Source organism: Bacillus rossius, chromosome 6, assembly GCF_032445375.1.
Source record: "Bacillus rossius redtenbacheri isolate Brsri chromosome 6, Brsri_v3, whole genome shotgun sequence".
Classification (NCBI taxonomy): Eukaryota; Metazoa; Arthropoda; class Insecta; order Phasmatodea; family Bacillidae; genus Bacillus; species Bacillus rossius.
In genome coordinates, this window is record NC_086334.1 from 81,091,605 (window position 1) to 81,163,693 (window position 72,089).

At 40.8% G+C, this 72,089-nt stretch overlaps 1 protein-coding gene across 1 annotated transcript; it reads left to right on the plus strand.

Annotated features, from left to right (window-relative positions):
* Window positions 1-17,300: 17,300 nt before the first annotated feature.
* LOC134533476 (protein SON-like) lies at window positions 17,301-43,772 on the plus strand. The gene is made up of 4 exons (XM_063371000.1): window positions 17,301-17,675; window positions 22,816-23,871; window positions 23,927-24,094; window positions 43,743-43,772. The coding sequence occupies exons 1-4, from the start codon at window positions 17,301-17,303 to the stop codon at window positions 43,770-43,772; spliced, it is 1,629 nt and encodes a 542-aa protein (XP_063227070.1).
* The last annotated feature ends 28,317 nt before the right edge of the window (window positions 43,773-72,089 follow it).

Consider the following 72,089-nt stretch of genomic DNA (forward strand, 5'->3'; position numbering starts at 1 on the left):
TCGGATATCAAATGTATCATAAGTTTCAACAAGCATAGAATGGTCGAGGACATTCACCGATACTAAGTTCCAAAAACTTCAAGAACAAGGATCTGTTAATGGTGTTTGACGTTTCCAAACAGGATGATCGAATAAATTCAAACATCATAAACTGTAGGATTAATATATAGACGTGTGGAAATATTCCACAAATCAGGTATGCTTTTTGTCTAATTCCTTCACGATAGGCTTGCATCGTACAATTTCCGAGAAAAGCTTGTGAGAATTCTTACATAAATATTGGAGAGTTTAGGAGAATAATTTAGTAACAACCGAGCACTGCTAGCAGTAAGATGTACTGCAACCTGCAAGGTTACCAGAGCCAAAATGGATTTGTGCTCATGGAGATTAGCATTACCTACGAGGACGATGGCATGACTCTAACCATCACTTTCCGACCTCTGTATCCGTGAAAACTACTAAACGAAAAAAGTAAACGGTCGAATGAATGGCTATGTAAATATTATCACGGACTAGAGTGGGATGAAGGAAAAATTCCGTACCACCAAGTGAAAAACACTATTGACGATTTACTAGTTCAAAATGAATTAATCTACATTGCCGGACCGGAACCGAAGAAATAGCTGAGCAAGTTGTGTGATGCATTAGTTGTAATTGTAGACCTTAACTACGGCTGTCCTTCCCTGCACAAGCTTAGTACAATATACGATGTGCAGCCACGTGACAAGATTAAACGTGTCTGTGCCGGTACAAACTCGCAGTTAATGCAGAAATGGCACACACAGTGTTAGTAGGAGCCTGCATATATAAATGGCGTACATCCGTACGTGCCTTCAGTTGACGTTCGACATGCAAGAAGATGTTTATGTTTCATCCGGCTAACGTGTACGTGAGCGTAAGACCTAGCTTCAGCAGTGTCGAGTACAGCTACTGGGATTCCGGATATCTACATACATATACAGAAACCTGAGATGGAGGCGCTCCGCATTGGCGGTTTGCGCACTTTCCTGTATCCTACGAACCGACTCAGCAGCTGTTAGATTGTTGCGAACCTGGAAACTGTGCTGTCTATCACATGAGACCACACACAATCCTTCCTGCTAGCATCGCTGAGGTAGTCGCCTCGTCTGCATGTGCAACACCAAACATGGGCCTGTTGCAACCTGTTGCAACCTGTGAAGATTCTACGCAGACATCCAAACGGTGTGCGTCTCGACGTCGAAGTTAAGGCAGTGAATCTGTCCCAACTATCACTGAGCCAAAGCCCAGGCGCAGACGTGGTCACAGACGTCATCGACCATGTCATGCCGGAGTTGTCGACGTCGCAGAAGATGACCAGCTGGAAACCTTTGTTCCTGATCCCGTGACCTGTGAACCAGTTGGAACCGGAGTCGTCGAGGCAGTTCGTGCGTCATTAAAGACTTTGCTTGTGAAAATGCTTGATTCCTTAACCTAATGTGTATTTGTGTAATTTTTATAAATAAATGTATAAAACTTGAACTTGTGTGTTTTTTCTTTCTATAATTTTTAGGTACCTAATAAAACAATAATTTTAAATACAGACAATATTTTGACTCATGTAGTACTTATTCCAGTGGACCGCGGGTATATAAGCGAGGTTCAGACGAGTGGTCCCTCTGTTCACCTCTGGCCGCGGTGCAGTACGGACTTGCTCTCTTCAGTAAGTTTCGTGAGATTTAGTTTCTGCTCCAATGTCGACCGGGGTAGACCTCGCGGGGACCTCGATGTCAGCAATGATGATAGAGTCGGAGATCCCGATACCGGCTGCAGAGGAGACAACGATACGTGCTGTTCCACCATCAGCTGAAGTTTCATCATCTGCAATACAGACTTCAATTAATGAAGAACGTTTATGGCGTCAGTGCAAATACTGTGACGCATCATTTACTTTCACTTCAAATGCGCGCAGACATGAAAGAAGCGGTTGTCCGAATAATGCTCAAAGAATATTGTTTCAGTGTATACAATGTAATAAACTAATTTCACGTCTCGATAACCTAAATCTACATTATATAATAAGCTCCGAGAAAGTTAAGTTCTAGTATAATGGACATGGTTATTGTTTTGACTCATGTGTTGTACCAGCTAATGAGAATATATAAGTGAGACCCTGGTGATATGAACTTCAGTCCGCCTCCGGCTGCCGTTATGAACGGATCGGATAGTTAAACTTGTATAACATGATAGACCAGTATCTAGCTATTCTTTAGAACTCGATGGCATCATTACCACTATCTACACCAACCTGGATCGATGGTCTACCATCAAAAGTGCAGAGCTCGCTGACAACGTCGTGAACAGCTACACCTACTCTCTCAGCACAGCAGGAGATATCGACGCGTGCAACATCTTCCGCAGAGCAGACCTCAATGGATTCAGAAGTTAACATTTCAGCAGTGTTACAGTGGTTGTCAACAGTGCCAGTGTCATTAATTAAGGAAGGCGCATCCAACGGTGTTCCATCACCCAACTTTACATACTGTGAGAAGATCAAAAACTTGAAATTACGGGATTATGTAATACACAATTGTTATAATAACTCTGAACTCATTAAATTTCAGTGCAACAGATGTTTAAGCAAGTTTATACTCTATGGAAGATTAAAACGGCACCTCAGGAATTATGATAGACTGGCTGTACATTCATCGGAATCAAGCTGTATATTTTGTAACAAAACATTAGAAAATATTCAAAGTGCACAACGACACGAAATATATCACTGTCCTTTTAATGAAGTCGATAATTCGTCTTTGTCTGAAAATTGTGGTGTACCAATATGTCGACCTGATAAACTGAATAGACATTTACGGACATGTTAAAGACTTACTTCGTCCATTAAGAAGACTGTTTGAATCGGAACATTCAGAAGGCTTTAGTAATTTTCCTGTGTTTTTTGTACTTGTAGTAGTGTAGTATGTATGTAATAAAAGATTTTAAAAGAACTTGCAGTGTTTTTATTTTCTCAAACCTGCCACTTTAGTGATACTTTTTTAAAATTAAAGTTGTTTTGTATCGGCCAGGGATCGAACCAAGGACCTTAGTCAATCTAATCAATCATTATATTTATTGCCAATTTATTTAATTAATTTTTATCTTTTTCCCGCATCTCCAGCATGAAAATTACGGATTTTCAAGATAACGCCCCGAATGACAAGATGGCGGGTGTCACAGCAGTAATAATAAATCATTACTGCACTCTAGCGAATAAGAATTAAACTAACATGGTGTCAGCGCACTCTAGCCGACGATACAATGATGATGGCTTCCAGCAGACGAGGACAAGATGGCGGACATGACGTCATGCTAACTGGCGATATATATGCTATGCCATAAGTGGTGGGGGTCAGTCTGCCAGCACCAACCACGGGCGAAGGATCGGTCGCCATTTTTTTTTGCCCTCACCGGGTTCGAACCGAGGACTCCTAGCTCCGTGTCGAAAAAGGATGTTTATTAAATATTTTTATAACATTTTTATTAATTGAATTTTTTTATAATTTTTTAAATTTTTTTCATTAAAATTGGATAATAAATAAAGATTTTAAAGATTGCGGTCGTAACGATAATTGCAACGTGAACGTCATAATTCATAATGGCGGAAAACACAACGCCGGGATGTTCGAGAAAACAAAAAGACGTCATCCAAAATGGCGGATCCAAGATGGCGGATCCAAAATGTCCGTCGGGGTCACGGTCAAGGAAAAAGGTCAAGGTCACGACAATCCAAGATGGCCGCCGTGATGTCACAATCCAAGATGGCGGACCGGACACCACACACCACACTCCGACTCCTGTCCCCAGAGGTACTATTATATACTACTCACATCGTATTGTATCAGGATCTGGAAAATTGATTAGCCCGATGCCATGCATAAGCCCTGTTACCTCCTCTAACAAGCCATCATACTGCTACTTAAATTCAATCCTAACATGCAAATACTCTCAAACTAAGCACACACACTATTCCCATCCTTCCAGTTACCTTCCTTCACATGTCAGAGAACACAAACTTAGACACCTTACTGGGAACAGCAGTTTTGTGTTTCAAACCACATTAAACTTTCCTAAATAACTAAAACCACACATGTACTTAGTCCTATGTTTTCCCATTAACCGTTATGTCCAAAAATTGAAGAATTAATTTAAGGAATGTTCATATGACGAAGTAGGCTATGTAACAAATAAATTAAATTATATTTTTATGCCTACTATGCAAACTCTAAAATGTACATAACATTTTTTAAAATTGGTAAGCATTTAACCTACGTTATAATTTGAGAAGATAATATAATATAAACATTTTAATAACCATCATATTAAACTAAAACTACAACAGACCCTTGAAGTTTCTTGAGACACATAAAGAATATTTGAAAAAAACTAAGATTAATACTAAAAATATACAAAAGGTAAATACGAAGCTTACATCGCTGGCATTTCGCGACTTAAGAGATGCTACCTAACACCCCAAAATATATAAATGATTCCAAGAATAAACTCTCATGTTTCCTCTACCACGTCATCACACCGGTCCTGAACACACCAAACATGCAGTCGCATGCTAACACACACTTAACTCCTGTCCTTTATGCCCACTAAGACTGAAACTACTACTTGTATTCATACCGGGATGAATAGCCGAGATGCAATATCTAAACATTTACTGTCCTCCACTACAACATTACAGTGATCAGGCTCAACGGCAATGAATAGCCAAATAGTTTCAATGGTGGATGGTTCGGTCACATTTTGCGGACATCATGCCACTTAAACATCTAACACTCATGAAAGACGAGGCAATGGCAGAAGACACTCCTAAATTATAAAGGAATAATGAATGCGGAATAAAAAAATTAAAATATAAATGACAGCAATAATTAAGGTATCACAAACATGTTTTTCTTCCACCAGTTCATATTACAATTGTATTTGTCTTGTTTGAAAATATTTATGCATTACCAGGACTACAATGATTTAATATCAAAATGTACGAGTTGCAAAAATTATAAAAAAAAATATTCCTCAGTTGATCACCAGCGCATATTCTAATCCGTAAATGTAAAGAGCGAATTTTTTCATTATACAAAAAAAGCCTATATCTAAACCAATATTTTATAACAAAAATTTATTGCTATATTGGTATACCATGTTGACTCCTGCATGAACTAATATACATCTAATTGGTGCAACCATCTTGAACTAGTTAGTAACATTATGACCGAACACATTATTATGTAGCCTCAGTCAGTTCGTGTGTTTCCAAGAGAAACCTATTAATGTGTGTGTGATATGAAACAACACCAAGGTCATTTAAGCACTGATAGTAAATATTTGTGTATTTCCTTCGATTGGTATTGAAAATTAAATGAATTATTGTTTCCGATGGCATAAAGTAACTTTTAAATTTTATTGTTCGTCATAAACAATTATTCGCCGTTTCCTCAAAAATTATGAGGTCTGATGAAACTTAAGTTTACAATATATTATGTAAATAAACATGGACTGCTTATTTTTAAAAAAATTAGCATGAGTAGATGTCAGAAATGTATGTGTACTGAAACTCCATGGCCGGATAAGAGTAAGCAGTTTGTGTAAGTTGGGGGAAAGGTGTGGGAGAAGCAAGAGCTGGTGTGTTGCAGGCCGTGGTGTAGCTGTCCAACTCCTTCAACTTCTACTGCTCGCACCAGTCCTTCTGCCACCCGTTCTGCTACCGCCTCGTCTGTTGCAGGCAGTGGTGCAGCTGTCCAACTCCTTCAACTTATACTGCTCGCACCAGTCCTTCTGCCACCCGTTCTGCTACCGCCTCGTCTGTTGCAGGCAGTGGTGCAGCTGTCCAACTCCTTCAACTAATACTGCTCGCACCAGTCCTTCTGCCACCCGTTCTGCTACCGCCTCGTCTGTTGCAGGCAGTGGTGCAGCTGTCCAACTCCTTCAACTAATACGGCTCGCACCAGTCCTTCTGCCACCCGTTCTGCTACCGCCTCGTCTGTTGCAGGCAGTGGTGCAGCTGTCCAACTCCTTCAACTAATACTGCTCGCACCAGTCCTTCTGCCACCCGTTCTGCTACCGCCTCGTCTGTTGCAGGCAGTGGTGCAGCTGTCCAACAACTTCAACTTATACTGCTCGCACCAGTGCTTCTGCCACCCGTTCTGCTACCGCCTCGTCTGTTGCAGGCAGTGGTGCAGCTGTCCAACAACTTCAACTTATACTGCTCGCACCAGTGCTTCTGCCACCCGTTCTGCTACCGCCTCGTCTGTTGCAGGCAGTGGTGCAGCTGTCCAACTCCTTCAACTTCTACTGCTCGCACCAGTCCTTCTGCCACCCGTTCTGCTACCGCCGCCACATGCGCGCCGCCTGTCGCCTCGTCAAGTCGGTGCGCAAGGTACACGCTTACACTTTACATCCGCGTATTGTGTATTTACATTGTAGCTATCTACAATGACTTCGTACCTGCTGGGGCAGTAAGGCCCGGTTTCCACACCACCCTCGCATCACGTTCACACGAGTCACGTCAGTGATTGTGTCCGCAACTGAGTGCCGTGTGTTAGGCACCTGAAAGAGTACCTGTGTATTTAATTACCGTGAGAATTTATGTAATGTCATAATATGTAGAAAATAAAGTGCGTCGTTAAAAATGCGTGTGACCGTTAAGACTACCTGGTTTGACGAATGCCTTAACATCTTTTGCGGCCCAGGCCTGATTCAATACCTAGTACTCACGGAGCGTACTTGATGAATTACAAAAAGTCTGGCCTCAGGTAACGGTGTAGCCCACAAGCAACGAACATTACCTGGTTTCACTGGTGATTTTTAAATAGAAAATTACAATGTAGATAGTACGCAAATTTCAGTCATATCGCACATGAGTAATTAAACTGGTTAAATTGTAAGATATTTCGAGGTTTAGTATTACGTAAATCATTTATAAAAGCTTCATAGATGTGGACACGACCGTCATGTGTGAAAGCTGCAAGGCTTCCGTCACTGAGAATTGCATGCCGGTAAGTCTTATTAATCAACCGAAACCTTGGTACTTAATTCAGCACAAATACCTGTACCAGTTTGCGGGCAGGGCATGACCCTCCCGCTGAGTTTTCCTCGCCGTTGAGTTCAGGGCCGACTGATTTGGACCGTAATCTTCCTATAGCTGGACTATCACCAGAGGGCGTAGACGAGTTATGTGAAGTTCAGCGTGTGTTCGCATCGTTTCCAGTGTAATTTGTAGCATCCCGACTCGGGCTTAGTTCCTGCCCATCGGCTCGTGTGAATTAAGCCACAACTGCCTCAACGTTTGATGTCGCTGGGGCTGATCCCGTTTGGCGTGGATAAATTCCTAGCTGCTCAGATATGAGATGGACGGGGTTCAAGCCTCGTGACCTGGGGGATCTAGCCTAGCGCAGGTGTGTCACTCTCCCGCTCGATGTGCACCCTCCCGCTCAGGAACTGTCTCGGAATGTACAGCAGGTTCTTGTTGTGCACCGAGATGACGAATCTGAGAAGTTTCCTCGCCGTGTTTGCATCCCGTCCGTCCGCGAGCTCGCGCCTCCAGTACGTCGACGACTCTGCTGCCACAGCAACACTCGCACTGCACTGCTCCGGGCGCCACTCCCGCGATACTGCTGCTCCCTCCCCACGCTCCTTCCTGCCCCCGTGCGTCATAACCCGCGTTCTCACGCCTCTTTCCCCCCTTTATCAACACTTTTCCATACGCGCACATCGGGGCACAGAGGTGGCAATGTGCAACAACGGTCTAAGCGACTGGGAGGAGAACTTGGGGCGACGTCAGTTTGTTTTATTGAGTGGTTCGCCGCCCAACCTATACATGCGGAGAAGCGAGCGCTCGAGGATGTCACCAACATGGGCAGCCACTCTGAGTCGAGTGGCCCCCACCAGCCCTGGGCGAACCTGGCACCTCCTGAACCAAGCTACATGCGGAGAAGCGAGCGCTCGAGGATGTCACCAACATGGGCAGCCACTCTGAGTCGAGTGACCCCCACCAGCCCTGGGCGAACCTGGCACCTCCTGAACCAAGCTACATGCGGAGAAGCGAGCGCTCGAGGATGTCACCAACATGGGCAGCCACTCTGAGTCGAGTGACCCCCACCAGCCCTGGGCGAACCTGGCACCTCCTGAACCAAGCTACATGCGGAGAAGCGAGCGCTCGAGGATGTCACCAACATGGGCAGCCACTCTGAGTCGAGTGGCCCCCACCAGCCCTGGGCGAACCTGGCACCTCCTGAACCAAGCTACATGCGGAGAAGCGAGCGCTCGAGGATGTCACCAACATGGGCAGCCACTCTGAGTCGAGTGGCCCCCACCAGCCCTGGGCGAACCTGGCACCTCCTGAACCAAGCTACATGCGGAGAAGCGAGCGCTCGAGGATGTCACCAACATGGGCAGCCACTCTGAGTCGAGTGACCCCCACCAGCCCTGGGCGAACCTGGCACCTCCTGAACCAAGCTACATGCGGAGAAGCGAGCGCTCGAGGATGTCACCAACATGGGCAGCCACTCTGAGTCGAGTGGCCCCCACCAGCCCTGGGCGAACCTGGCACCTCCTGAACCAAGCTACATGCGGAGAAGCGAGCGCTCGAGGATGTCACCAACATGGGCAGCCACTCTGAGTCGAGTGACCCCCACCAGCCCTGGGCGAACCTGGCACCTCCTGAACCAAGCTACATGCGGAGAAGCGAGCGCTCGAGGATGTCACCAACATGGGCAGCCACTCTGAGTCGAGTGACCCCCACCAGCCCTGGGCGAACCTGGCACCTCCTGAACCAAGCTACATGCGGAGAAGCGAGCGCTCGAGGATGTCACCAACATGGGCAGCCACTCTGAGTCGAGTGACCCCCACCAGCCCTGGGCGAACCTGGCACCTCCTGAACCAAGCTACATGCGGAGAAGCGAGCGCTCGAGGATGTCACCAACATGGGCAGCCACTCTGAGTCGAGTGACCCCCACCAGCCCTGGGCGAACCTGGCACCTCCTGAACCAAGCTACATGCGGAGAAGCGAGCGCTCGAGGATGTCACCAACATGGGCAGCCACTCTGAGTCGAGTGACCCCCACCAGCCCTGGGCGAACCTGGCACCTCCTGAACCAAGCTACATGCGGAGAAGCGAGCGCTCGAGGATGTCACCAACATGGGCAGCCACTCTGAGTCGAGTGACCCCCACCAGCCCTGGGCGAACCTGGCACCTCCTGAACCAAGCTACATGCGGAGAAGCGAGCGCTCGAGGATGTCACCAACATGGGCAGCCACTCTGAGTCGAGTGACCCCCACCAGCCCTGGGCGAACCTGGCACCTCCTGAACCAAGCTACATGCGGAGAAGCGAGCGCTCGAGGATGTCACCAACATGGGCAGCCACTCTGAGTCGAGTGACCCCCACCAGCCCTGGGCGAACCTGGCACCTCCTGAACCAAGCTACATGCGGAGAAGCGAGCGCTCGAGGATGTCACCAACATGGGCAGCCACTCTGAGTCGAGTGACCCCCACCAGCCCTGGGCGAACCTGGCACCTCCTGAACCAAGCTACATGCGGAGAAGCGAGCGCTCGAGGATGTCACCAACATGGGCAGCCACTCTGAGTCGAGTGACCCCCACCAGCCCTGGGCGAACCTGGCACCTCCTGAACCAAGCTACATGCGGAGAAGCGAGCGCTCGAGGATGTCACCAACATGGGCAGCCACTCTGAGTCCAGTGACCTCCACCAGCCCTGGGCGAACCTGGCACCTCCTGAACCAAGCTACATGCGGAGAAGCGAGCGCTCGAGGATGTCACCAACATGGGCAGCCACTCTGAGTCGAGTGGCTCCCACCAGCCCTGGGCGAACCTGGCACCTCCTGAACCAAGCTACATTAGCTCCGCGTCACTTAGTTCAACCCGGTCCGCCTGGCCATGACCACAAAACATTTCATGAAACCTTCTTTTGTTTCTTTCGCATGTGCGTGTACCTTGTTTACAACGTAACACAGAACTATGATTTTTCTAGAAATAACCAGTTATCTGTGATTACGAAGAGCTCTTCGTTTGTTTCATTTTAAATCTTCGTTCACAACGCCTCTTGTGAGTTCTTGATTAGCCTTGGTGCACGGGTTTTGGCGGGAGTTTCTTCTTGGACGCGACGGAAGATTATCGAACGGAAATGTGTTACAAACACGGTGCTATCATTTGTGGCAAATGGTGCGTACCAAACTTCACAGAGACTAATGGAAACTTTATAGTTTAAAATATTTAATAATATTAAGAAGATGGGAAGAATTTTAATATAATTCCTTGTCGAAAAAACAGGTTTAAAAAGGTGGTTTAGAATTTTTTCATGTTTTTCTTTAACCATTTCATTATATATTTTAAAACTTTGCTCAGCAAATTTTATTATTTCAACCTCAAAGCAGCTGCTTCGGCAATGACTTATAGCGGCGGGTGCGGAAACTACGTGAGTTTCGCGTTTAGAAATTTCGCTGAAAACACATTTTGCGTATATTTATCAATCTGGCATTATTTGAAAGAATTCTACGTTAAATTTCGTGTCATAGTTGCGTAATATTATTATATTTGCAAAATTAGAACACTTAAATGATCTCGTTATTAAGATTAGGTAAACGTTTCAATAATAAAATCAAAATTAAATGTCCGCTAATGTTTTCATTCAATGCATTTTGTTCTTAGATCAATAAAAATATATTTCTGCCTTGAGCATCAGAAACAGGATGTATGCAGAAAATTCGCTGTGCAACAAACACATTCGGAAATAAATTAGCAATATTCTGTTATGTTAAATAAATGAGCGATTTTAGAGGCTAGTAATAAGATAAGACATTTTTTGTCTTGTGAATATTAAGAACAATTTCAGAAATTTTGAATAATATATTTCCCTTCCTACTTTGTTTTATCTGTAATATATTACACAAACCCAATTTAAAGTTGAAATATTTCTGACTTTTGTTATTTTTTTAAGCTTTTTTTCCCCCTTTTCAATGCCTGATTAATGTCAGTAATCCATAATTTATTGTAAACATTTAGCAATATGCATTTTACTTTACTTTCATTTTTAAATAAATAAATAAATTAAACAAGTGTTGCGTATCAATAAGCTTAACCAATGTGCTTTAATATTTATAAATAAAAATAGTTTACCTCGCAGTAAATGTAATATATAATGTAAGTAATATTTATTAAGGAGTTCTTTTTATTATATGCATTTTCAGCAATACACGCCACTGTTTCATGTGTTTGTTTTCGGATCGTTGTACTTAAAAGTCTTTTAATTAGCATTCCAAGCAAACTGGAGACCACTAAATCGAAAACACACAAACACATGCATATAAAACATTATTATGATTCGCCAAATCTATGTGTGCGTTGTGCCCGCTGTAACACGCTTAAACGGAATGAACACTGTAGACAATCTAAGAAGTGTACATAAATCTGAGTTACTGGCTGTAACAGAAGCTGTTCCGCTTATTATCTTGAACTCACATCTTTCGCACAATATCCACATCGAGGCCGGCAGATCAGGTTTCAACATTCCGCCGCCAAGCGATAAACAAGCCTCCTCCTCATTTAAAATTAAACTAAAAATATTATATATATATATATATATATATATTTATAAAAATTAATTTCTTTATTTCTTCTTGTAGTCTGTTATCTGTACTTTCTTCCAGGCATATTTTCTTGTATAATGTTACCATGGCAACGACTATATAAAAGACATGAGCATATTGCATAACTTAAGGGCACCTTGTACTTGAACAACCAATTGGAGCGCAGAGCTTCAGGAAAAACAACGCGATTTCAAAATTACCTAAGTTATCCGAGGCGGGTATGTTTACGATAGGAATTTTAGAATTCGCTGAGGGTCGGAAAGTACTTTTGATTTCAGATTAAGTTTTAAACTGTTTTTTAACAAGAGTTAAAATAGCTAAAATGCTTGTTTTCAAAATAATTTAAGGGTTAAAAAACCGGCGGAGATACTTCAAACTCTTTCATTAGGTTTCCAGACTTGTAATTTTCGTTCTCTTGTCAGGGTACATCCACGCATTAAAAATCTTAAACTGTAACCGGAATTCACCGGTGATTGTAACTACCCCCACCCCCTTTCACAAAAAAATATTTTTCAAGCTCGAATATCACTCGTCGGCTCTGAGTGCATGTTGATGGGATTAATATCAATCTGCCATCTTGGAAATGGAGTCAAAGACACACATTTTCCGTAAAATATGATTCATTTTAATTAAATATGCTTCCTTTTTGTCAAATGCGTGTCCAAATGTGCTCCCTATTTTTTTTGACAAATGTGCTTCCTTTTCTTGAATGTGCTTTCAAAGTGCTGCATTTTTGTTGAATGAGCTTACAAATTGCTTCCTTTACGTTGATTTTGCTTCATTTTTTAATTGTGGTTCCCAATGCGCTTCCTTTTCATTGATTTTGCTTCCGATTGTGCTTCCATTTCTTTGAATGTGCTCCGATTGTGTTTTTTTTTATTGTATTTCCGATTGTGCTTCCTTCGTATTGTGTTTCCACATGTGCTTCCTTCTTATTGTGTTTCCACATGTGCTTCCTTTTTATTGATTATGCTTCCAATTGTGCTTCCTTTTTCTATTGTGCTCTCTATTGTGCTTCCATATGTACTTCTTATTCATTGGTTGTTCTTTTTTTATTTTGTTTCCAACTGTGCTTCTTTTTTAACAAATGTCCTTCCGATTGTGAGTCCTTTTCTTGAATGTGCTTCTTATTGTGCTTCCTTTTCATTTATAGTGCTTTGAAATGTGCTTCCTTTTCTTTGATTATGCTTCCAAATGTGCATACCTTTTATGATTGTGCTTCTATTAGTGCTTCGTGGATCGGAGACGACTGGTCTATACGCCTAACATTCATTATCACTGGTTTAAAATGTTGGTCGCGTATCGGTGAATAGCCCCTCTTGGTTCGGAGACGTTTGGCCTATATCCCTAACATTTTACATGAACTGTTTAATATGTTCGTCGAGTATCGTCGAATAATACCTCTTGGCTACTGCCTGGATGTTTCTGACTAACTACTGGGTGCCTGACTACCAACTGAACACCAACTGACTGTTTCTGACTAGCTACTGGGTGCAAGGCTACCATCTAGATGTGGCTGACCACCTGCTGGACATGACTTCCTGGCCACCGACTTGACGTACCTTGCCAACACCTGGGCGTGCGTGTCTGACCCACCGACTCATGTGCCTGGTCGCCGACTGGATACAGATGTTTAATTGACTTGCATTTGGAAATGCTCAGAATAAACATATCAAGGCGTGCAAAGGACTGGCTTCTACTTTTTAAGAATACTGTAAACATCGAGAAAAGTTAGTACATACTTTGATGGGTTTTTGTACTTGTAGAATTTCTGTAATATATTTTATTTGTATTTAGTTTTTTTATCTCTAATCTAGTAGCTATATTTTGGTAACTTTAAAAAATAGATATTTTATTGCATAAAGCAAGAATCGAACCAAGGACATAAATCAATCGAATAATCATTATTTTAATAATAACTTAATTTTCTTAAATTGTTTTAATTTTTTCCCATTTTCTAGCTTAATAATTAGAGGTTTTCAAGATGTCACCCAAATATAAAGATGGTGGATGCCACATTAACAAATGATTTCTGCACAATAATGAAACTAATATGGCAGCAGAACTCGAGCAGACTAAAACCAGATGGTGGATGTAACATCATACTGGCTGATGTAATATTTGCCCTGGCATTAATGGTAGGGAGCAGTTTGCCTGTGGCTTACGTTGAGGAAAGATCTGTCATAATATTTATTTTGTTCTTACTAGGTTCAAACTAAAGACTCCATGATGGAAGTGCTATTTAAATAATATTGTATTAAAATTTTAATAAAGAAATATTTTTATACATATTAAAAAATTTCCTAAATTGTTCTGATTTTAATTATGGACTTTTGAGATGGCAAATTTAACATTAAATTGCAATGGTGACGATATAATTTAAAATAATGGATCCAAGATGGTGGATCCAAGATGAATGTCGGGACGTTAGCAAGTATTTTTCTAATTTTAATGGAATTGTAATTAATATATATATTTTAATAATAAATTTGCCGGGAATCTAACCGAATAACGAAATCGATGAGGTAACTAAACATTTGAAGTAAGAATTTTTATTTTTTATTTTTTCGGAATTGTTTGGTCCAAAATTAAATATTTTATGTTTACGCTCAAGGTCAAGGTCAAAGCTACCCACCATAGGCTTAATTGATGCTTCCCGTAATAATTTAAGCCTCAATGAGGACTTTGAATTCTTTCAAAGGCTTAAGTCTTTTGAATGGTTCCGAATTTAGAAGTTTTGAAGCTTTGAGGAGTAAAACGGGAAAATTCCCTTAAGATGGGAATTTTCCCTCGAATTAAGGAAATTTTAATTTTTTTTTTAATTTTTTTGATAGTATTTGCCAAAATATATTTTTCCAAAAACTAGAAATTTCGACAGATTTTGGGGAATTTTGTAAAATTTTGACAAATTTTGAAGAATTTTTGGTAATTGTTGGCATATTTTGAAGGTCAAAGTCAAAGGTCCTTTAATACAAGATGGCCGCCGCGATGTCAGTATGTACGGTGGCCAACCGCATGCTCCATCCTCGGCCTGAAGCCAGTCCTCGGACAAACTATTTATATACTACTGTTGAATCAGTTCTATGAGGTTGTTTGGTTGTAGGAAATATTTACAGACTGATTACTGTCGTTCAGGCAAAAACCAAAATAACTATAATTAGATCTTTAAAATATGTTTTAAAATGTTTCAGATTTATACTCTTTTGATATATCTACTGGACTGCATATTTTAGTTTGAAAAATACATAATAGATAATGCCACGTTCGTAATGATTCAGAGAACGAATAAAATGTCAAATATTTTTGACGCCATGTTCGTTTCAACAAAATTTTCCTAGCCAATAAATTATAGGTACCTATTATAAGTTTAGAAAATGTATTCCAAAATATTTTCAATTCTATAAAACGTACAATGGCACACCAATACATTTAGTTCATCCCCCGATGTTCGTGGTATTTGTACGCACACATGTTCCCACATGTGGGTCCGCCATTTTGATTACCTCGGCTTGTGGCTATAGCAGATTCTGCATGCATGCGCATTGGAATTTCTACGGGTCAAATTTGCATTGTTTAATACACACTGATTTCACTGTATTTCTGGTGCATACTAAAATTTCACTCTCAGCCGCATAAAAAAACAAAACTTTAAAATCACTGACAACGATAATTCCGATCTAGGGGGATACACTTAGGCAAAAATGGTAGTCAAAATAATCGTCGTGAACAAAATGGAGCATTACTTTAAAATTTTGTGATTTTTAAAAATATATGCAGGTTTTTAATTTTGGTAAATGGCTTACAAGAATAAAAAATTTTTTATAAAAATTATATTTGAAAATCTGCGGTGACCGTAAAAATGAGAATGAGAATGCACAGAATGTTTTAAATGCAAGATGGCTACAGTCATTTAAGAAATCCTAGATGACGTAATCCAAGAAGGCCGTCGTTATGGATATAATCCAAGATGGTCGTCGGAAATGACTTAATCCTAGTTGGCCACTGAAGACAAGGTCATCCCAGATGGACAATGAAGACAAGGTCATCCCAGATAGCCACCGAAGACAAGGTCATCCCAGATAGCCACCGAAGACAAGGTCATCCCAGATGGCCAATGAAGACAAGGTCATCCCAGATGGCCACTGAAGACAAGGTCATCCCAGATGGCCACTGAAGACAAGGTCATCCCAGATGGCCACTGAAGGCAAGGTCCTCCCAGATGGCCACTGAAGGCAGATTCAGCCCAGATGGCCACCGTGGATTCCTGGATCCCAAACCATGAGCCGGTGTCCCCATGCAAACTAAACCCACCTGCTCCAATATCTTTACAATACTTGAGAAATGTCAAGAGAGAGAGAGAGCCTTGTTTTTTTCCGCGGTGTAAGGGTACAGAGTATTATCAGGTGTCAAAGTTAGTTATTTTGATTTCTTTGATTCTAGTTGCCATGGTTACTGTAAGTTAGTAAATATTGTTTGTTTACTTGGCGGCAAAAAAAAGAAAGAGATTTTCGGCTGTGACCGAAGTTGGTTTTTGTTAGTGTGTGAGTCCAGTAATTTCGGCGGAATGTTATTTAGTTGTAATAATATGAAGTATATCTTTATTATTGAGTTGTATATATCAAGGATACATACACCTGAGTTACATATGTTTACGATTTATTCAGCATAAAAAGGAACACCATTTTATGCTTTAAGAATTGTAATCCCAGTGACGCCATCGCTGTATAATTTATTAATGGCGTAATATCGAATTGTAATCTGGACATTTTGAATCATTTAAGTGCAATAACTAAAGTAACATTAATTGTAATGGCACTAGTGATTTGTTTCCACGGAATTATCGACAATGTTCAGCACACTGCACACTCAGGTCTAGTGGTCTTGAGTGTAGTATCTCATGAGTCTACCGACTATAGCAGCATTAAAATTTAACCCTGAGATTATAATTATAAATTTTACAAACTTTTGGTACATGTGCACACCGATTAACGGCCACGCTAATTCAGGTATCATATCCTGATTTTTATTAAGGAAGTTGGAGTATTTTCATGTATAATTATTTTCATATTATTTTATAAATTTTGTTACATGCTTATAGATTTTTCATGTTGTTTAGATTGCATTCAAATAAAATGATTTCTAATTTCTTACTGATTATTGTATGTTTTACCAACTTGCCTCATTAGTTGTGTGCATATTTTTGTTACCCTTTCACTAGTAACTCTTTTGTTACACATGGTTGTAGAGTAGTGCAGCTTGGGTAATTTGTCTCCCTATAGAACTGTGTTCAAGCTATCACTGACCCTGCAAATCGTAATTTTCAGAGTAAGCTTACAGATTGATAGACAGATAGAAGTGGCGCCCAACGTGGGGCCTTCGATAGTGTGTGCATTGTGTGGCTTCATTGTTTACTACCATGGAAACACGAGGCAGGAGTCGTGTCCGGATGGAGCAGAACTCATCTGATAGTAGCGATGAGCAAGCATCCGACCATCCTGATGCTTGTGTGTCAGAACCTTTTTTACTGGAACGGACTGTTCCAACTGCTCATTTGATAATTACTGATCCACAACAGTCTGTGGAACAGGTTGTAGCACCACAGGTACAACCTAATGTAGCTTCCACCACCACAACGGATACCAGCTCGGTGAATATCGAAGTAATGCTGACTCGGATGATGCAGCAGCTGACATCACAAATGGACAGTATGAAAACACAACTTACTGATAAACTGACTCAGCAGTTGACATCGCAGACCCACCAATTGGAGTGCAGGATAACCAACGTTCAGGAGGGCATCACTGAAGTACACCACCGCATAGATACACTTGAGGCCAATCAGGACCAGCTGTCCAGCCGACAGGCTGAGTCGAGTGAACAGTTACACCAAGTAGCACAGCAAGCTGCTCAAAACCACTGTGGTCTCAACAACCTGCAGGCTCAATGTCAAGCCATGGAGAAACAACAAAAAGAGTCTGAACAACAGATAAGACAACAACTGCAACAGCTGTACCTCAGCAAGGAACATCTATCAACCCAGATCGAGCAGAGAGTAGAACACTTAGAAGAGAGAATGCTCCAACTGCGGCTAGACCAGCTGTCTGACCACGGAGAAGCGATCTCAACTGCAGGACCAGCGGCTGCTAGCGCGACAGCATATAAAGCACCGAGGGAGCCACCACTAGTTACTACCGAACTGACCACCTCAGCTGTACTAGCTAGCGTCTCTTCTCCTACCCCAACACAGCAGTTCCAGACCTCAGCGTTACCCCTCATGGACCATGTAACAGCTCTGCACCATCCTGCAAAACAATGGTCTGAGGCCTTACCTAAGTTCGCCGCAAGTGAGATGATAAACCCCATGAGGTTTTTGAAGCGTTTTCATGAGTATGCTACCATCTTCAAGCTAACAGACTCCGAGAAGCTGAAATGTCTAAGCAGTGCATTGAAGGACCATTCCTATTATTGGTGGGAAGTCCTACAGCCTACCGTGAGCAACTTTGAAAATTTTCAGAACAAATTTAAGGCTCAGTTTTGGAATGTAAGGGTGCATGGTAACCTTAGGGCCAGGTTGCACGCCGAGAAGTTCGATGCCAAGAAATCCAAGTCACTCGAGGCTCACTTATCAGCAATGTTCGAGCGAACTCGATATCTTGACCTTGAGATGGGGCAAGAAGAGTTTATGGCCATGGTAATTGCCCAGTTACTGTTGAAATACCAGGTCCACTTGACCGGACGCACATTCAAAGACATCACCGAGTTCCGTGAACAGGTTTTAGCCTTTGATCGACTTGAGCGTATGGCACGAGGCAATGTGGAAGGGGAGAAGACAGCACCACCACAGCGGCCAGCACCTCTCTACCAGTCATGGCAGCATGGTAACGAGAATCACCCGAAACCACATGTCAACACTGCAGGTTGGCGTTACACCAAGGCTGGTGGCAAGCCTAACAAAACCAACAACATCAACAATAACTACAGCAAGTGGGGAAAGCGTAGTCGTGCTGGTAGCGACAACGAAGGATCATGTCGTCAGAATCACAAGCGTCAGCAGTTCGGCAGCGCAGAAGACCTAAGAACTACCAGGTCGGAGCGGTATGACGAGCGGCCAAAATCACCGCCTCGCGAATACTCCTGCCAACAGTTACCCAACCAAGGACAACAGCAACAGCTGGTGTTTTCACCCTCTGAAGCCGAATACGCACCCACTAAGAACTGTACGAGTTTCCAAAGATTCAACGTCCCACCACCTCAACCGGGCTACTTCGCGAGGCAAGCCCCTCTGCCACCGAACTGGCACCAGCTGCAACCACAGCAGCAACCACAGCAGAACGTCACCTCAGCTGAAGCAGCCAAGGGGTCGACGTTAAACTAAAGCGGGTTGGTGATGGTACGCCCCGATCACCAGTCCTACCACCCAACTACATCCCGATCTGCAAACAAAACAACCAACTTGAGCAACAACACACTCATGAGGAAATCGAGGAGCTAATCCGAGACAGACTCGTCTCAGAAGCTAGATTTAGACAAAAACAGAAGCCAGCTTCACGTGTGAGTAGCTTCTGCGTGGGAGATTTAGTTTTGAAGAAGATGTCACCCACCAGCAAGAAGTGGGAGAACATAACAAGAAAGTTGTTACTATTGTATAGTGGGCCATACAGGATTGTACGAATTGTCAAGGAGAACTGCTACACTCTAGCAGATGTATGTTAGGGCAATGTTACCGTTATACACTGTGACCAGCACCACTGTGTTATTGTTTCGGCACAGGTATATTTCACATATGTGAAGATAAGTACTCTCAATGGAACATAATTACAGAACATGGCAGTGTACATATAGGCCAGGTTATTATAGTCGGTCTGTCCATACATCCTACTCGTCACACAGTCACATAGTCATGTAGCACTGTATGAAACTTATATCTAGTACTGACCTGTTGTGATCCAGGCTTATAGCAGCCTTTTGTACTTACGGTTGCCTGAGATCCTGTATCTACACCGCACTTTCTTCGTCTTCTAGTAGACAATCTCCTGCTCTAATGGTTATCCCACAGGGTCACAATACTCTGAAGTGGAAATTCTATTCATCCACATTTACTATGCACACCGTGATCTAGCTGAGCTGTCTAGCTAATAGGAATGACTCTAAAATTTCTGCAAGAAATGAAAGATAACGAAGATATTTTGAGGTGATTTATTCACCATAAGATCTACAGTGCTCACTGGTATTCACTAGCACTCACTCACGAAACACTGTTTTCTTTGTAAGAATAATTTTCATCCTTGTAATGCGAGAAGGTGAAATGTTGGTGCAATATGTAGCCATAAACCTGTGAACAATCTTGTGTACATTCTGTGGTATACAAGATGCGAAAGGAATGAGGTACTAAGAATACAATTACTGTAGCACACTCTCCTTACTGATACCTCGCACGACTGTCAACAAGCCCTAAAGAAAACGTCTATGGATATGTTAATTGATCATTTTGGTGTTTTTTTGTCACTAAAAGCAGATTAAACTAATAAAGAAACTATGTACATTTTTTGTTTGCTAGGTTAGTAATGTAATATGACAATTGAAAAAATAAAGGTCATAGTTTTTTTTTTAGTGTTATATGTTGTGTTATGTTATATTAGTTGGGAATGGATAAATTGTATATTTTAATATTACTCATTATATTCCCAGAGTTATATTGTACATAATGAGACGGAATATCTACGAAAAAATTTTTTTCCTGATATATGTGATATATTTTTTTTTGTCCCATGACATGTGATTTGATTATATTGAAAGTTGAAAATGTTACCAAATATGTATGTTTTTTTCGGTTATATATGCTATGATAAGTGCTTTGAAGCTATATCTTAAGTGTCGAAAATTTGAAAGTGACATCCAACAGAATATTTTTCAGATGTCAACAATGCTTCCTTTACATTAACTCAGACCATGTATGTTTTATTCCAAGTCAATGGTTTGCAAATACTTATGCCTTTATTGTTCATATGTTTTGTATTGGAACTATGTGTATTATTGAATTTTTTTTTTATTATTAATAATTGATTATAATATTTTTTTTGTTAAAACTAGTTAAGAATGAGATGTTATTGTTCGGGATTTCTGAAAATACTTCAAACATAGTTACTTTGAATAGGGGCTCAAGTGTAGAAGTGGGTATAGTTCGTCTACATGCACATGATAAACTGAGTGATAAAATCTTGGAGACTTTAATTCTATCGCGCGAGTGATCAGCGGTGAGAGTGCACATCTGTGAAACGTGTGACTACTGTGTTTAGTTACGTTACTGATAAATTGCACGGACCGTGGTGCCATCGTCTTCCATCTACTGTATGGGCAGTAGATCTCTGCTTGATTCCACCACCAGTTGATTTAGGCCGGTGAGCCTGGACCTTGCAAGCTGCAGTCTCGTAATGGTGCAGCAGCAACAATGCTTCCCGGACGCGTGTTGTCTGGATGAATGCATACTCGTCTTCGTCGCGTCACGGGATGTCCACACCAGGGCCTCCGACAGATATGTGGACTCTTTATAACAAGTGACACGGACGACTCCTTGCGTCGCGAACCTAGGCACAAAGCACTGTGTCGCTATTTGCACGAGCGGCATACCCAGTCTTCATGTCCCGGTGTTACTGTTACCTACCATACAATAGACGTCTGATGAGCTGCCCTACTTATTCCCTCGTCGATTCTTTGATAAGGTAATTGATACTCCTTCCCAGTAGCAGGTGTTCCACAAGTAAACCCCTCGAGCAGCAGTGCAGCGAGCTCCCAACGGTAACGTGATGATTTTGTACGCTTCCGAGTGCTACCGGCAGGTTGCCAGTGCGACGTTGCCAGTTATAGCACTGTGATTTGTTTTGTTTTGGTGATGCAGAGTTAATTGAAAAACTAATTTATTTTAATAAATTGTTGTTTAAATGCAGTCTGGAAGCAGCATCTGTAAGGGTACAGAGTATTATCAGGTGTCAAAGTTAGTTATTTTGATTTCTTTGATTCTAGTTGCCATGGTTACTGTAAGTTAGTAAATATTGTTTGTTTACTTGGCGGCAAAAAAAAGAAAGTGATTTTCGGCTGTGACCGAAGTTGGTTTTTGTTAGTGTGTGAGTCCAGTAATTTCGGCGGAATGTTATTTAGTTGTAATAATATGAAGTATATCTTTATTATTGAGTTGTATATATCAAGGATACATACACCTGAGTTACATATGTTTACGATTTATTCAGCATAAAAAGGAACACCATTTTATGCTTTAAGAACTGTAATCCCAGTGACGCCATCGCTGTATAATGTATTAATGGCGTAATATCGAGTTGTAATCTGGACATTTTGACTCATTTAAGTGCAATAACTAAAGTAACATTAATTGTAATGGCACTAGTGATTTGTTTCCACGGAATTATCGACAATGTTCAGCACACTGCACACTCAGGTCTAGTGGTCTTGAGTGTAGTATCTCATGAGTCTACCGACTATAGCAGCATTAAAATTTAACCCTGAGATTATTATTATAAATTTTACAAACTTTTGGTACATGTGCACACCGATTAACGGCCACGCTATTTCAGTTATCATATCCCGATTTTTATTAAAGAAGTTGGAGTATTTTTATGTATAATTATTTTCATATTATTTTATTAATTTTATTACATGCTTATAGATTTTTCACGTTGTTTGGATTGCATTCAAATAAAATGAGTTCTAATTTCTTACTGATTATTGTATGTTTTACCAACTTGCCTCATTAGTTGTGTGCATATTTATGTTACCCTTTCACTAGTTACTCTGTTGTTACACATGGTTGTAGAGTAGTGCAGCTTGGGTAATTTGTCTCCCTATAGAACTGTGTTCAAGCTATCACTGACCCTGCAAATCGTAATTTTCAGAGTAAGCTTACAGAGTGATAGACAGATAGCGGGAATGTTGTGGTTGTGTGTGTGTCACATGTTTGTGAATAGCAGTTTGGATGGCGAGCGTGCAAGATACTGATACCTAATAGGGATGGCGTGTATGTCACTGCAGGTGTATGGAGAGCAGTTTGGATGGCGAGCGTGCAAGATACTGATACCTAATAGGGATGGCATGTATGTCTCTGCAGGTGTATGGAGAACAGTTTGGATGGCGAGCGTGCAAGATACTGATACCTAATAGGGATGGCGTGTATGTCTCTGCAGGTGTATGGAGAGCAGTTCGGGCTGGCGAGCGAGCCGGAGGCTGGGTCCGACAAGCTGCAGCACGCGGAGGCCAAGACAGAGCGCTGCAGGGTCAGGAAGGTGTCCGACCAGGCCAGTGCCCAGGCATCGCCCATAAGAAGGAAGGAAAGCATCAGCCGGAGAGACAGGTCAGTGCCCGGAGCCAAGACAGAGCGCTGCAGGGTCAGGAAGGTGTCCGACCAGGCCAGTGCCCAGGCATCGCCCATAAGAAGGAAGGAAAGCATCAGCCGGAGAGACAGGTCAGTGCCCGGAGCCAAGACAGAGCGCTGCAGGGTCAGGAAGGTGTCCGACCAGGCCAGTGCCCAGGCATCGCCCATAAGAAGGAAGGAAAGCATCAGCCGGAGAGACAGGTCAGTGCCCGGAGCCAAGACAGAGTGCTGCAGGGTCAGGAAAGTGTCCGACCAGGCCAGTGCCCAGGCATCGCCCATAAGAAGGAAGGAAAGCATCAGCCGGAGAGACAGGTCAGTGCCCGGAGCCAAGACAGAGCGCTGCAGGGTCAGGAAGGTGTCCAACCAGGCCAGTGCCCAGGCATCGCCCATAAGAAGGAAGGAAAGCATCAGCCGGAGAGACAGGTCAGTGCCCGGAGCCAAGACAGAGCGCTGCAGGGTCAGGAAGGTGTCCGACCAGGCCAGTGCCCAGGCATCGCCCATAAGAAGGAAGGAAAGCATCAGCCGGAGAGACAGGTCAGTGCCCGGAGCCAAGACAGAGCGCTGCAGGGTCAGGAAGGTGTCCGACCAGGCCAGTGCCCAGGCATCGCCCATAAGAAGGAAGGAAAGCATCAGCCGGAGAGACAGGTCAGTGCCCGGAGCCAAGACAGAGCGCTGCAGGGTCAGGAAGGTGTCCGACCAGGCCAGTGCCCAGGCATCGCCCATAAGAAGGAAGGAAAGCATCAGCCGGATAGACAGGTCAGTGCCCGGAGGCCAAGACAGAGCGCTGCAGGGTCAGGAAGGTGTCCGACCAGGCCAGTGCCCAGGCATCGCCCATAAGAAGGAAGGAAAGCATCAGCCGGAGAGACAGGTCAGTGCCCGGAGCCAAGACAGAGCGCTGTAGGGTCAGGAAGGTGTCCGACCAGGCCAGTGCCCAGGCATCGCCCATAAGAAGGAAGGAAAGCATCAGCCGGAGAGACAGGTCAGTGCCCGGAGGCCAAGACAGAGCGCTGCAGGGTCAGGAAGGTGTCCGACCAGGCCAGTGCCCAGGCATCGCCCATAAGAAGGAAGGAAAGCATCAGCCGGAGAAACAGGTCAGTGCCCGGAGCCAAGACAGAGCGCTGCAGGGTCAGGAAGGTGTCCGACCAGGCCAGTGCCCAGGCATCGCCCATAAGAAGGAAGGAACGCATCAGATTTCTCCAATAAATAGTAAAGGCATATTTCTATTGCTTCGTTCCTATATGTAATCCCTGTTAGGGTATAATAGGAGATTTATCAATCTAGTAATTATTTTTTTATTATCAAATCATATAATCTTTATATTAACTTATTTTCAAAAGGTTTATCGGGGTTAGTGAGAGATTATATTGACTTGTCCCCATAGTTAATGTTATATGCATATTATATATCTTTATGTAAGATTAATTTCCTCTATCCAAATAAATAATAAAGTAAACTAAATAAATAATATTAAACAAAAGTTTTCTTCTTTCTTCAGAATCTTCTGAATATATGCCATCACCAAAAATTATAATAAATATTTTCTTCACCTAAATAGGGGTTTTAGACTATTATATTTATCACATCATGAAAGTGAACAAATTTTCCTTCTTTCTTCAAAAACCTATAATATATTCCATAACCAGAACTAAATTTTCTTCATCTATATTTAGAGTTTATCTTCATAATGTTTATCACATAAATCAACTGGAGAGAAATTCTTCTAAAATTTTCTTACAGTCAATCTTCATCGCTGTCCGTTTCCACAGATGCATACCACCGGTCAAATTCTTCTAACCGTTTCCCCATTTCTGTTACTAGGTTTCTCCAAATTTCAAAAGAATTCTTATTATGGATAAGACTTCGAAGATCTGTAAAGTCATATCCTAGTGTCAGTAATTCTTGAGTATATTTTTCTCTGATAATTTCTGTCTTCTTACATTGATTTAAAACATGCAGTACTGTATCTTCTACTTCACAAATCTGACAAAGAGGTGACTGTACTAATCCGAGTGAATAGAGTTTTGCTTTAAAATTTCCGTGGCCACTGAGAAATTGCGATACATAATAGTCCGGTGTGATCCACCGACATTTAAGTCTTGTGTTAATGTCAGGTATAATATTGTATGTATGTCTTCCTGTTGTTGAGGAGTCCCAAGTTTCCTGCCATCTTGATATAACATTCCGCCGAAGTTCCTTCTTCTCTGCCACAGAGATCTTCCTATCCCTATTTAATTGGGATACTTGCCCACGTTCATATATAACTAGGTCAATGGGTATGAGTCCGGCTATAACTAGGAGTGCATCTGTTGAAATTGTTCTATAAGATTTAGTTATAGCAATAAGTACAGTTCGTTGGCTGGATAATAAAGTTCTTCGAGGATGAACTTGACAAGCAATGCGACTCCAAGCACCAGCTGCATATGTTAAAATACTCACATAAACTCCTTTATAAATAATATCTAGGGTCTTATAGTTTAAGCCCCAATTAACAGGTATAGTAGATCGTAATCGGTGGAATAATATTGCAGATTTCTTCGTTATGTACTTGATATGCTCGTGGAATCGGAATCCAGTCCCAATCTGTACTCCCAAATATTTAACAAGTTCTTTAATTCTTACAACACGTCCCTCATAGCGAACTGTGGGAGGTCTATTAACACTAAGTTTACCCTTGAGTAAAATACCTTCCATTTTTTCTGGAGCAATCTTTAGTTTAGAAGCAGTTGCCCATTGGTGAACAATACCTAAAGCCTCTTCAGACTTCTTTTCTAGCATGAATCTTGAATTAGCAGGGATTAATAAAAATCCATCATCAGCGTATCCATATATGACACAATCTTCTGGTAACTCTTCTCTAAGAAGTGGATCAAATAGCACATTCCAAAGAAGTGGACCAAGGACTGAGCCTTGAGGGCAGCCTTTGGTTAATGTCTTATTATATACTACGTGTCCCTGTTGACATGTACATTCTCTATTACATAAGAAATCAAGTATCACTTTATAAATGTTTGAGGGACACCTCAGTTGCTTCAATCGAAACATAATCTGGGGCCACCAAGCATTATCGAAGGCCCCAGATATGTCGATTGTTATTCCCATTATATATTCATATGAGCTTGATTCAACTGTAGAAAGCACATCCATCAGAGCCAGCTCTGTACTTTTACCTCTGCGAAATCCGTATTGGCGATTATGTAAACCATGAACTTTCTCCAAGTAAGCATGTAGTCTTTTACTAATTAGGCGCTCATATATTTTACCTAAAATGGGTAACATAGTAAGAGGCCTGTAAGATTTAACCAGCAAAGGGTCCTTCCCATATCCTTTGTATATGACTTTCAATAACCCCTTTTTCCAGGCACTGGGGAAAACTTCTTGGAACAAGGCCCTATTATACATTTTAAACAATACATCTTCCATTCTAGTATATACTCTCCAGAGCATTTCTACAGTTACATTATCCAGTCCAGGTGCTTTCTTCGGCTTTAGCTCCTTTATAATTTTCCTTAACTCCTGTATTGTAAACTCAGGTATGGGAAGAGTAGCAGGAAATTGATTCATTTCTTCCCTCTTCTGTTTTCATAATTCATCCTCGTCTGCAGAACAATCATCCGGTAGAAGTCCATCCAGAATAATTTTTAAATTCTTTGATATAGAGCATATCTGTAATCCATCAACAACAAGGCCTGGTATTTCTGTAGGAAGCTTATTCTTCTCAGCACATAATCGATATATTACACGCCAAGGATCTTCATTTCCTTTCTTGGTAACTAAATTAAGCCAAGATGATCTTCTTTTTTCTCTAATTAACATTTTGTATTTTTTCTTCGTATCTTTATAATTTTCTTTAAGTGTGTGCATTACTTCATGAGTCCACATCTGTTTCAATTTTCTTCTTAAATTTTTAAGTTTGATCCTTAGTTTCTCAAGTTCATCATCCCACCAAGGATGTTCAGGGCTTTTGGGGTGCAAAACTTTAGAGTATTTTTCAAATAATTCAATTATTAATGCAGTTACATTATGAACAAATAATTCTATATCGTCAGGAGTATTTTCCAGTAATATTTGCGATCTTCTGCATAAATCCTTATCAAATAACCGCCAGTTAATAGCTCTATGAGAGTATCTTTTCCTATAGGCTTGATATATTACATCTTCAGCATCCAGATTTATTTGAAATAGAATTAATCGATGATCACTACTACTCTCCTGGCAGACAGTCCACTCCGAAATCTTAGAATAAGTCCTTCTGTCGCAAATAGTTACATCAATATAAGTCTCAGTATCCCATGCCGGTGAAACATATGTAGGGAGTGTTCCAACTCTATTTAATACTTCTAGTTCATTTGCAATAAGTAGATTGTTAACTTCTTATCCCTTATCATCTGTAATAGGAGAGTTCCATAATGCAGATTTGGCATTTAAATCAGCAGAGAATAATACTCTAGATTTCTTAAGTACATCCATTATCTTCTGCCAATGTTCCAGATGTACTGATATATCATCTGAAAATTTAAAATAAGAAGAAACCAGATTAATCTTAAAGATTCCACAGTCAACTAATAAGCATACATGGTATTGATTTGTCAGTCCTGCTAATGGCATACAGGTTAATCTTTGATTTCGAATCCAAATAGCAGCTTGAGGATGTTCACCTGCATATATTATCTTGCCAGGTATGCCAACAATCTTCCCACGAACACAATATGGTTCTTGAAGCATTAGAATATCAAGATCCTTGTCTTGAGCAATTTGAAGTAATTCATTAGTTACCACAGTAGATCTTTGCATGTTCAACTGACCAATTTTAATAATTTGTTGTCTATTCATGTATTATCTTTTCTTGTTCTTTTTTGAGAAATCTTTTGTTTACCGGGCATTCCGTAGAATCTACTCGGTGACAATATTCCCGATTTTCCTTTCTACAATTAATACATTTATCACCATCTTGTTTCTTTCCACATTCCTGATATTTATGACCCTGTTCGCTACATATCGAACAGGTTAAATTTCCATGGCATTTAGAGGCTATATGACCATATGATTGGCATTTATAACAGCGAGATACAGATATGAAGTCCTTAAAATGGCATGATGAGAATCCAATATATATAGAAGATTTTCTCTTCAGAAGACTTCTTATTTTAGGTGTTATCTCTACTATCATGTGTATTCTGTCTGTCTTATCCTTACGTACACGTTTAGTTCTTACTTGGAAATCTTTGATAAACTCTTCCTTAGAAATATCCATTTCTGAGAGATTTTGTTCATAAAGGTCTTCTGAAAATTTTTTAGAGTCATACTCTTTGGGCACATCAAAAATTATAATTTTTGGGCCCCTTGACTTAGGTTTTTCAACCCGAATTCCCGATTTCTTGAATCTTTCATCCTTAAATAATTTCGCAATAGTTTCCTTATCTTCAGATTCTATAAGAATCCCTCCTTTTGAGATCTTCCGAATACTCTGGAACTGCATTTTGTCTTTGATAGGATTAATTATTCTTAGAAGATCCTTTTTTGTAACTTCACTTGTTTGATCTTCCTTTTCAGGAAGAACAAACACAATTTCCTTCTTTGGCTTCAGCATAGGCCATTCTGTTGTTTCGTAAATTTTCCCACTTATCAAGGTAGATGAATAAGTTGGTCCAGCAGTAACAACTCGTGAGGCCATCTGTTGTTGGGTTTCAATAATACCCTTCATTTTTGCATTATCAAGTAATACTCTGTCTACTAATCCTTTTAATTCCACAATTCTTGGAAGCATATAGTTTGTAGCACTCTTGTTTACCTTAGAAATCTCAGTAGTTGAGTAGTAAGTAAGATCTTTAACAAGTTTTTCAGCATGAAATAACAATTGTTGCTCATCCCAGTTTGTTTAATCAAAAGATTCAATTTGACTAATATCTTTATCAGCATGTTTCTTCTGCATTTCTTCACTCAAAATATCTTTTAGCATTAGTCCTACGACTGCACGATCTTGTCCATGGATAATGGGCCATATATTTACAATCCATTTTCTTTCTTCTCGACCAGGAGTTCCAATACTTGCCAAATTAATATTTGGTTCCAGCAGTTTGTCCACCAATACAGTAATTTTCTTTGCATCCAGATTCTTTACAATTATGGCATCAGCCATTGCCTTCCGTCTTTCTGACCAGTCGCCTCGAAAAGGCGCACTAGGAGGTTCCAATAGGTCTTCGAACCATTTCTTCTGTTCTTGTGTCATTATGTGCCGGACAATGGACTGTTCAGTTTATCGGTACTATTGACCGTCAGGTCTCTGCTTGCTGCAGTGGGTTTTAAACCCCCGACCTGCTGCCCTCTAAGCCGTTGTTGTAGCTTATGGCGGCAATGCTCACGCTCTCAACTGTAAATAAACCAGCTGGCCGACTTATTGCCAACAATCGTTGCCACCCATTGGCCCAACTATGAGGGGGGGGCAGAGTCCACAACCTCTCAATTCAATTCAATTCAATTCGTAACCAAACCATCCGGTACTACGAACGTATCTCCTCAATTTCAGAGATCGCAATAGTCACCAGGCGGTATGGAGGTTTAGCTCAAGGTAATGAACAGTCCAGTGGGAGATACCCCGAGAAAACCCGAGGAAAGCATCAGCCGGAGAGACAGGTGAGTGCCCGGAGCCAAGACAGATTGCTGCCAGACTTTTTTACCTCACTCAGAAATGCGTGAGACACATTTCAAATGGTATGTAAATGTTTTTTTTTCCATTAAAATATTTAAATATCAACATTAACTAATAAAACAGATCGCTATATTAATAGATATTAATTTACATTTTAGTTTTCAACATGCTACATTTTAAAATAGAATTTTTAAAAATAAATATTTTTAAAATATTTTTCTCTTACTAATAATCATAAAATTATTGCATTTTAAATAAATTTTAATTCATAAATCTAATATTTTAAGGTCAACTGTTATACTTAAATTTTTTAAAAGGCCTATTATAAATATAATTGCTTTTAAAACAGTAAAACATACTATCACATTATCATGTAAGATATAATTAGAGGTGATAACCATCTACAACATAGTGTAGAAAGTATGGATGGCCCTAATTATTTGACTAAGCTTTCAAATTAAAATACACATAAAAAGAAAAATAATTTATTCAAATGAAGTATATAGTTGGTGTTAAGAAAGTACTAACTTCCAGTTTAATAAATTAAATGTTGTTTTTGGTAGATAATTAATCTAGGTCATAAGTGAATCATAAGTGTAGTAAATATAACTTAAGTCAGAACATGTTGACGAGGAGTTAGGCGGCCCCAGAACTTTCGAAAATGCAATAACAAGTGGTTAGGATAAAATGGAGAACAAACTGGAGAATAGCCAGGAAGAGCTGAAGAATGAAATGAGTGTTATTGTAGACTGTAGAAATTAAATAAAGAATTGTAAAAAGAAGTAAAAAAATACCACAAATATTGATATAGACGAAAAAAAGATGATCGACGAAAACACCATTAGAGTTTCAAGTTATAATACTGTGTCTGGTGAGGAATATCGCATAACAATACCAGCAATGCAACTCATTAAATCTCTTTTAAAATTTTACCGCCTATAAGTCAAAAATCCCTAGACTAATTTAACTTTATACGAAATTTAAGCTTACTTTTAAATTTGCGAAATTCGTATCTACATTACGAGAGTTATCGTTGGACTAATAAACATAGATATGTACACAATTAGAAATGACAGCAAACATTTCAGCGGCGTAGACTATGACTGAGAAAGAAAGCAGGGATGGGGGTTTTACTGTAAACCCCCACGACAGTGGAAAGCTGGTGCTTTGGGGAAAAAATATAAAAGAGGCTTTACAAAAATATAATTTATTCATAGAATAATGCCTCTAGAGCGAAAACATATTGACAAACATTATATGACTTAATTATAGGTTAGCAATTTACAATAATCATGCGCTGCTCGTGCGTTCCGGCGGGATGCCACAAACAATAAATACAATCATTCATACAATTAAGAACAATGTTAGAGTAAAGCGGGCATGGCGGCGAAGCAATAGAAGTAGCAAACAAGTAATATGGGCCGCTAGGCTGACAGCAAAACTGAAGGCAAAATCAAGAAAAGAATTATACTGTGGCTTCACAGGACGTGTCCAATGCCATCGTGGCATGCCCATACACAACCGCAAAGATATTACGTAAAGCTACAGGCAGTACTTGGCGTGAGCAAAAGAAACTCAATTCAAAATGATCTGAAGGGTCTAACATTGATAGCAAATACGAAACATTACAGTACATGGCAGAAATACAAAAATGAAGGCGTGGCCACAACGCGCAGGCAAAAATAATACATCATACTAAATACAGATGCTAAGTTTTACAGCCGAGTACATACCAGAACGCAGCGCCACCCCCACAGTGACAGCCATCGAGTCAAGAGACCGAGAGACTGCGACGAATAAGCAGGAGCCGGAGTATATATAGGCCTGATAAAACACTCGTCAGAGAGTGCTGGTGAGGCGTGGGGAAGGGAGGGAGAGTGGGGGTGAAGGAAGGAGAAGTTTTAGAGGGAGGGGAAAGGAGGAGTGTGGAGGGGAACGAGGGGAAGAAATGCTGTACGGTGCCGGAGAACGGAGCAACTGCTTCAACATGAAGTCATTCCATCGAAGAATCCGGCTAAAATAAAATATTTCTTTGTTATTTAATAAAACTGAATCTTGGTATAAAATACACCCTATATAAATTTTTAAGTATGTTTTTTTTTTTGTTATATACAGGCTAGACACTAAACGGTAGTCCACTAAATAATCCGTAACCAGCGTTGTTTGTAAATTTCAGGTGAAAGTTTTAACAGTGAATATGCAAGCGCCTATTCAATAAAATTAATTTGGAAACCTTACTTTCCACGGTCAATATTTTTTTAACATAAAGAATGTTCTCCATAAGTGGAAAGTAGTTGTATCAGCGGTATGGGTGGTCCATGAAGAGCCGTTAGCTGTGTGGTTGTGGTTGTTTCCAGGATAGATAGGTGGTCCCTCGAGGTGCTGTGAGCAAGGTGGTGTGCCGTTTCAGTGACACTTTCAGGCACAAATGTATGATTATAAATTTAATTTGTACTTTTTAAAGATGGAAACCAATTAATAAATTTGCATTTTTAATTTTATTTAATTTTGTTTCCATTACTGTACACTCCAACGTAATCTTGAGCAACTCACTGCACCTGCGCTTGTTCGCAGGCTTCAATTAGATAATGTTTGCTGACGATTTGCGATCGCAGCATATCGGCCGCGATTCGCGTCACGTTTTCTCCCTGTAACAGAATGACTTTCGTGCTAGCGAACGATACCCCAAGCGCACTGCTAGCAAATTTTATTTCTCGGAGGCAAGCATACGTAAGGGTTTTGCCATCATGTACTGGACTAGGTTACAGCCAGCGGCAAAGCCTCGGGACGGTCCACATGACGCCTTTCCCAGGCGATTTAGTAAATTTAAACCCCCCTCCCCTCATCAGCCACATGTGGCTTCACGGGAACTCCAACCCGGAGCATCGACCCCCAGTGAACCCAGGCGGGGACATTGTCTCTTTAAGGACTTTCGCCCTTGTCAAACAGAGCCCTCAGCGTAGTCTAGCGGCGGGAAAAATCCCTAACCTTGCTCTGTGAGCTGGTCGCGAGCGCGCCCACTGCAATCTAGCGGACGTTTCTGTGACCCTCCAGGCAGGTTCTCGTCTTGCCCGCCAGAGTGCACTACTCATCCCTCCCATAAGAGACAGCTTGTCACAATCGACCTTGGCAGCAGTTGTAGTACGATTGCGATCTTAGTTCGCCGGCGACTCGCGTGAGAGCGCGGCGAACATTTTGCAGTCTGCTTCGCCCCTTCGGGTGTTCCCGGACACCTTTGGGCAATCACCACCCCCCTTTTTTGGCTGGGGGCAGTTGCTTCCTTTAATTAGGCGCCCCGACGCCTTTTTTTGGATGATTCGGCGGGCAGCATCTGCTCTGTGCGGGCCATGCGTCGCGATTAACCAGAGTGTCAATCTCCGTTGTTCGTCCCAGACTCGACACTACGTCATGTAGTCGCCAACGTCAAGACATAGAGGCCTCAATTTTCTTATTTTTAAATTTTGCTGCCCGCAATAGATTTTTGCTAATCTAAATTATTTATTTATCTCTCAACATGACTACCGCGAACTTCCATGCTGCGAGCTGCCTTCTCTGCTCCTGCAGCCAGCCTACATGACTTCACCCCGCTGTTTTGGGTAAGTGGTCGTCATCCCTCCCCCCCCCCCTTTATTTGCCTTTCCCTCGGCATATTTTTGCCCAGGCTTAGCCGCCTGTTAACCAGTCTAAGTAATTTAGGACTTTGTTTGCAGGCCTTGCAGTTTATCTCCAAAATCAGCCTCGAGGTTTAGCTCCAAGTTAACTCCTAAATGAGCTCCAAAATGAGCTCCAAGTTCAGCTTCGAAGTTTATTTCCAAAATTAGCTGCAAGTTATCTCCACAATTAGCTCCAAGTTTATCTCCAAATTTACACAAAATGATTCCTTCTGGACTTTAATCGACCGAAACCTCCGGTGCCAGGACACAGGATATAATTAAATTTCAATGTAATTGTTTCTGTCTTTTGAGCCTGCGAGCATAGGCGTGCGCACGGTAGGTGCCACAGGTGCCTTGGCACCACCATTAGGGTTAACGTTATTTTGTTTTTTACAAACAGAAATAATACATACTTACAAAAATCCGTATTATTTCCAAAAAAAAATGTTTTCCAATCGTGTCGAGTTACAGATATGTGCTCATAACACTATCAGTATATCAATTATCAATCGAACCAACTATACACACGGAAACAAGCCAGTTGCAATTACTTGTGTTGTACACACAGGCCGCGGCTACGAAACTTCTGAAATGTAAATACTTCTCCTAGTTCTCCTCGAATTACATAGAATGCGCGCTCGGGGTCCACTGTTCACTCCACTCGGCAGGCGCACGGAATAATAGCCGCCGTCCGCCAGGGTTTATTTAAAAAAAGAGAGAGAGTTTAGATCGTTAAAAGGATAGGCTTATTCGATGACTTATATGCAGTCACCGACAAAACATTTTTGTTGTATTCCAAAAGTTAAAACTTTTGCCCACTCTTATTTGTGTATTTTTATTATTTTAATATTTTACATATTTTAGGTATGTTACAAAAACTCCCTTCATTTGTTGATTTTAAAACTTAACATTTGAGAATGTTTTTTCTAGCATTTATTTGGCGTCTTCAGAAAACATATAAGTACGGTTTTTCAAAGCCACCAGCATGAATTCCGTGCAAACAATTTGTGAAATTTACTTTATGGCTCAACAAAGCTTAAAACTGTAAATAGTTTAGTAGTTTTCCTGGTGATTATAACGTTCAAAGCCATAATTTGTCATAAAAAATGTTACAATTTTTACATCTGTGTAATTAATGTTTTTGTTCGGAAACACCTTAAATAGCACCATTTTGCGCTTTCAAATCAAAATTTTTCCGGGGGAGGACCCCCGGACCCCCCGCTTTTGGCTCGGGGTCCGTGAATGACAGGGCTGTTGTGTAATCTGGCACCACCAATACTGAAGTCCTGCGCACGCCTATGCCTGCGAGCTCACTTAAAACCAGTATTAAGTTCAAGATGTATTATGGTGTTACTTTATTATGTATTTTGTTGCCCCGGGGCTCCCTCCATTTTGTAATCAATATCTTTTAATACCAGTGTGCTTAAATGATACAAAAAAGGTAAATTATTTTAGTAAAAGGGCACTTATATAAATCAAACCACCAGTCTTGTTATTTCATTACTATTCATCCCCGATTCACATAGCCTACTAGATTTGCTAGGAGGTTATAAATAAAATTCTTTTGTACTACGTCTGGGCACCTCTATGATTATTGTGGTTATTTTTTTTTTGTTTTCTGGGCTCATGCTTCCAAGGCCGTAATTTAATTATTCATTTTTGAGTGTTTACCTGCAGCCCAGCGTTCGTTATAAAAATGGTAGTAGTTAGCATGGTTTGATCAAGTTGGTAGCATAGAGCAATTTTCTGCTTCAAGTTGGAAGTTGGTAGTATTTAACGTGGTTTGGTTTATATGCATACCCAAATATTAATTTTAATTTTTAATTTGAAATTTAAATTTTAAATTTTAAACATAATGAAATATATTACTAAAACGTTTTTAGAGTTTATTTAGATTCAGATCGTATGACATATTATTGTAAGTCCTAAAACTGGCACCCCCTTCTTTATTCTTAAAACCATTTATGTTAAAATTTTGTTTTCCCTTTGACCGACTGTCGCGTATTTTTCTCCACGCGGCCCAAGGCGGGCTCCAGGCCTCTTCACACAGCTGTTGGCCTTATCACTAGGACATGCTCACCCGGTGTAAACAACACCCTCCCCCCTCCGCACCTTATCACTCACCGCGCACGTAGCCACGTCGAGTTCAGTTCAGCGCCCTGGGCAACCTTCACAGGACGTCTGACTGTACTGCCACAGCGGCCTGCTGGGCACGCAACTTGACGAACGTCGTTTGTTCCACGAGCTAAGCAGTAATAATAAGTTTTCATTACCGGCTAGGTCGCATGTGTTTGACCCATCCTAGGTATAAAGTTAAAGTTTTCTAAACAAAGATTTTCCGTTATTTTGGGCACATACTTCCGACCTGCTGGTGTAACGATGATATTATTAACCTAAGTTAAGTTAATAGTGTCTTATGTATAAAATTTAAGGTACCTTTTAAACAATAGATTTAAGTTTTTGGTTGGTAATTTTTTTTAGACCAACCAAACTCAAAATTTAGTGTATTTTTTTTGTATAGGTAAGATTGGACCAAGGTCCAACGACGAAATGAACACAATGCTCACGCCGGAGAATCTCCTCCGTGACGAGCTTATGTATGAACTACGGTTTCGAGGCTTATCAGACCTCGGCGACGTGGCCACGCTCCGAAAAAGACTCCGAGCTGCGTGTGCCGAAGAAATACAACCACAAATAGCTAATCTCGCGAACTTGGACCCATTGAATGAATTTAATTGTGTTTGTAACAAATTTCAAGATCTCTACAGCTATACTAATTCTGTAGCAGACGAAACAAATACGAGCAAAATCGTACACGCACTAACTCGCTTGAGCCATATCGCCACGAGGTTTACTAACCTCAAGATAGTAGCCGCAAACAAATTAAATGGGATCTACCAAAAGGAGTTCGACAAATGTAGGCAACAGATCCCTGGTCTAGCCTTCCAATTGCGGAGCAAACTAGCCGCAATAGATCAAGAATTACTTGAACCCGTAGAGGCAGTGGCAGGAGGAGTAACTGACACTCAAGTACAGCCACCTCCAAAACAAATGCAAACCGGAGGTAGCTCATTTCCTACCCCCCCTCCTTTAAACTCTCCCCCTCCATCACCCCCCGTAACACCACGCCGTCAGGAATCCCCTGTCACCACCCCTACATCCATTAACTTGCAGTTTCCCTCCGCGACTGTCATTACGACTGGTACTCACCTGAGCACCAATGTCACCTATACTCATCCCATTCAATCGTTCACAGCTCACCCTTACCACAGGCCCCAATCCATATACCTACTCTCCACCTCACCCACCATTTTCAACCCCTATCGTGAATTCAGGTCCGCCTTTTCATCCCTTCAGACCTCCCCGGAAGCCCACCCCACCTCCTCGGCCATTGGAAGGTCAGCTTCGCCAATTATAGCCTTTCCTTCCGCCCTGGCAGCTACGCTGCCACATGCAGCATCTGTGCCACCCGGTGGCAGAGTAGAGTCGCAACTTCCATACATCAGCCCTGCCACCACATACCTGCCATTGGCCCCGCAGGTATATCAACCTCAAAATCAACCTCAACCTCAACCAGCCCCACCTACATCCTCTACCACAGCACCGAACCCAGTACCTGTATTTTCTACCACCTATCAAGCAGCTGGAGGCAATTTCTATTCTAAGATTCCACATGCCGTGGAGAGGCTCTCAGCCAATTTCAAGGAAACCACTGGATTGGAGCCCAGGAGCCTAATCGAGTTCCTCAAGCATTTACTCAGAATCAAACAAAAGGCTAATATTCCAGACAGGGAACTGCTGGAAATCATTTTCACCTTCACACAACCACCCTTGAGCGAGCGAGTTACGCTCGCAATTGAGCAAAATAATTCATTTGACCAATTTCACGAAGATGTACTAAATGATTTTATTCCAGCCCGTTTGAAGACCAACATCAGACTGGAATGGTACAACAGGCCACAACAAAGAAGGGAAGGCTTACCAAAATTCATAGCAGATATCAAACTAGCTGCACAAATTCTTCGGTTGCGAGTGTCTGAGAACGAGATAGTTTCAATCATCCTTGATGGACTTAATCCGCAGGAAAGATCGCGGGCAGTTTTCTAGTCTCGACCGTAAAACTTTGCCGTGCTTGACCGCCTGTGTATCTCCAACACAAACGTAGAATACGCTGACTACCAGCGAAATCGAGAAGCTAATTCCTACGCCCACAACAACGCATGGACAGGAAAAGAAAATAAACAGCAATTTTCTAATAAACAATTCCAACCAAGGCACAACTCTGAACCCTTTGCTAAGCCCCAGTACAAATATTAGAGCATACCGGTTTGTAGATACTGTAAGAAGTCTGGGCACTACATCGAACAGTGTCGTGCAACAAACTATCGGCCAAATTTTCTCTATTGTAAAAATTCAAAAAACGTGTAAATCACTAACCAGAAAGAATCCCTTCTGAGCCAGCACACCAAACTACTGTAAGAAATATTTGCTCCCACACAAACGTAAATAATAAATCTGACAGCAACAAATCACAACAACAAAATACAGCTTCCCCAAATCGGTGGAAAATAAACAAAGAAAACAAAAACACAAAACAAACAAGAAAGTCGGAATTAACAAAAGAAAACAAACTGATCATAGCAACACTGTTAAGCCAAGGTGTAAGAAATGTAACAGTCCTCGCACGACTGAAAAACGAACATGTCATAACATTTTCGCCAATCTACCCACAGTTTTGCCCTATGCAAACACAAAAATAATTGGAAAACAAGAAGTCCCAGGTCTAATTGATACTGGATCTGTGCGATCATTCGTGTCAGGCCAGCTGTTCAGGAAATTACAACAGGACCGTTTGACTCAAAAGGTAGAGCCAATATAAATACATTGTTTTACAGCTGCTGAACAGCCTTTGAAAGTAAATCACATTGTCCTTGTTAAAGTAAAAATCGACTTGTTTTCTTGGACGTTCCCATTCTTAGTAGCAGATGATTTAGCCATAGATTTAATTTTTGGTTCAGATTTCATTGTTAATACAGGCATGATAATTGATTTGAATGCACGAAAATTTCATTTCAAATTTAACAACTAGGTTTTGTTTCTTTTGTGTCACCTGATGCAAAATTTCAGAGCAATGTAAATGCCATTCACGAAAATGCTAAAGGTGAAAACAACATTTCGCTAACCCACCTTAACTCCGAACATAGACAAGAAATAGAAAAGTTATGCAGGAACTTTCCCGACGTTTTGAGTGAAAAATTAGGACGCACCCATCTCACACAATATGAAATTAAGCTTTTGGACAAAACCCCAGTTAGGTGTCATCCTTATCAATTATTAGGACATAAAATGCAGATAATGCGGGATCACATACAGAATTTGTTAGACAAAGATGTCGTTGAACCTTCCACTTCCAGTTTCGCCTCCCCAGCATTTTTGGAACCCAAAGATCAAGGTCAAGGTCACCGCATGGTGGTCGATTTTCGCCGTGTCAACCGTCAAATTGAAGTAGAAATGACGCCATTACCAGATCTAAATTCGGCATATCACTGGTTCAGTAAAGCCAAATTTTTCAGTGTGTTCGACCTAAACCCGGCCTATCATCAAATACCACTAACTCCAGAGTCAAAACACGTCACAGGTTTCTGCGTTCCGTGGAATCTCTACCAATACAAAGTAGTACCTTTTGGTCTAGCCACAGGCACGCAAGTGTACACACGCCTTCTAGACCAAATTTTCGGTGACCCGAAATTCAAATTCGATTTTAATTATCTTGAGGACGTCGTTGTTTATTCAGAAACTTTTGAAAAGCATATTGCTCATTTGCAAGAAGTTCTTGAGCGACTATGTAAAGCCGGCCTAACTGTCAATACAAAGAAGGTAAAATTTGCAGTGCAGGAAATTTCTTTCCTCAGACACCTGATGTTAAGTCGAGGAGAAACCATAGACCCAAGTCGCACACAAGCGATAAAGGATTTCCAACCCCCTAAAGATGCTAAAGGCATTTCCAAATTTATCGGCATGGCAAATTTCTACGCTAAATTCATACCTAATTTTTCTGAGCATGCAGCACCACTGAATGCTCTACATAAGAAAAATTCAGTTTTCAATTGGGGTCCAGAACATGACAAGGCCTTTGATTTCCTAAAACAGGCAATAGCTAGCCCTCCAGTGCTCAGAATGGCTGATTTCAGTAAGCCTTTCATTCTGCAAACCGATGCATCCAGTGTGGCCATTGGTGCAGTGTTATCCAAAGAGTTCGATGGTTGCAGGCAACCTATAACTTTTGCCTCCCGCACCCTAACACACCAGGAGAGAAAATCCTCCTCGGTATACGAACTTGAGTGCCTTGCCGTAGTTTTCGGCATAGATAAGTTTCGGCCATATCTAGAACATAAATAATTTCTACTAGAAACAGACAACCAGGCCCTTGTTTGGCTTTTAGCCCATCCGAAGCAACTAGATAGATTAGGTCGCTGGATTGTAAAAATTGCTCTCCTCAAATTCAACATCCAACATATTCGTGGTTCACAAAACATCGTGGCAGACACTTTTTCTCGAATGTTCGAGAACCCTTCCAACTCCGATATTCAGGAAAAAAATCTCATTGCCTGCCACGCATTGTTAACAGATTTTCCACTAGCATTTTCCGACATACAATCAAATCAAAATTCTGATCCACAATTGTCAGACATAATTAACCAAATAAAATCAGGCTCACCTCCAAAATATTACAAACTTTCAAAAGGCATACTTTACCGAAGGACACAACAAGGAAAAAGATTCAGAATAGCCCTACCTCAAAATCTCAGGGACATGGTTTTTCAGTATGACCACTCGTCACCTTTAGGCGCACATTAAGGAATTTTCAAAACTATTGAAAACATTCGCAGGGATTTTATCTGGGACGGGATGCACAAGGATATTACACAAAGGATAATACTGTGCAAATTATGTGCATTGAGTAAACCTGCGCAGCAGACCCAGTTCGGCTATTTAAGTTCTGACGTGGCCGATAGGCCCATGCAAAACTTTTCATAGATTTTGTGGGACCCTTCCCAAGATCAAAGGACGGAAATACAATGTTTTTGGTATGCGTAGACGCCTTTTCAAAATTCGTGTGGCTAATTCCAGTCAGGAGAGCCACGGCCGAAATTACCATTCGAGCCCTACAAAACAACATTTTCAAAATTTCTGGAGTTCCTTCCATCATCGTTTCCGATAATGCCACAAACTTTAAATCGACTCTTTTCAAAACATGTGTTTTTCACACGGAATACAACATGTAACCACTACACCATACTATCCCCAGCCTTCGCATGCGGAGCGTTTCAACAGAAACCTCCGATCTGCTCTCATAGCATTTCATGCGAACTCGCAGGATAAATGGGACTCTAACCTCGTGTGGTTACAGTTGGCTTTCAATTCAGCCAGACATGAAGGTCACAAAACAACACTTTTTGAACTCATGTTTACCTACCAGCCCAACACCCCACTCTCTAATCAATGGTTTCTGAAAGAGTTACTACCAGACGACCCAAGGAACATTAAGGAAGTCTGGAGTAGAGCTCGTAAAAACCTGCACTTAGCCCATGAGGCAAGCAGACAGAAATATAACAGAAAACATTCTCCCAATCCCTACAGACTAGGTGATGTGGTGCTGTGCAAGGCACACACCTTAAGAAAGGCTATCGACAAGCGATCAGCCAAGCTTTCGTATCGTTGGAATGGCCCCTGGCAGATACAACGTTTCCTCACGCCAGAAACCGTCGCTCTAGCCGACCCGAGTGAAGAAGGTGTACCCTGACATGAAGAAGGGGCACTCTTCACTACTTTCCTTACACAAAGAACAGCGCTAATATTCCGGCATGCCATACTCAACACACAGTGATGATATTTCAAGGAAAATTCCTAGGTCCTAATTATAAGTAAAAAAAGAAAAAACCATGGTACTAGTACATAAGATATTTAGTTAAGAAGTGTTATATTAAGATGTCTATTTTTATGTGGCGCCACTTATTCAATAGGTTATCTGTAAGTTTTAGCTCTTTTTTTAACGTGTAAGAATTTCAATCGGTTGTAAGTAGTTTACTACAATAAATCCTGGTACAGGGTAAGTCATTAGGTTTATGGTGGCTCAATTTGGCCACCCTGACTCCGTCTTTCAGGGGGGAAGTATGTGCCATTTCAGTGCCACTTTCAGGCAAAATGTACGATATTTAATTTAATTTGTACTTTTTAAAGAAGGAAACCAAATAATAAATTAGCATTTTTTTTATTTAATTTAATTTTGTTTCCATTACTGTACACTACGACGTAATCTTGTGCAACCCAGTGCACCTGCGCTTGTTCGCAGGCTTCAATTAGATACTGTTTGCTGACGATTTGCGATCGCAGCATCACGGCCGCGGTTCGCGTCACGTTTTCTCCCTGTAACAGAATGGCTTTCGTGCTAGCGAACGATACCCCAAGCCCACTGCTAGCAAATTTCATTTCTCGGAGGCAAGCATACGTAAGGGTTTTGCAATAACGTACTGGACTAGGTTACAGCCAGCGGCGAAGCCTCGGGACGGTCCACATGACGCCTTTCCCAGGCGATTTAGCAAATTTAAACCCCCCTCCCCTCATCAGCCACCTGTGGCTTCACGGGAACTCCAACCCGGAGCATCGACCCCCCAGTGAACCCAGGCGGGGAAATTGTCTCTTCAAGGACTCTCGTCCTTGTCAAACAGAGCCCTCAGCGAAGTCTAGCGGCGGGAAAAATCCCTAACCTTGCTCTGTGAGCTGGTCGCGAGCGTGCCCACTGCAATCTAGCGGACGTTTCTGTGACCCTCCAGGCAGGTTCTCGTCTTGCCCGCCAGAGTGCACTACTCATCCCTCCCATAAGAGACAGCTTGTCACAATCGACCTTGGCAGCAGTTGTAGTACGATTGCGATCTTAGTTCGCCAGCGACTCGCGAGAGAGCGCGGCGAACATTTTGCAGTCTGCTTCGCCCCTTCGGGCGTTCCCGGACACCTTCGGGCAATCGCCACCCCCCCCCCCCCCCCATTATTGGCTGGGGGCAGTTGCTTCCTTTCATTAGGCGTCCCGACGCCATTTTTTGGGTGATTCGGCGGGCAGCATCTGGTCTGTGCGGACCACGCGTCGCGATTCGCGAGAGTCATCTCCGTTGTTCGTCCCAGACTCAACACTACGTCATGTAGTCGCCAACGTCAAGGCATAGAGGCTTCAATTTTCTTATTTTTTAATTTTGCTGCCCGCAATAGATTTTTGCTAATCTAAATTATTTATTTATCTCTCAACATGACTACAGCGACCTTCCGTGCCGCGAGCGGCCTTCTCTGCTCCTGCAGCCAGCCTACATGACTTCACCCCGCTGTTTTGCGTAAGTGGTCGTCATCCCTCCCCCCCCCCTTTATTTTGCCTTTCCCTCGGCATAGTTTTGCCCAGGCTTAGCCGCCTGTTAACCAGTCTAAGTAATTTTGGACTTTGGTTACAGGCCTTGAAGTTTATCTCCAAAATCAGCCTCGAGGTTTAGCTCCAAGTTAACTCCTAAATGAGCTCCAAAATGAGCTCCAAGTTCAGCTTCAAAAGTAAATCTTTAAAATTAGATGCAAGTTATCTCCAAAAAAAGCTCCAAGTTTATCTCCAAGTTTACACAAAATGGTTCCTTCTGGAATTTAATCGACCGAAACCTCCGGTGCCAGGACACAGGATATAATTAAATTTCAATGTAATTTTTTCTGTCTTTTGAGCCTGCGAGCTCACTTAAAACCAGTATTAAGTTCAAGATGTATTATGGTGTTACTTTAATATGTATTTTGTTGCCCCGGGGCTCCCTCCATTTTGTAATCAATATGTTTTAATACCAGTGTACTTAAAAGATACATTAAAGGTAAATTAGTTTAGTAAAAGGGCACTTATATAAATCAAACCACCAGTCTTGTTATTTCATTATTATTCATCCTCGATCCACATAGCCTACTAAAGTTTCTAGGAGGTTATAAATAAAATTCTTTTGTACTACGTCTGGGCACCTCTGTAATTATTGTTGTTATTTTTTTGTTTTCTGGGCTCATGCTTCCAAGGCCTTAATTTAATTATTCATTTTTTAATGTTTACCTGCAGCCCAGCATTCGTTATAGTGGTTGTGGTTGTTTCCAGGATGGGTGGGTTGCCCTGGAGGTGCCGTGAGCAAGGTGTTTGTGGTTGTTTCCAGGATAGATAGGTGGCCCCTCGAGGTGCAGTGAGCAAGTTGGATGTGGTTGTTTCCAGGATGAATGGGTGGCCCAAGAGGTGTCGTAGGCAGCGTGGTTGTGATTGTTTCCAGGATGGGTGGGTTGCCCCTGGAGGTGCGGTGAGCAAGGTGTTTGTGGTTGTTTCCAGGATAGTTAGGTGGCCCATCGAGGTGCAGTGAGCAAGGTTGATGTGGTTGTTTCCAGGATGAATGGGTGGCCCAAGAGGTGTCGTAGGCAGCGTGGTTGTGATTGTTTTCAGGATGGGTGGGTTGCCCCTGGAGGTGCGGTGAGCAAGGTGTTTGTGGTTGTTTCCAGGATAGATAGGTGGCCCACGACGTGTCGCAGGCAGCATGGTTGTGGTTGTTTCCAGGATGGATGGCGGGGTCTCGAGTCGCTTCCTCGGCAGTCACCACGACTCCTGCAGAGACGTCGCCGACCAGCCTTTCGAGAAGTGGGGCAGCCATCATGCCAGGTCAGGTGCGGCCGACAAGAAGGATGACGAGAAGTCCAGCGAGCTACCCGCCATACAGAAGTACATTAAAAATCATGTATGTGCAATTTAATTATCCTGAATTTTAGAGGCATCTTCTCTTAATAAGAAGTTAAGAAATTCGAAAGCTGTTTTCAATGAGAAAGCCTGGAATTTGGGCAATCATTAGGAAAGTTAATTTCAATGAGATGTGAATTACAAAGTAGCTATTTAATTTTCGTCCACCATTATTTGTCGTCTCCATAAACACATATTTTCACAGCCTATTGTTATAGCTATAAAAACCTCTGTGTTCCAGATACCTCGTAGCCATAGTAAGCAGCGATAATACTGCAGATAATGGGATAGTAAGAGGTAACAACACTGGCCATTATATACGCGTTTTGGATCGCATATTTTACCTGTTCACTTTAATTTGGTGTTATCTAAGTATTTATCAACCAAATATCTTATATATTTCGTATTAAAACGTAACCTAAAGAGTGCAACATAATGCTTTCGGAAAATAAACAAAAACCTTTAATAGGATGTCAAACACAAAATAATATTTCTAGCCTTAATGGCAGGTCTTGGATATTAATTATACAAAAAAAATGTATTGTTTAGATTACATTAGTGGGAAGTATACTATCTCAACTATAAAATCTAGTTATAAAATTTGACATACATTTTATTTTGTAAAAAATTATCCTGTAGCAGATAAAAGGTAGAGCAAAAGTAACTACTTTGGATGTAATCTTTTAAATAAAATTATTAAACTAATCATGTTTTAATAAAATATATAAAGAGTACTAATTAGTCTCAATATTGAATTTAAACTTCGTTGAATTAAGTATTAATTAAATATTAATTAATTATTTAATAGTATCAATTTATTAACTAAATACATTTTAGTAAATATGGTTTGACAGCTCTGAGTGAACGTTTCAGGTGTAGAGAAAATATTGAGTCAATGACTAGTCACCAACTTGGAATATGGTGTCAAATTTCAACAAACTCTTTTAAAATTCTTGAATTTATTTCAAAACGACATAAAAATGTTAATACTTAAAAAAATACTTTACAATTGATTTCATATATTCTTAAAGTTTCAAAAGCATAAATTTTCTCAGAGAGGCAGTTTTTCTTAAAGAAGTTCAGTTTTACTTAGAGGAAAGCCCGATCTGGGTTCTTTAGCTCTCTTCTTGACCCCGGCTAAAGCTTTGGTTTTATTAAAAACGAACACTATTATTTAGCTAAATAAAATGGCAGGCTATGTTATACCACGGCCGCAAGGTGTTACTATTAATATGTCGTGTAAATAAAAAGTTTAAAAAAAGTAGTACAATCAACTCTTTTAAATTACAATATCAGTGTCGTTAATGCAAAGTCACTATATATATGTATATGAATGTGTGAAAATATGGTAATTATTTATAATAATTTATAATTTAGGCTTAGCCATTTTTTAATTTTAATACACAATATAGTTTCAATATGACCATGAATACTATAATACTACGTGACAATAATAAACTAAATGACTCCGTGAACGTTACAACTACACTCCTGGCGAAATTCCTTGTTGGTAAATATCTTCTTGATACGAGTATTACTCGTCGCCCATCTTGTGACCCACAACTCGTTTACACAATACTTCTGACGATGCATTTTTGACTTTGGGGGATACAACTAATTCACAATTAACTTTCGTTGAAGTGCGAAGATTTATTACATGCAATATACACGTGAAGGCCGGTATATACTCTCGTGATAGGGTGGTACAAACTCGGCGTAGCCCCGTATAACGAGGGAAGTGGATATTCTACTTCAATGCAGTACAGATAGGCTTTTGGGGAAGGGCTATTATGAGAAGCAGAGGGAACCTATCCCAGCATCGGCCCCACCAAAACTCCCTTAACCCATTCAGCAACCAACATTAACTTACTGGCTGTGCTCCTCCGGCAAGCACTGAGGGAACTTATCCGAACATATCACATCTCTGGAACTCCTCAGAACACTCAGAGCGTCAATGATCTGGCCGAGATCTATTCAACCTCTACTAGCTGTCCAGGCTACTACCCAAGCAGATACGCTGCTCATCCGTCCACCCGTTTCGGAGTGGGGACTTCTAGAGCTTGCTTTTAAGCATAAAACGACCAGCTGTCAGTTCGAGTCCATACCCGACTATCTGGGTGCCACGAGTAAAACTCAACGGGAGATCTCACAGTAATGATTGGTCGTCCTGCACGAGTGCCTAGATTTTTCATAGCACTAGGGGTTTCTCCGGCATGTTAGCCCATAAGCTAAGGGGGTAACTGCCCCAGTACGAACCACAGGGTCACCTAGGTAACTGGAGAGCTGAAGGACCAGCACTTCCGATATCACACTGCATCTGGCTCTCCAGAGATTGAAGATTTTATTGCCCTGTCGCAGTCTTTTCCAGGAAAGAACCTCCCTCCCACCTCGACCAGCAATTACAATTTCGCCTTCTGGATCTTCACAGTACGTTCAAAACCTATGGGGCCCACGGCCTGAGTGCCACCAGTGCTGAACCCCCACGTCCCTAGATGTAGTTTCACCTTCAGGATCTTCACAGTAGGTTCAAACCCTATGGAGCCAACGGCCTGAGTGATGCCAGTGTTGAACCCCACGCACCCGGGTGCAGTTTTGCCTTCTGGATCTTCACAGTAGGTTCAATGCCTATGGGGCCCACAGCCTGAGTGATGCCAGTGCTGAACCCCCACGCCCCTAGTTGGAGTTTCACCTTCTGGATCTTCACAGTAGGTTCAAAGCCTATGGGGCCCACGGCCTGAGTGCCACCAGTGCTGAACCCCCATGCACCCGGGTGGATTTTTGACTTCTGTATCTTCACAGTAGGTTCCAAGCCTATAGAGCCCATGGCCTGAGTGCCACCTGTACTGAACCCCCACGCACCCGGGTGGAGTTTTGACTTCTGTATCTTCACAGTAGGTTCCAAGCCTATAGGGCCCATGGCCTGAGTGCCACCAGTGCTGATCCGTCACGCCCACGGGTGGAAGATTATTGACAAACTGTCATTGTTTCAAGAAATGGCTTTTTCATAATACCAGATATCTCTTTCCAACATCTGAGGATATTAAGGGAAGAGGACTATCCGGCAGAGCTAATTTTGGCAATACACACTTGGTAACACGAGGAGGTGGTGAGTTATATTAGAGCGGAGAGGCAAAATATATTAGCATCCATGCACCCTTTCTGTGGTCCTGTTGGATTATGTCTGGATACTAGAGCCAACAACAACTCCGACACCTTAAACAGCCAGCACCTTCGCCCGCATGAGTCAAGCGATGGTGAAGACAGGAGTCTAATCAGAGGCATCAAGGTCCATGAGCTTATCACTGGAACTAATATAACTGTCAGAAATGCTGGCACTCATATTAGACCTTGATAAAACACTAAAAGTAATGACTAAACACCGCACTTGTACTAGGCTGTGGGACATCGCCAACTTAGCTCTCTACCTTTTACTGCAGTCTGAGTTGTTCCCTCTATTAGGCACATGTTTCGAATGACTAGAAACTGTGCTGTCTTCAAATCATTGTTTATTCCTATTCCGGTTGTATAAATTCGCAATATACCTCGACAAGTAAACTATTCGCTTTATTATTTGTAATTTAGTCTTACATTTTTTATATCATAAACTGTTATTAACTTTTGAGATATTTTTCATAAAAAAAATTATTACTTTTATTACTCATCACTTATGTCAAATGTACCTATACTCTAAAATAAGATGAGTCACCTGTAACTGTAGCGAATTAAGCCTGGTATATTTTTCGTAATAATGGGTTTCGAAGAGTCCTACTATGAAGTCCTTAATATCTCTGGATTAACAGATATTCAGAGATTTGGTCGCACCAGATTATAATTATTTTACATAAGGGAATCATGGCATTAGTCAGATATTCGTTGGCCTTAAGATTTAAAATGCTCATGTAAGGGTAGTTGGCAACACTGGAACTATGTTAACTACCATTATCTCGGCAGGAACAGATTCTTCCTGAGGCGAAGGAGTTTTAGGCACTTTGAGGGCCGGAGTAGCTGAAGCAACATTTTTTGCCAGTTGCTTGTCTTAATCTGGTTGCTGTGGTTTACCCATACAATTTTTATGGTATTTTGATTTTTTTTTAAAAATTCTTTGGATGGGACTGCTACTTGCAAGGGTTGGGATTGTTGGCTAGCTATTGGGTAGTCCAGATCATGGCAGGGGGGCTGGTAGTGAGGGTACAAGACTGCAAACCTATTGTAGTTGGCTTGAGCAGGTGCTGGCCAAAGTTATATGGTTATATTTCCGAGGACAACTTACGTATGGCCTCCGTGGGCCTGTAGGTTAGAGGGGCTGGGAGTTGGGGCGGGACTAGCATCGCAGCTCGCTCCACGCGACTGCTGCTCATGTTATAGGTTCTTCTTCATGTCTTCGATCTCGGTCTTCATGGCATTCTTCATCTCTTCTTAACAGTTCTTCATTTCACTTTTCATTTAATTTTTCATCTATTCTTGGCAGTTCTTCATTTGGCTCTTTATATCTACTTGGCTATTGTCAATTTTATTTTTCTTCTCTTCTTGGCTATTGTCAATCTTATTTTTCATCTCTTATTGACAGATATACATTTCACTCCTCATTTCATTCTTCGTTTTGGTGGAATTGTATATGTTTATTAGTTTCAGTAAAATATCCAGCCACTTGTGGTTTTCATTAGTTGTAAACTTTCGTCATATTTTAATGTGAAAAGTTCTGTTAAATCTTTGAACAATGGATGATTAACATTACTAAATGCAGAGTAGCTTTTATGCGATACTTCTTGATCTAAGCCTTGAAGGTCACATTGTTGAATTCTTTGTCGAGATCCGTTTGCAGATGCGATGGTACACGTCCATCATGCCCTATGTTTGCCATGGCATTAGTTATATCGGTCGCATTCTTCGAATGTATTGTTTCGATGAAGAAAAATTGCAGGATTTATCAATAATTGTTTAAATGTACTTAAAACTCTACTTCATAAGTAAAATGGTGTGATATAATTAAGGTATACATAGAATAAAACATCAAGTCCACGATATATAATATTGCATCAATGGTATTTCCTTCTTGCAGAAGTGAAACTTTCACGAACGATTTTGGTTTGGGTCAAAGCATCTAGCCAGCTTCCCTTAGATATTCGAGTATGGAGACTATTTATTTTATGTGCGCATAGTTTTCTGCAAAAAGTGAAGCCAGTAGCAGTCACAGGCAAACCACCTATTCGTTTTCTCGTCCCAATATACAAAGTAAAAAATCTGACCATTAGTAGTATATTAATGAGGCTCCTGTTGCTGCGCGCTGGCTTGCAGACATTCCTCGCGAGCAATCTGCACTCACACTTCGCGTGTTCCCAACTAAAGTGCTCAGTTAACAACACTAAGCTATGCTTTGGTATGCAGACCTTCCTCGCCAGCAATCTGCTATTTCAACAATCATATTTGCAACTGAAGTGCTCAGTTGGCAACATTCAACTATGCGCAGGATTGCAGACCTTCCTCGCCAGCAATCTGCTATTTCAACAATCATATTTGCAACTGAAGTGCTCAGTTGGCCACATTCAACTATGCGCAGGATTGCAGACCTTCCTCGCCAGCAATCTGCTATTTCAACAATCATATTTGCAACTGATGTGCTCAGTTGGCAACATTCAACTATGCGCAGGCTTGCATATCTTCCTCGCCAGCCATCTGCTATTTCAACAATCATATTTGCAACTGAAGTGCTCAGTTGGCAACATTCAACTATGCGCAGGATTGCAGACCTTCCTCGCCAGCAATCTGCTATTTCAACAATCATATTTGCAACTGAAGTGCTCAGTTGGCCACATTCAACTATGCGCAGGCTTGCATATCTTCCTCGCCAGCAATCTGCTATTTCAACAATCATATTTGCAACTGAAGTGCTCAGTTCGCAACATTTAACTATGTGCAGGCTTGCAGATCTACCTCGCCAGCAATCTGCCTTCTCAATAAGCGTGCTCCCGACTGAATTGCTCAGATGCAACATTCAGTTTTGCGCTGGTTTGCATATTTTCTTTGCCATGAATTTGTCATCACACCAAGCGTGCTATTATGTAATACAATGGTATAACTTAAATGTGTTTTAATATTTTAAAATGTTATTAAGTATTTTTATTTTTAACTTACATTAAAAACCATATTTTACATTTTTATCATATTATTAAACATGTTTTAGAATTCTATAATAGAGAAAAATTTTGAAGTAATATTTACGCATTTTTATTTAATTAATTTTATTCTCTTCATTGGAATAGTTTAAAACTACTCTTAGAGTTTAATTTTACACTATCATTTGAATTTTTGAATGTTCACTCTTAGGTCAATTTTATTAGATTATTCTTAGATTCTATCTTATTGCAAAATTTTATAGTTTACGTAAATGTTTACAATTTTATACGCATGTACAGATTCTTAATATTTGTTGCATAAAATTTCAATATATTTTATTCATGAAATAATTATTAATTTATTATAAAAACAGAACTTAAATTAATATAACTTTTCCAGCATATTTTATATGTTATTGTTTTAATGTGTTCATAATATGCTCTGATGTGTAAATTTTATCTAATTAGGCCTGGTTAATCCCTAACCATGAAGTAAGTATTTTGTGTGTTAAATCCAAGCAGTAAGGCTTAAATGATTTACTTCACAAAGTTAGGTTTCTGTGCTTCTGATTCATTCAGATAGGATCCAGTGTTTATACGTCAGAAACTATGCTGTCATTAAACTCCATTGTTTTCAGTCTTTGCAGTTAGGTTTCTGCGCTTTTATTTCCCATAGTAAGTTTCCATTGTTTCCATTCCACGGAATTATGGTTGGGTGAAATTTTTTTGGCATCAAGGCTTCTTATATTTTAGTCCACGCAAATAACTCTAGTGGCTACAGTTCTATATTGGCAATGATGTTAAAATTGACTACGGTAAAATACCAATGCATTAGAATAGTTGTAGATAAACGATGTGCTAATAGCAGTGATGGTACAAAAAAGGAAGTTGTGATAAAACACAAAAACATTATATATATATTTTTTTAGGCGCGTTATTAATATGAGAATGATTTTTTACGATGTGCGCGCCACATGGAACGAAAATTGACAGGATGGCAAAGGTTACAAATAAATTAAAACCTTTATGTGATTTTAAATCAAATAGTTTAGTTGGTTATATTCAATGCTGGTCAATTTAATTATAAACATGTAGTTATTTTTAATAATTATGAAAAAAAAATATTTTTATTTTTGAACATAACTTTTAAGTGTATTTATAAAGGTGATGTTATGTATCCATAAAGTGTAATTTATTTTAATTAAAAATTATTAAATTTTTTAATAAATGTTTTACTAATCAATTATAATTAAAATTAAACTTAATTTTTTATTTCAATTATTATTTAAAATATATATCTCGATTATTTCCCAAAATAAGTAATTAGTAAAATAGACTTGTTAATATTAATTTTGAACTGTAAGAATTTATTTTGATTTAAAAATAGTAAGAATTTTACTTTTGCAATCTTACTCATAATATCACTCCAGTCCTTATAATTTTTATTTTTATGAATTATTTGCATGCAAAATGAAAGTAATAATTTTATCACATGAAGAAAAATAACTTTTAACACACGCACATTTCCTGCTGCATGTGCCGACGATATTGGTGGTAAAGATGATGGTAGTGATTGCTGCAGCTGCACGAGGTAATCCACACGCCGCTGGCGGTGCTAGTGAAGATGACGCTAGTAGTGGTAGTTGCAATAGTGTGTGGTGGTTGCAGCAGCACGACGTGTTCCACACGCCGCTGGCGGTGCTGGTGAAGATGACGTCAGTAGTGGTAGTTGCAATGGTGTGTGGTGTTTGCAGCTGCAAGACGTGTTCCACACGCCGCTGGCGGTGCTGGTGAAGATGACGTCAGTAGTGGTAGTTGCAATGGTGTGTGGTGGTTGCAGCAGCACGACGTGTTCCACACGCTGCTGGCGGTGCTGGTGAAGATGACACCAGTAGTGGTAGTTGCAATAGTGTGTGGTGGTTGCAGCAGCACGACGTGTTCCACACGCTGCTGGCGGTGCTGGTGAAGATGACACCAGTAGTGGTAGTTGCAATAGTGTGTGGTGGTTGCAGCAGCACGACGTGTTCCACACGCCGCTAGTGGTGCTGGTGAAGATGACGTCAGTAGTGGTTGTTGCAATGGTGTGTGGTGGTTGCAGCTGCACGACGTGTTCCACACGCCGCTGGCGGTGCTGGTGAAGGGGGCCTTGGTGCTGGGCGAGGAGGTGTTCGTGGACATGCTGCCCGTGGCATGGCACCTGCTGCTGGAGCCCAGCCAGGAGGTGGCCGCCTCGGCCGCCTCGCTGTTCATCCTGGCTGCCGTGCGCGCACCGGCCCCCGCCATGGAGCTAATGCACCGAGGCCTGCAACACCGCGACCCCTCCACACGCATCAACGCTGTTCTCAGGTTTGTCAACACATTCCCCACACACATCCACAACATTTACAACAATCAACACATCAAACTTACCTTGATGAAGTGTAACTTCGTTGCTGAGGGGGGAAACAATGTTCTTACATTACGAAAAATCCGATAGCATGAGGGGTTTTAACTTAGGGGGGGGGGGGGTAGAGAACCAGCAGTGGTCGAGACGGCATGACACACAATTTCGCACAAACTTTTTCACATATTTGCACACGCCTATGCACACACTTTTGCGCACACTTATTAACACCCCCTTTGCACACACTTGTGAACACATTATTGCACTCAATTTTGCACACACTTGCATACGAGTTTGCACACACTTAAACAAACTTTAACAATCTAAAACACAAACTTAAACACCTGAAAACGCTTGAACCCATTTGAACATACTTGAACACACAAAACCCACCTAAACACACACTTGAACACACCTGAACACTCTTAAACACTCTTGCCAAGTACTCTGACTAGTCGACTATTGGAGCAACTCGTTCAAAACTATGACAAGTTAACTTAGTTAATGAATATCATTGATCATAAGAGAGTAGGTGACTGACTTGGGGTATTGATATTAGTCAAGCGAACCTAATGGCCCAGGACTATGAATAATTGAATTATGGGGCATTTTTTTTTCTTATTCTGACTAAAACACTCAGAAGTTATATGACCTGGCATTCTGACTGGTCTTTTGAATACGAAAACGTTTTGGGTACCTACCTAAAGACTGAGCATATGGCTGGCTTGTGGACACAGACATTTCGACTAATTTGGCGAATGACATGGGGAACCTACAGAAGGATTGAGTAGGTGACTAGCTTGCGAAGCTGACCTGCTGTCTGTGCGGAAGACTGGCACGGGTATATGAATGGTTTGACTGAGAAGACATCTGAGACCTAACATGCTGACCAGACGACTCAACAGGTGATAGATTGGGGACTCTGGCGGTCATATGAGAAGATGAGTGTTGTCGGAAATTGACTGATCTAATTAAATGGTGAATAACTTGTGATGGCGAGTTGACGATAGAGCAGGCGAAGTTCTAAAAGTAATCTGACAAGTAGACTGAGTGGTGGACAAGCTCGGAACTCAGACTGGTTGACTGAGAGGGCGACTGACTTTGTAGCTCATTCAGATGACAGTGTAGGCCTGATTTGCTGTTTAAGAAAATGTATTGTTTACATAACATTTAACCGTGTGGGTGATAACTCGGTGCTGTCACTGTTTTACAATGTGTGTGACTAACCTGTGATGCTAACTGGATAATTGAGCTCAGGACTCTGAATGGATGACTCAGAATACTGACTGGACGAACGAGTGGTGGCTGGCTTGTGATTCTATCAGTTAGGCTTATATGTAGACATAGTAAGGACAAAAAAGACTTTCACAGGTAAACACAGTATTATAACTTTGGATTCCATATAGAAGATGCAGGTTGAGGGATGCCAGCCATCGACTGGCTGACAACTTTGGTAATCCCACTGAATGGGCGACTTAAAAATGATGCTGGCCAGGTGACTGTTCTAACAAATACATCGGTTCTCTGAATGACTGACTGAGTAGGCAAATGACTTATGATACCAACAAGCTAATTGATGCATTGACTGGCTGTGGAATTATAATATATTGATATAGTGGGTTAACTTGGCCACAAATATTACTGGTTGAATAATTCGGTGGCAGTTTCGGGAATCTGACTGGTTGTCTTAATGAGTGACAGGCTCAGGACTTTGATGGACTAGGCAAACTACTCTCTCCGATACATGACTTGCTGAACAAATGAAGATCTAGCTTGAGATGCTGACTGTGCCATATTGTGGGTGACTGAATTAGGACACTAGTCAAATAATGAAGTAGCTAGGCAATCGGCCTGATTGTAGATTAAGAGACATGCTCGGTATTTTGACGTTCGATTAAGCAGTCATATGATTTTGGACACCTACCAGTTACTGACTGGCCATCAAAACTGGCTATTGATATACAATGCAGATTGAAGACTAAGCGGGCTACAGGCTCGGGACTCTAGCTTGGGATGCCTACCGGATAAATGTGTAGGTGACTGGCTTAATACTCTGACTGTTCAACTGGTTGCACGAATGATTTAATGTGTTATCAGCACAACTGATGGGGTGACTGGATCAGGATCTTTCTAAACACATAATTGAAGGCTGGCTTGAGGCTCTGACTAGTCAAATAAGTAAAAAAAAATTGCAAGGGAACAACTGGATTGGGGTGCTGACTGGGCAGCTATTTTCTTCAACTCCTCGAGTTTAAAATTAGGAACTAATTTCGTTTGTCCAAATCCAGGGATAAAGAGCATATCAGATATTCTCTTAGCCACTGCCATTATCCAAATGGGGCTCTGAATTATTCATTGTTTACATCATATAAAATTTGTTCACTATAGCATAGAATTTAATAAATCATGCAGTATAAATATTTTGCAATTTTATTTCATGTCTTTCAAACATACTGATTATTGCCATCTTGCACCAGAGACTGTAAAACTCACGACTGAAAATCAAACATGTTTCTATTAAGGCATGAGCCCCCATGCTTTCCTGTGAAAACTGGACAAACTTATAATACTTTGTACATCCAGGTAATGTTCCACGTAGGCCAGTGTACGAATAGATCGCGACTCTAAATAGGTGACTGACTTGGAATGGCGACCAAAGACTTAATATGGACTGGCTTTGAAATCTGACTAATCGACTGAATCTTTTATATATTTTTGAACTCTAAATTATTGGCTAAGAAGTTCACAAGTTTTAGACTTTGACTAGCCGATTAATTGCGCGAATGACATACTAAAATTAATGCCTGAGTGGATGATACAAATAATTGGGTCACTGGTTTGGGGTTATGATTTGTCAACAGAATGGTTAAATGGTTCTAGACTCTGATTGGCTGACTAAGTAGACGAATAAATTGTGAGCTGACTAGAAAAGATATTGGCTCAGGACTCAGATAGGCCGACTAAATGAGTGATTTATTCGGCTGTAATCAGACGACTAAGCTTGCAACTGGCTTGGGACTATGAATTTTTGAAAAAGTGGGTGCCTGACTTGTGATGCCAAATATACGATTGATTAGACGACTGGCTTAAGACTCAAACTTGCGAACTGTTTAGGTAATTAATATAGAATGACAACCGGGAGACTGAACATGCAAACAGTCTAAACCTCCTAATGGGTGACTGACTTGGGGCCAGATGTGCCGTAAATGAGGTATTTCGGCACATTTTAATTATTTTCATTATAATTTTAAATTATTTTTGGAAATTTTATTTTCTATATATATTGGTTACAAAAGGGTGATTTACACTTTGTTAGGCTGGTGTACTCTACTTAGTTAAACTTTGCTGCAGTGGCCCGAGGCACCTTTTCTCAGGGGCCAATCTGATCTTTTGCAAGTCTAAGACGACGTTAGCAGCCCAGATGACATTTCTCCCGTTTGCAGTCACGCCCGGGGCCTGAACATTATTTCCCTGCATTACTAAATTTGCACACAACAGCTCTGGACGAGTTGTTATCATTTCTCAGAGACGAGCTTACAACAGCTCTTCCTGTCACGCATACGTCTTAGGTACACTCATAGAAAGTCACGTTAGGACACGTTTTCCCAGCCTCGTTGCATTTGTTGACCACCCTCACCCCCCAGTCCCCCCCCCCCCACCCATTTGGTTCTCAGAATTTAGCCCAGGATCATTGCCTTGAAATGAACTCGCCAGGCAGTGGCCTACTCCAAGGACGACTTGCCACAGAAAAAATATGTGCAAATATGGACCACACACGACATCTAGCGGCAGAAATAGTAACTTCTTCACTTGTAGCCAGCTAGTGAATCTAATGCCCGCGACACCTGGTGGTGACGTTGCTAACCTTCCTCTTTCTTGCCCCTGTAGGCCGCCAGAGAGCAGCTCCGACTGCGCCATTAGCCTAAGGCTGTAGCAGACATCTCGGGCGAGTCGATCCCTTTTTGTTTCAGACACCCCTCAACAGGTAGCACTAAAATCGGCCAGTGCTACCAACTTCGAGATATCGAAGTCAGAGTTTTTTGTGATTCGTACTCGGAGAACTTCGGAATCTTTTGGTCCGGACGCCCAAGTCTCCCCCCCCCCCCTTACCTTTTTATTGAGTTATTCTTTTTAATTACGAGACATTGCCCCTCCGGGCACACTTTGCAACGCGATTCCAGATGGACTGTTTTAGGTTATCGGCGGATCGGCGAGACGCCCAAAAAGTCTTCTGTCCGGCTGTAACCGACAATGTAGTCAATTAGACAAGGAATGCAATCCCTATAAATTCTTTAAGTAGTTTAGTCCGTCTGTACACACAGCATAGAAGATTTTTTAATATTTTTTTTTTCAAATTATGGAAACGCTCGCGACTCCCGCGTTTCCACAATTTTCAGATCCGGGCGTGCAACGCTTCAGACCCTAGAAGCCAACTTCCCTGTCTGGTGAGTTACTATCAGCTGTATTCTCCGACCTCCCCTTATATTTTTGCGGGCATTTTCTTCCCAGTCTGCTGTCTGTGTACCAGATCTGAACATGTTTGATTCGGACTGTTCACAGACAGTGTCCAAGAGCCGGATGCGGTACCTAGCTGCATTTTTGCACACTTCCTCTCCAACAAACAGGCGCCCTGACACCAAGTTGACTGCTGAACTCGGGCTAGCGAACATCATATCTCCGGTCCTACAGTATTTATGAACTTTTTGGAACAACATTTAAATTACTACATTAGAAGAAATAATAACTATATAAAACTTTCGTTCTGGACTTTCACCATCTGAATTGGGATTGTTTATGCTGCTTTGTAATTTTTAAAATTTAATTGAGTTTGTTTATTTATATTATGTGAAACCTTTAATAATTAATTTAGGGCCGGCCCATATTTTTAACATATGCGAGAGCTCTTTTAATTATGTAATTGGAATTATTCTTTAACGGATTTTATACATCTTATATATTTGTCTGTCATTCAGACTTTCATCATTTAAATAAATATGGAGTAATTATATTCAGACGGAATCACACCTTTTTTTCTGTTCATTCCTCGTGTCCTTGTGAAACTAAAAGATCCACTGTTGCAACAGTGTGTAATGACGAAGGTAATATTTATGTATTTAATCTGATTTACCTACACTGCCTCAACATAACAAAAATGGTAGCATTTGGCGTGATTAACTTTCTATCTGCTTTGGTTTTTATGAGCAGTGCTGTAACACACAGACTACTGAGTAGGTGAATAGTTCTAGAATCTGACTGGTCAATGAACAGGTGACTGTCTGGTACCCATAGAATCATCCTATTGAGTGGTTAACTTGCTGGAATCTTAGTTGGTGGCTAACATGGGAATGCTACCAGACATTTGAACGAGTAAATTACTCGGAACATTTATGGTTGACTTAACAAGTAACTAGCTCAGGACTATGTTTTGTCGAATGAGTGGATAATTGGCTCGAAAATAATATTTGTACATCGAATGAGACTGTTACTTGGAATGTTTACAGGGATGACTGAGCATATGACTGGCTCATCACTCTGACTGTTGAATTAATGGACGAATATCTCGTGACCTTAACTCGCCAACTGAGTTGGTGGCTGACTAGGGCACAGATATAAGGTCTGTTTGGAATACTGCATCAAAAATCTGAATGGCTGACTGATTAGGCTAATGACTTAAGATGATGACTGAATGACCGGCTCGTTTCTCTGGCAGGTCTATAGAGTGGCAAAGAGTTTGAATTCTCAAATGGTCGATGCCATGGGTTACTGGCTCATACTCTTGATAGGGCAACAAAGCGTTCGACTAATTAAGGTACTTAAACTAATCTGTCTGCCAGTAGACTGGAGTGACTGCTTGTGACTGACTATGCGACTGAGCTGCTGTCTGACTTCGGTTGCAGTGTTCTTGGTGGAGTTGTAAACTGCCTTTGGAATATGACTAGTCGACTAAGTGATGAAATAGCTCGGTAATCTAATTGATCGATTAAGCAGACGAAATGCTCAGGTGACCAGTGAAAGGTGACAGACTCGCAGCTGACACTAGCAGATTATGTGGGTGACTGCACTACCAAGCGAATGATAACTTGATACATTGACTATAAGACTAAATGAATATTTGATTTTGGAGTCTGACTTGTCAACAAACCAGTGGACTGGCTCAGGACCAAATGGTTGACTGAATGGGAAACAGGCTCGGTTCTCTGGCTGAATAACTGATTGGCAATTATATCGGGAATTTGAATCACGGACTGAATGAGTGACTGACCTCAGACGACGACTGATTGCGACATATTTGGGGCACCAACCTTAACGACTGAGTGGACGACAGTAGGGTTGCCGATCAGACGACTATGTGGGTGAATGGCTCAAGACTTGAAAAGAAGACAGTGGGCAAATGGTACAGGACAATGACCTGCCAATTTAGTTGGTTGCTTAATTAAGAGGCCAAACAGATATATGAGCAGGCATTTAAACCTATTTATGGCTAAGTGAGTGGGTGACTACATTGGTGTGTCTATCGAAAAAATGAGCGAAAGTCTTAATATAGAGTCTAGTATGCAGTGTGGCAAAATGAATTAAATGACAATCGAACAACGAAACCAATAATTATCTTCGGGACTCTCTCTGAGTGGGAGACGGGCTTTTTTACTCTGACAGCCCCAGGAAACTAGTTCGGAACTATGACTGAATGATGAGGTTGATTTTTACTAATCGACTGAATGGGTTATGGACTTCGAACTCTAATTAGACATCTGAGTTGGTGGATGTCTAATATCTGTGACTAGTTTTTTAAATGAGGGACTGGTTCGATACTTTGGCAAGACTGCAAGATAGTCTATACAATGCAGGACTCTGACTCCGACTAAAAATCAAACAGGTGAATAAATCGAGATTTATGGCCAACTATGCACGAGACTGGCTTCAGATTTCGACTAAATGACTGAGGCTATACGTTTAAAAACATAAATACCTTAGTAGGCAACAGGTGAACTACATTAAAGGCGCACAGTATACCTATATCAGCGAAAATTAAAAACCTTTAACTGGTCGATTGATCAAATGACTGAGAAGGATACCCAGAATAATAAGTGGATGACTGGCTAAGGATTCTGAATGTTTGATTGAGTGAGCAATTTGGTTTACTTTCATTTCGACAGGCTCTAGTCTTTATCTGGTCAACTTAAGTGTCCACCGGCTCGAAACTCTGGATAGCCAACTGGGTGGGAAAACTCAGTTGCGTCAACAACCGCACGAATAAGTGCACGACTAACTCAGGCGTTTGAATAGTTGTGTCGCAAATTTGAAATATTTGACACAATTTTTTTATTCGCTAATATAAACTTTGTTAGCCCATTATTTATTGTAATCAAATCTATCCTACTAGAGTCCCGTGGCGTTTGTCCAGCGCCGCAACTGAGAACCTGCTGAGATTTCGCCAGGCTAGTATAAGCCACCATTTTTCTCCCTGCCTCGGGCCAAGAACGCGACAAGTAACAGTGTCTTGCTTTGTGACCAAGAGCGCTTTTCTCAGCTGCCTCCCAGGGCAACCCATTTCTCAGAGCTGGGCTGAGGTTGGCAGCTCCTGCCATGCCACATTCTAATGTTTCAGGGATGTTGGACCTGTATCGGAGCCTGGCCTAAGACTTTTCTCACGAGCCAGCAGACCCTCCTCCTCCATTTTTCCAGGAACTACGCCCAGAACAACGATCAGGCCATTAACCTCCCAATCCCACAAGGTCCTCTTGCTGGCCGGCGAAAGGCCTGCTTTATCCATCCTGGAGTGACGAGACTTACTAACGTACCTTAGCTCGGCACTGGAACACGACCTCTAGTGGCCACTACCACATCTCTCTCTAGTTCCCTTTCACCCAAAAATAGTGCGATCCAGTTGGTCCCATAAGGATCAGACTTACGAGAGTCCCCCTCGCAGGACTTTTGCGTATTAATCCCGAGTAGGTTCTGCCGGTTCCCCGACAGAGCGCACTGCTTTCGGAGCGCGAGTGACCTCTGATGCCTCTTATGTTTGGCTACCAATCACCTTCGTTATATATTTTTCTTTTGGTGGGTGGGACAAGCTCTCGACTGCTACCTCTAGCCAACCATAGAATGGTTCCCCCACTTCCTAGGTCTCTGAGCCTCTAGCCTAAGTTCTTAACTACATGCAGTCCAATGCATTGAGGAATTCATCCTTCTGTTGTCACCATGGCGACATATTTCTGATGCTTATCACCTGCGAATTTATTTCGGAAGCAGTCTCGCCACGACAAAATTAAGGGGGTGATCCCTAGATTCCAGGAGTGATCCTAAGTTTATTATTTTTATTTTTTATTTTTAAGTCTGCTAGTCGTTGTAGTTCGGATTATGAGGTAATCTCGTTGGCATGACTCGCGGTGGCTACCGCGAGCATTCATGCAGCTTCCGAGGGAGTGATGTGCTTCTTTTCACCCCTAGACGAGTAAGTGAAAAATTCAACAACCTTTTCAATATAGTTGGCTCTCTATTTAATGTTTGCCTTAACTTCTAGATTCTTATTGCTAGCCACTTTAATTTCTACTCTTGATAACTGGACCTCCTTTTTCGTTTGGTATGAGTGGGATCCAAGGGATTGTGCAAGAGGGCAGGGTTTTCTCCAGCTCAAGCCCATCCCCAAATTCAACTAAATTTAAGCATTTCCTCTGCAATGGATTCTACGAGTCTCTCCCGCTTCTTGTCACCGCCAGAAAACAGTCAACGATCAAATGTTGTGAAACTACAATATATATATGTATATATATGTATATATATATGTATATATATATATATATATATTTAGTATCACACGGGTTGGTCTAACATATTAGTTCAATTTATGTATATTTTTTTTGTGAAAATATGATTGTTAAATTTGTACAATTTAGAAAGCAATTGTAATTGTTAACTACTAATGGCTGGGGCCCCACAATTAACTTTAATCTGTGTATTCTTGTAACTTCGGATATTAACAAAAAAATTAATAAAAACCATAATTAACTTTAACAAGGGTAAGCTTTAAACAAACTTCCTATTTTTTATTTATTACTTTAAATACGAACCAATTAATACTTGCCATTGTGAGAAGTAAGATATTTATTTTAATATTTATGCATTGTGTACCACTGAGTATACTGTTGTGTCTCTCGCCCAATTAAAGCAGCATCCAGGACTTTTGTAACGACATTAATAAAAGGTTTCTTTAACTACACATATGCAGTAACATGTTAGTCTGAACCACTGAATTGTCTACTGAGTGGTTGACTGGCTCTGTACACTGAATCTTTTACTAAGAGGGCAATTGACTCAGGACTGTAAATAGTTTACTTTTTTAGCAAGCAAAAGGCTTTTTCTCAGAGTAATTTGAGGATAAGGTGATGATTTCGATACTTTTACAGGCAAACTAACCTAGAAAACAAAACAGACAACAGATTGGGTGACTTACTTGGGACTATGACAGGTGTAAGAGCGAGCGAATGACATGGTTTGCTATTCGAATGAATGATTGTGGAAACTGGTTGGTTCATTGTTTGTTTGACTGAGGAAGCTACTGGCTTGGGATTTTGCCTGGTCAACCTAGCAGGTGACTACCTCGAGACAGTGACTGGATGACTGGGTGGAATCTGGCACTGGGCACTGTCTGGCCAACTGTATAAGTGACTGACTAAGTGGCCAGCTGGATGACTGAGGAAACAACTGGCTCTAGAGTATACTGGAACACTAAGCAAACGATTCTTATGATGCTGACATGGTGACGAAGCAGGCGACTGGTTCTGAATGCCGACCAGACAACTTAGTGGGTAACCGGCTTAGCATGCCAATATATGACTAAATAGAGAACATTCAAGGGAGCCTTACTGGTTGACTAAGTAGGAAAATTAATTGGACATGCACCAAACTATTATCCAGGTATCTTTCTCTGGATGTTCACTGGTTTTCTGAGCATGCAAACCACTTCTAGCACTTATTGGTCGATGGAATGGGTGGCTGAATTTGGATACCGATCGGATCCTTAATTATTGTTTCTCACCTGTTTGACTTAGTTATAGACTGGCTTAAAACACACACTAGGCAGAAAAGCAGCTTAAACCTTCTACTACCAAGGGGGGTAATCAAAATACTCCACTATGTTTTTTTGCAATAAAAAGGACAGTGATTTTTTTCCAAAGCTGTGAATTTTTCTGTTCGTTTATAATATTTCAAACAATATAAAAGTGTCAGCACCAACTAGCTTTATTTATCAGGAATGTGTAAAAAAAATTTTTTGCTGGGGTAATCGTAATACCCCCCTTGGTAACTCATGCATAAACGGTTAAATATATTGTCATTTTGTAATATTTTTGAGAAGTAAAATAAAACCTTAAGAAGATGAATTTACCTACTGAGCTATCGGAACCTGCATCAATTAGTTCTTCGCATGACCACTGCACTGCGCAGCAGTGTTTTTTGTTTTATGATGACTTGCTCTTTCTGACTATATCATGCTTTCTATGCAATTGTGATTTGTTTAGTCTCACTTTATTTTGGTGTCAAGAATGCGTTTACTATTTTTCTATTTTGTGAACAAAATTTAGTAACTGTTTAGTTATCAAGATATATGACTCGTTGAGAAAGGTAAATATATTCTTTTATATATTTTATCTAACTAATGAAGTAATGAATATATCCTATAGCCTCTCTAAACTGCATTGTTTTCTCTTTTGTGTCTTAGGATTCATAAATGGCCAAATATTACACACCTGATGAGATACAAAAAATAATAGCTATAAATGATCCAAGTAATCTTACAGCTGAAGAAAGGAAAATATTCGCTATTTGGAATGACAGCGAAGACGAAGATATTGAAGCAGAAAGTGAATTTAATGACGAGGAAAGCATTGCAAGTACTACAGAAGATACATCTGATAGTGAGAATAGTGTAAATGAATTGAAAACATATTCGTCTAAGAGTGGGGTTGCTTGGTCTTCAAATCCACCAAGTCAAAGTAAACGGCGAGCCAATAACATTTTGAAAGGTGATAAACCAGGACTGTCTGTAAATAGCAGAGGCATTTTTACTTTTTATTCCTGTCTAAATTTTAGAAATTGTTTCTAAGTACACGCATTTTAAAGCCGAGAGAAGTGTTGAAGCTAACAATGAGTAACAGCCACAAACCACAAAACACTGGAAAAAATACATCAATTACCGAAATAAAAGCATTTATTGCTATTTTGATAGCAGCTGGTAAACTACACAATAATCAGGTAAGTGTGGCAGAATTATGGGCTTCTGATCCAGCATTTTGTCAACCATTTTTACATCTACTATGTCTAGAACTAGATTTCAGTTACTTTGTTCCATGCTTAGATTTGATGATCCTGCTACGAGGCAGGCTCGTATTGAATTGAAAAATTATAAGTTGCAGGCTATAAGAGATTTTTTTCATATATTTACCAATGCATGTGTTCGTAATTTTGTACCACATGACAATCTAAAATTTGATGAAAGGCTTGCTTCTTATAGGGGACACTGCTCATTCCGGGTTTATATGAAATCAAATCCTGGACCTTATGGAATAAAGATCTGGATTTGTGCAGATAGCATAACTGCCTATGTTTGCAACCTTCAAGTAGGTATACACTGGAATGGTGAAGAAACAAAGAGAAGTGAACCAAGGAAACAGAGTCGTTATGGATCTTGTAGAGCCATATTTTCACTTTGGTACAGGTATAATGACAGAAAATTTTTTTACTTCCGTACCTTTAGCACAAGCATTGTTGGAAAAAGGATTGATACTTGTTGGTACACTGAGAGCTAATAAAAGGGAAATTCCAAATGAATTTTATCCTAGTCCTCGACGAGAAGTAAATTCGTCCCTTTTTGCCTTTACAGAAGATATGATGCTCACATCCTACGTTACAAAGAAAAATAAATCGGTTATCCTCCTCTCAACTCAGCACCACAGTGCAGACATAGTTCACGAAAAACCGCAAATAATTCACCACTACAACGAAACAAAAGGGGGAGTAGATACAGGCGACATGATGACTCAAGAATATACATGTGTTCGTACTACAAAACGTTGGCCATTCCGCCTCTTCTTGGAAATAATTGACATAGCAGCCCTCAATGCTTATATTATATGGACTCACAAGTTTCCTGAATGGGAGCAAAACAATCCTAGCAGAAGGCGTCTGTTTTTACAGAAATTGATATTGGATCTCTCAAAGCCCTACATTGAACTGCGAGGGAAAAATCCTACTGGGCTTCATGCACAAACTCTAAACGCAATTCAAATTATGGGCGTGGAAGTACAGAGAAAAGACCAAACTGAACCACGCACGGGTCAATAATCACAGATGTCAACAGGGAAGAGATGTGCTTTCTGTACAAGAAAGCAAGACAGAAAAACAAGGTGGATGTGTTATACATGTAAGAAGCCAGTGTGCAATTTGCACAGAGATAAGAACATCTTAGCTAGGTGTTTACATTGTTCACAGTAGAGTATTTCAGTGCTGCAAATTTACATTCAATTAAACTACTGGCTACCAAACATTAGTTACCATTTTTTGTGTTCTACTATGGAAGCCTATTACATATATTCTGTGTACCATTGTGTGTTATGTATGTTCATTTTTAAATTATTATATTTGTAATTTGAAATGATAGAATAATGGTAATCGAGAACATATAGTTTTGTAATGTTAGTGTTTAAACATTGTAGTGAACTAGTAAACTAGCTATAAAAATAAATTGGAGACAGTACAAGTAAGTCTTTTCTTGGAGGATTACAAACTTATATATGTATAATTATTGCAATAAAATATTTACATTTGAATAATGAGTTATCATTCAGTATTATTTTTACTGGAATACGTCTAATAAACTTCATTGTCCTTCTCATACACACATATTGTTTCAAAAATGTTGATGTTTATATAAATTTATGCTTAAATTTATGTAAATATTTGCTAAGAATGGTTAAAATTAAATATATTAAAAAAATATTATCAGTGCAGTATTCATACAAAACTATTTAATTAAAAACTTATAAACTATAAATTTACATATAAGATATGCTTAATGTTAAGCATTTATAGGTGGGGTAACTTTATTACCCCCCACCAGATACCAAGGGTGTATTATACCTTGGTAGAAGAAGGGTTAATGGCTTAGGATTCCAACCATTAGACTGAGTGCATGACATGCTTGAGATTTTAATTTGTCAACTTAGCGAGATACTAGCTAGGGACTCTGACAGTTGAACTGTGTAATTGACTGGTTTTCGAAACTGAATATCTGACTGCATGTGCAAATTGTTTGTATGCCGGCCATATAACTGAGAAAGTAAAATGCATTTTACTGTGATGAGTAGCTTTATTTGGCAAATTGTTTGGGACCCTACTAACCAACCAATAGTACGACTGAATTGAAAGCCTACCGGACATCTAATCGGGCGACTGGCTCAAGGATTAAGACTTGAAGTAGTGTGGTCACTGCACAGCATTCCTTCCCCTCCTTTCCCCTCCCCACTCCTCCTTTCCCCTCCCCACTCCTCCTTTCCCCTACCTCTCCCACCACCCCTTCCTACCCCCCTATACCTCCCTTCCCCCCGCCTCACCAGCGCGCTCTCACGAGTGTTGTACCGGGCCAATATATACTCGGCCCCTAGCTTATTCGTCGCAGTTTCTCGGTCGTCTGACTCGAAGGCTGTGACTGTGGGCTGGCGTCGAGTTCTGGTATATACTCGGCTGTGAAACTTAGCGTCTGTAATCAAGTTTGATGTATTATTCTTGCCTGCGCGTTGTGGCTGCGCCTTCAGTTTTGTATTTCTGCCATGTATTGTAATGATTCGTATTTCCTATCACTGTTGGATCCTTCAGGTCATTTTTGAATTTAGTTTCTTTTGCTCACGCCGAGTACTGCCTGTAGCCTTGCATAAATGTTCTGCGGTTTTATATGGGCATGCCACGATGGCATTGGACACTTCTCGTCTTTCTTGCTGTTGCTTTCAGCCTAGCGGCCCATATTACTTGTTTGCTACTTCAAACACTTCGCCACCATCCCCACTTTACCTTCACATTGTTTTAAAATTGTATGAATGATTGTATTTATTGTATTGCAACCCGCGGGAATGCACGAGGAGCGCAAAATAATTATATCGTTTGCTAAATTGCTTGTAATCAACTTATATATGCATGTCATATGTTTTCGCTCTAGAGGCATTTTATTATGAAAAATAATATATTTTTTGTAAGGATTTATATCGTTTGTTACAGCACCAGTTCCCCACTGCCATGGGTTTTATAGTAAAAACCCCTCCCTGCTTTCTTCTTTTCAGTTGTTGCTACAGACTTGTCGACTGAGCTGGTGAATGAATTGGAATAGAAAGACTTAGCGAGCAACTCACTTGGATTACCTGTGGTGGACTGAGAAGGCATAGAATTTTAAAGTCAACCAGATAATTTTACCAGTTACTGGGTCAGGACTCTGACCAGAAGCCTGAATTGATGACTGTTTTAGGATTCAGAGGAATCTTGAGAATCTAACTGGTTCGATTTCGAAGGAGATTTACTTAAGATGCTGAAGGAACTAATAGACAGGATATTAGTTTGGGACACAAATGAACCGACTAAGTTGGCAAATGACTTGGGATGCTAACTGGACAACTTCGTGGACGACTGGCTTCAGATGACAACTAAGCGACTTAATCGGCAGACTTGAGGTGCAAAAAATATTTAAAAGTAGCGAATGTTTTGGGAAATTAACTGTCATCTAAATGGGTAAACGACTTCAGACACCTGCCAGACGACTAAATGAGAGAGTGGCTCGGAAACCTTATTGGGCGATTGAGTGCACGACTTACATAGGATGCCGACTGTATGACTTAGCAAGTGACTGTTTTAGGATTCAGACAGTACAACTTAGAGGTGACTGGCTTGGGACTCTTATCGGAAAACTATACAGTTTGGGATGCAGACTAGACCACTAAGTGGGTGACCGACTTGGGAATTGTTCAGATCGATACAGAAAGAGAGGAGTTTTAACACTGACCAGATAATTATATGGACGATTAGCTTATGTATCTGACAGGCTTACATATCGGGTGACTGACATGTGACATTGACAGATCAACAGAGGAAGAAACACTTTGAGCCCACCTAACAAACGAGCTTGTGACATGTTAGGGTCACCGACTCGATAAATTATTGGGTGGCTGACTCAGAAAACAGACAGATGGGCACAAGAGCACCGACCAGACAACTAAGTGGGCGACAAGCTCACGATTCTTACTGGCCGAAAGAGCAGACAACTGACTTAAAGTTCCAACTTGAGTACTGAGCAGGCAACTGGATCAGGATGTTGCTAATGTACTGAACGGGAGACTGGCAAGGAACCCCCACATTATGACTTAGCATGCGAAGGCTCGGAATACCACCTGGGTGACTGAGCGAGAGACTGGTTCAAGGCTATCTGGCTGACAGGTGACTAGCTTGGAACTCAGTTAGACTGATCATAGAAATGACTTAGAATGTCAGTTGGTTCACCTGATCTAATGCCAAATGTACGACTAAATGGGTGACGGATTTGAGACACCAACCAGACGACTGTGACTGCATTCAGGACTTTGGCTAGGCGAATGAGTTGGAGACTATCATGGGATGCTGAACAGACAACTGAGTAGCGACTTGTTCATAGCTCTGTATGACTTATTATACCACTAGTTTGGGAATCTGACTGGTCAACTGAGAACAACACTTGGGAACACAACTTGTTTACTGTATCTGGGAGCTTCCTGGGCAACTGGATTACAATCAGACGAGTAAGTGGATGACCGGCTCGTGACTGTCTGGCTGACATACAGAGTGATTGATTGTAACTTTTGACAACTGAGCAGGAGAATTACTGGGGTTGTTGGCTGCATAATGAGCTGGCGACTCACTCAGATCTCTGGCTGGCTGACTGACCAGTCGGCTAATTTGGGACACTAACTGGCCGATTAGCATGTAATTAGTTCATGACTTTGGCTAGCCGACTGAGTGGACAAGTGACATGAGACTCCCGACCGGACGACTATAAGTGACTGGCTTGTGATGCCAACTGATCATACAAGGAGGAGACTTCCTCGGGGCCCGACTGGTTGACTGCTCTCCGGCTAAATCTGGACCCAGAGTAGGCGACTGATTGTGTTTCGCACAGGTTCCAGGTGCTGTGGAAGCTGCGCTACCAGGTGTGGCCGCGCATGGAGGAAGGTGCGCACCTCCGGTTCAAGGTGCCGCCCCCTGGCATCGAGTTCACATTGCCGTCGCCTAAAATAGGCAAGGAGTCATTACCTGTGGTCGACCCGCCCTGGATGCCGAAAGTCAAGACTAAGGTGGAGGAAGTCACCATCAGCCAGGAGAGCCATGTGCGCATTGTTTTAAAATTCCATTCTTGATTTTTTTCTTATTTTGTTCAATAACTTTTTATTTTAATCTAAGTTGTATTTCCTTAGCTGACTACCCGCTAAACCTTGTGATTAACTAGAATCAAATACGGAGGAAGTGACAAATCCATTAACTAGCAAATATGTGTGTATGTATTTTATTAACGCAAATAAATAACAATTAAAAATTATGTTGTATTACACTACAAGCCTATCTTATATATAAAGGTTATTAACAATTAGTTTTTTCAGATATATCAACGATGATAAATAGGATTCGTGTTGAAGTCCATAACCACGCATTTTATTTCCCTATAGTAAAACATATCCACTTTTCTTGATATTGTCGGCGTGTGAGTTTACAATATCGCCGTGGAAAGGCTCGTCGAAGCGTTCACTTACACCTCTTCACCGCACTGGCTAGCGTCGCTGCTCCTATAGCCCTCGGCCAGCCATATCGAGTGATCTCGCACCTCTTGGACGTGACGCGTCATCACGCCAGCAAGTAGCTTCAAGTGGCCTCTGGAAGCCCGCAGAACTCCCCAGGTGGCTGAGGGATCATATCAGGCTCATAGCTATGCGTGACCTGAATGGGCGCGCGTCACAACGCCCCACGCAGGGGATAATGCCCAGCCAGTAACGCTAAAAAAACCACTTGTATATTCATCGATATCATTAAAATAATATAATTAAAACGTTATAGTAAATATTATTTTGATATTAAAATATTAAAAAAAATTGCTGTCTCATATTTTTAATGCTAAGTACATAAGGATTTACTAAAATTCTTCCTTTAGCAATGGAAACATGTTTTAACTGTACGATAATTAAAGATAATCATAATATTTTTCCTCAATGAAAGTTTTCTGTAATTGCCTTTACAGTCACATAAGATAAAAAACTATGAGCGACACATAAATAATGAAAGATGTATAAAGGCAACTACTGGTCCGCACAGAGGTCGCTGGTGACGGCCACCAAGACGCGCAAGAAGCAGCAGACGGAGCTGATCAAGATGGCGCTGCAGGCCCAGGAGGACAAGAGGCGCGCGGAGAGGGAGGGCTTCCTCATCACCACCATCCCCGTGACGGCGCAGGCGGCCTTCGAGCCGGGCCTGCACCACGCCGCCGGCGACGACCACGACGACACTCTCCTTCCTCCAGGTTCTCTCCGACCTCAACACTTGCGTCATAACGTCATAAGTAAACATTTATCAAAAATTGCATACTTTTTTGTTTTCTAATACTATTTTAATTTTTTTTTCAAATTTCATTTAAATAATTTGTTTAAATATAATCAAGAACAATTAGTTAAAAAGCCCACCTTAAACTGTTTGATATTATAGAAGATTTTCTCGCACGGTGGTTGGCCGGTTCTTGCACGCTCGGCTCAGGCGGAACGTGACAATTTTTCGTACGTGTAGCCGGCGTTCATCGATTTATAAGAAGTTATCACGTCATAAAATTCTAATCTTTTTTCCCCCCAAAATTGTCGGTGGCTCGAAATGTCCACAAAGCAGTTTGAAACTCCATCAGTTGCAGGTGGGCCTTCACCTCAGCTGACGTTTTATTTTACACCACGACCTCGTGTTCTTCTAAAATATTTAAAAACTTACAAAAATATAAATAACAAAAAAATGATTATTAATAAACATAATCACACCAATTAGATCGTCGTCAAAAGTTTAAACATGTTGAGGATTTTTTTTAAATATTTATAAAAATTGAGGAAAAAATTCGGAAAATTCGTACTTAATTTAAAAGTTATATAAGAATTACGTCACGTACTTCGTAGTACTTCGTTTCATTACTGCAAAATAAGTCGGAGTTTTAAGTGTAGAAATGCAGCCTGCAACTCAAACGTATTTTCTTTTGCAAAAATGTTCATTTCACAGGCATATTAATCATACTTAAAACTGGCAAGAACTATAAAATGCCGCTATTTGGTTAATGAAATTTGCAACACTATGTCATTACGCGTATGACATTTTCGCTTCAATTTATGAATACTACAGTACCAACGACAAACATTTATTTCAAGCATATGGAGAATTTTTGATACATACTTGGTATGCCTTTAAACCAATTAACGTCCAGTGTCAAGTATATAAGCCAATAGTCTCATTCTTTGTCAATATTTAGTATGCGGTACGTCCAAGTAAAAAAAAAAAAAAAACCAATCACAAGAGAGGTGCCAAGCGTCCCGGCCACAGGAGTTACTCAACATGCTTTATGTTTGTGAAAGGCATATTACAAGCATGTAGGAAGAGTTGTTCAAAACTGCCAGGATTACATTATAGATATACAATACTATGAGATGTAGTATAATTATTAAGGCAAATTATATCAATTACAGGAATAAAACTGAAGGCAATAAAAAATTTAAAATATATTTTCTTAAGATATTCTTTCAAAGAGTTTTAAAGTTATCAACAAACACAATAAATGCTAATTTATATCTAAGGAACACAAATTAATTGGGACATTTTAATGTATAGCATACTCTTATAAAGTATGTAATTATATTTTGGCACTTGACTAAAATAAATTACAAATTATTGTTTCAGCACGTTGTTGAGTAATTTAATTATTTCCGTAATTTTCACTATCTTTTTTAACTAGATTATTCATAATTTTTTAAAAATTGTATGAAATCTATCCTTGATCCAGTTAGGATCTCTATTTTTATTACTATATTTGTATTAAATTTAGCATTTGTGTTATTTTATTAAATAATTATAATTATTTACATAATAATAAATAACAAAAGGAGCAAAACACATGTTTGAATATTGGATTGATGTCTACAGAATATTACAGATAATAAATTATATCAAAGAAAGTACGAAGTATTGACTTTTTAAGAACCTATATTCATCCAAACAGACTCACATTTACATAAAAGGAAGCACATTTTGTACGCAATTCAATCAAAAATGAAACACATTTTGAAAAAAAAAAATCTTTAAAAATTACGCACATTAAACTAAATGAGTTTAAAAAAAAAGAACGCACATTTAAGAGCCACATTTATCAAATGGGACGCCAATTCATTAAACACCCGCAAACTAAACAAAAACGGGCCTACAGGTAAATT

What these genes read in the sequence shown, in the direction of transcription:
- LOC134533476 (XM_063371000.1), top strand. Translation starts at nt 17,301, where the DNA reads ATGCAGCAGCTGACATCACAAATGGACAGTATGAAAACACAACTTACT. An exon ending in CAACCCAGATCGAGCAGAGA is followed by an intron (nt 17,676 to 22,815) that starts GTAGAACACTTA and finishes ATGTCTCTGCAG; the next exon opens with GTGTATGGAGAGCAGTTCGG. An exon ending in AGCATCAGCCGGAGAGACAG is followed by an intron (nt 23,872 to 23,926) that starts GTCAGTGCCCGG and finishes GTGTCCGACCAG; the next exon opens with GCCAGTGCCCAGGCATCGCC.